Source organism: Neolamprologus multifasciatus, chromosome 5, assembly GCF_963576455.1.
Source record: "Neolamprologus multifasciatus chromosome 5, fNeoMul1.2, whole genome shotgun sequence".
NCBI classification, from domain to species: Eukaryota; Metazoa; Chordata; class Actinopteri; order Cichliformes; family Cichlidae; genus Neolamprologus; species Neolamprologus multifasciatus.
In genome coordinates, this window is record NC_140443.1 from 8,604,268 (window position 1) to 8,668,712 (window position 64,445).

General features: G+C 39.0%; 3 protein-coding genes across 3 annotated transcripts; 1 reads left to right on the plus strand and 2 right to left on the minus strand.

Moving 5' to 3' along the window:
- Positions 1-6,489: 6,489 nt before the first annotated feature.
- spdef (SAM pointed domain containing ets transcription factor) lies at positions 6,490-15,356 on the minus strand. The gene is made up of 6 exons (XM_085159724.1): positions 14,884-15,356; positions 9,310-9,762; positions 8,414-8,611; positions 8,175-8,222; positions 7,769-7,903; positions 6,490-6,956 (listed from the first exon to the last, which is right to left on the minus strand). The coding sequence occupies exons 2-6, from the start codon at positions 9,752-9,754 to the stop codon at positions 6,778-6,780; spliced, it is 1,005 nt and encodes a 334-aa protein (XP_085015850.1). The 5' UTR covers positions 9,755-9,762; positions 14,884-15,356; the 3' UTR covers positions 6,490-6,777.
- A 16,809-nt stretch (positions 15,357-32,165) lies between these two features.
- On the minus strand, positions 32,166-43,713 carry ilrun (inflammation and lipid regulator with UBA-like and NBR1-like domains). The gene is made up of 5 exons (XM_085160281.1): positions 43,421-43,713; positions 40,916-41,070; positions 40,595-40,792; positions 38,590-38,894; positions 32,166-35,730 (listed from the first exon to the last, which is right to left on the minus strand). Exons 1-5 carry the CDS (start codon positions 43,576-43,578, stop codon positions 35,704-35,706), a joined length of 843 nt encoding a protein of 280 aa, XP_085016407.1. The 5' UTR covers positions 43,579-43,713; the 3' UTR covers positions 32,166-35,703.
- Positions 43,714-44,927: 1,214 nt separating this feature from the next.
- On the plus strand, positions 44,928-54,749 carry snrpc (small nuclear ribonucleoprotein polypeptide C). Its single transcript, XM_085160322.1, has 6 exons — positions 44,928-45,033; positions 49,769-49,811; positions 49,936-50,044; positions 51,390-51,449; positions 53,379-53,483; positions 54,252-54,749. The coding sequence occupies exons 1-6, from the start codon at positions 45,026-45,028 to the stop codon at positions 54,374-54,376; spliced, it is 450 nt and encodes a 149-aa protein (XP_085016448.1). The 5' UTR covers positions 44,928-45,025; the 3' UTR covers positions 54,377-54,749.
- The last annotated feature ends 9,696 nt before the right edge of the window (positions 54,750-64,445 follow it).

The window sequence follows — 64,445 nt, forward strand, 5'->3', positions numbered from 1 at the left end:
GTGGAAATTAAAGTTTAGCCACTTTGAACAAAAATTATATGTTGGTGTTAAAGCGTCATGTTTTTATACTCTATCTGGCTGTCAGATGAATTAAGGAGAGTACAAAATTACAGGTTGGCTTCACACCAATTATTTGTTTTGGGAGATGCTCAAACCATTTATGATCAGTCATCACAAATACTTTATTTTCGTGGCATGCAGTGTACCTGGGTATTGTTGCCGACCACGTCAAACCCTTTGTGACCACAGTGTGGTCAGCTGTGATGGACAAAGTGGGATTCTTAGTTTTCTGCTTTTGCATTGTCGACACACGGTAAAAAAAAAAAAATTCCAAACCAAAAGGGGAAAAAAATCAAAATATCTTTAATGAGAGGGGCTCGTTTATAAACAGCAACTAGCAGTGTATTTAATAATGATTTTCATCATTTAATATGATTTCAAAAAAAATCTGCAGCCTGCCACAAGAGGGCAGCATAACCCAAGATTCACTAAAGATGTTCCAACAAATAGTCATAGAACATATATTCTAATTTCATCTATCCAACAAAAGCAGCAGTGAAAAAAAACAAAAAGTAAAACAGCACTTCCAAGCCAAGAGATTCATGATGTAGAGGAAAGTAGTTATTTGTCACTTGTTTATTCTGCAATCACTTATACAGCACTTTCTAGTCTTACTGACAACATTATGCTCCAAGCCATATTTGGCCTTTTCATATATATTCATGCAGCACTTTTGTCTGTGTTGTTAAACTCTTCATCCACCTTGCATTAAACCTATGGCCAAGTCCAAATCACCAGTTAACCTAAAGTAACCTATATCACTGTGGGGAGAGGTCGGAGTGCCCAGAGGAAATCAATGCAGACTCCACACAGAAGGGACAGGAGATGAGAACATTCAAACACAGAGCTCTCTTAATGTGAGGCAAAGGTGCTAATCACTGTCAGTTTGCTGATGGAGCTACTGATCAAATTTGTGGTTATACTTTTTCACATTACATATGTCACATGACTTACAGGGAAATTCAGCAATGGAAAAAAACCTGTTACAAAACTAGTCTCTGTCTTTTGTGGTTGGGTGGATGTTTCTTTCTCCTCACTGGCAGCTGGCTAAACAGACAACAGCACATCTTATTGGTAGTCCTAACACCTACCAAACACTGGCACGTTTTGCTATAGGTTTATCTTGTATTTGATCTTCTATCTTGTCAGAAGGGTTAAAAAAATACTGTAATTTTCTGAAGCTTTACATTACCTATCTGTCACTTCAGCATGGTGAAGATGACTAAAGTAATCACAGATATCACACAGTCATAGCTTTTGACTCAAAGGATGACATGGTAATTCCAGTTAAGCCTTTTAAAACATGTGTCCCTATGTGTCAAACTACCCAGAGGGAAACATGGATCAAGAGGCTCATGAGCCTATCCCAACGTGTATACAACACGTTGGGATAGGCTCACCTCTTATTCATCAAAAGAACCGCTTTTCGTCCACAACAGTAAACTGGTCCGCATAGCTCCGGGCCACCTCGTTTTGGCAGATGTTCACCCTCTGACTCGCTGCAAGATTGAGTGCAATTGTGAAATCTCTCAAAACCTGTTGGACTTCTTGAGAGCACAGTTGGAGGTGGGAAAAGTTAACATGACAGTAAGGACATGAACCGGAAAAGAATATACAGAAAAAGTAATTAGATGATAAGAGTTGAGCCTTTTAGGAACTTCACAAAGCTGATTTTACATTCACTTCATTTACTTAGACACAGCAAACAGATCCAGTCAACAACAAAAAAAAAGTTTGAACAAAGAGTTTTGATCCCACAGATGTTTGCTTAGACCAGACCTTCCCAAAGTGTGGGGCCCGCCCCCTAGGGGGGCGCAGAGCCATTACGGGGGGGGGGCAGCATGAAAAGGGAAAAAACAATGCTTGGACAGGCTAGCACGGGGCGCCCACACAAATGCAAAGCAGGACCTGAATATGTTTCCAAACCAACTTCATTCTAACCAAAGACTAGAAAATATGGTGACGCATATCTTCCCTTTGGCTTCACCTGCACAAGTGCCAAGGTAGGTCTCCCCTGCAGAATTGGTTTTCCCTGCATCGAGAGCATGTGCTGGGCTCTTCAAATCACGGACAAACATTATCCCACATTCTTGATTTTTAGTTCACAAACACTTGTTGTAATAAATAACTACTCCTGACATTTTGGAGATATTAGCTCTTTATACAGTAAAGTTACAGTGGGATACAAATGATATCAGGCTGATCCTGCCAGGATTTGTTCCCCTGTCCAAACCAAGGACAAACAGCATCCCACAGTTGTTTATGTTTTTAAACCCATTTTGCACAGAGAGGCATTTTTTGAAAAATGTATTGATAGCAATGTTGAATATTATTACACAGGGAAAAAAAAACAACTACATGTAAAATAATTACACTGTGACGCCTCTGCCTTTCTAAATAGAGGGACAGTAACTGCATGTGTAAATGTAAGCGTGTAAAACCTGAAGATAGAGACAAAATACTGTTAATCTGACTATCTGCCATTCTGCAATTCATCTCTTGTAAACAATAACGTGGCGCACAGCGTGATGTGGAAGAAGGCACCTTTAACATTGCGATGAACTCTGTATTCCTCATCCACACATAAATCCCCAAAAGGAGTTTTAAAAAATCTCAGTTTTCGGTGATTCCAAACGCCGTTTACAGCTGCGTTTTCAAAATCACCCGTGTACGTGCGGACGCAGCGTAAAGAGTTAGTAGTTTATTTTCTTACTACCTGCAGATTACTTGTATTTGCTTAATTGTTTACTAAATGTTTGAGGTGTGAAATAAACCGCAATGGAGCAAAATATGGGTGTGTGTGGTTGGAGGATGTGTTTGTGCGTGCATGCGCAGGGAGGGGGGGGGGGGTATTTTTCTTGTAAAACAAAGGGAGGCCCAGCTTGGTTCCCACCAAGTTTGGGAACCACTGGCTTAGACATTTCCAGATGTGTTAAACTGGTGTGAAAGAGCTAAATCAGAGTACATGGAACTAACATAAACTTCAAGTAGCTGTTCACATGAACATAGTTGTGGGGTGGAGCAGCTTTTAGTCTCGTGTGAATTTGTATCAGACAGAAGTGATGTGTGCCCTCTAGAGAGTTTACAGGTATGTGTGTGCTAACACAACGCAGAGGAGGAGAGACATCATGAATGATGTCAGAGCAGATATCGTTGCTGTCAATCAATTTGGGAGGGCTTGTAAAAAATTGCTTTCAGCTACTCATTGAGTCACAAGGGGTCATCGTGGTATGTAGCTCCAAATATTTGATTTGGTAGATTTTGACGCGGTTCCTGATGCAACCCCCCACCCCTCCCCCAGCCACCCAGGGATTTGTATCCCCTCCCACTGAATGAAAAAGAAATCAAATCAAATTCAAGTCTGAAAAGTGAAGTCATCAAAGGGCGAGTTCTTTGGTTGACCTTAATAAAAAAAAAAGAAATAAAGAAAAAAAATTTCTCGTAACATTCTGGGTTCAGTCACTAGTTTCACATCCTGCTGAATAAAATATGAAATTTATCTTGCAATGCCCGATCATTCTCAGAGTCAGTGAGGAGGATAATCAAGGATATGCTTATTGGCTAAAGGCCTACCAAAGCTGATGACTGATACAGAAGCTGCCTGTAAATAAACGGTATTTCATTACTGCTTCTTATTTAGGCGATATTGCACTTTCAGAAAAACATTAAGAAGAATAAACTTGCAAATGAGACCTATAAAATATTTATTGGCTCTTTTTTGAACATTCTAATAATATGTGTGTGTGATGCTCACATTCAGGCACTTAAGCAGCTACTCTCTGTAAGCAGAGCCTGTGAGTTAAAGAGACAATATTGGCAACAGGAATGTCACTGATCACCACATGTAAGCACATTTGCATAGGTTATGTGTGCAAAATGAATCAACTGTGTTATGACATATGGACATTGTGTCTCTTGGGGTTTGAACATCTTTGAAAGGTTCTGGCAGAGACCAAGTATGAAATTGTATGGGGGGGTCGCTTGGCCTTTTTAGTGTTCTATACTTAAGTGTAAATTAATTATTTATGTCTGGTGTTGGTGACAGCTTTCATTATAGTTTATAATATAAGACATTTTTACATCGCTTTTGTGAAAAAAGGAAACATGATACAAGCAAAGTGAGGCTCATTAGCAGGTGTTTCCCAATTAGTGATTGTTGCTGGTGGAAACCACGAGAGCTGTGTAAATGTAATGCCTGGCAAATTCATTTGTAGATTAAACAAAAGCAGGCCTGCACCATATCTGCTGCCATGGGCCTAGCCTTGGTTTTTATCGACCATTTGGCCAGTCATCACACATCTATGTTCTGGTAAAGAAAACTCAGAAAAATTACACATTGTTTTTTTAAGTGCTCTAAGGAAGGCTAAGTTCATGTGCTACATTCTTGTTCCCTCAGGAGCAACAGAAAGCATCTGGCATGAGCAGGGTGACCCGGTGTCCTACTGTATTGCACATTTTGTTTTTCTCTCTTGGCTCTAGTTTAATTTGCTCCTGTTTGCAAAGTCAACATGTGAGTCACAAGGCACCTTTGGCTCAAAACACTGCCAATCTGTGGAAGAGCAGTTACCTGTTTTTACAGTTATTGGGACATAAAAGGGGAGAGAGGGGTGTAAGAATACAAGAAAAACAAAAAACAGCTGCATCAATACTTTGGGACCATGCGCAGCTTTAGCTCAAGCCGCATCTTGTCCTTCACAAACGTATTCTTTGTGCCACATTAGTTTGTAGAGATCGGCTTCCCAGGACCGTTTTGAAGGGTAGGTTTTTGTGCAGATCTCAATGGACCCTATAAAGAAATACTCGCCACAGCCACAATCTTTTCACCCTGCTGCCGTCCGCAACAACAGAACAAACTGCTACTAAAACTCCAGTGCAGCTCCCTTATGGGAGATTATTAAACTCGGTGTCCAGACTTTATGGCAAGAATAACATGCTAAACTTTTGAAACTTTTATTTCAAAAGTTTGCCTACAGTTTTGTTGTCATGGTGCAGTGGAATTATTTTTTTATCGCGACTTTTTTGATTGTTTAACAGGTGCAGCAGTAAGTTGACACTGAGATCAGAATCAGAATCGTGTTTATTGGCCAAGTATATGTGCAGACACATACAAGCAATTTGGTTCCGGTAGATGGTGGCTCTCAAGCACAGCAATGTAAATCACACACACACGCACACACACACACACACGTGTCTATATATACACATTACACATACATACACATACATACACATACATACACAAAGCTGTGTAAACCAACTATAAATAACTAATCTAAACTTATGTACGTAAAATACAGAAATGAAATGATCGTGACATCGTTTGACAATTAAGCATTTAAAAACAAAAGTTAACCCGTGACTCGCAGCGGTTTCTAGTGGTTGCCTGGGACCTCTCTGTGTTTCATTTGCATGTTCGCCCTGTGCTTGCCCAACTTTATAAGTAAAAAAACCCCAACTTATTAAAAATGCATCATGGGTTATCATAATAGAACCAGCAAAATGTTTGTTCAGCTTATTTTTCACTTCATATTTTTGCCCTGCTAGGCTAGGTCCCAGCTAAAGAGGCTCTGTGTTTGAGGATATACTAAGATAAGATAAGATAAAACTTTATTAATCCCTCGGGTGGGTTCCTCTGGGAAATTCGGTACTACTGAGTTAACTGGTGATCCTAACTTGGCTGCAGGTGTGAATGAGTATGACTAGTTGGTGACAGACTGGCAACCTGTCCAGGGTGTTCTCTGATCCTATGACAGCTGGGAGCTCCAGCTCTCTGCCATCCAAAGATGCATAAATAACTAATAAAATAGAATGAAAAAAAAAGTTTTAATAATTTATCCCGTGTTTCAAGTTGCCAACCAGTGCAATGACTGAAGAAAATCATTTCATATTCCAGGAATGATGAATTTGTGCAACATGTCTCGTCAATTCTCAGGTAAAACTTTATTTTTTTTGCATATTTTGTCTCCATTTGTATATGATTATTCATTTCAAGTCTTTTTGGTTTATTACATTTTGAAAACTTTGGGTTTCAAAGACCCACAGCATTAACTGCAGTATACGGCTGTGTAAATGGACCAGGCAGGGTAAACTATATAAAGGTATTCAAAGAGGAATGCATCACACTTCAGAAGTTATACATTAGAAAACAAACATATATACAAGGGTCCCTAGTACACTTCCACAGCGGGATTTGAGGCAATTCCTAAAAAGAGGAAGTCCATTTGTCAGGTGCTTCAAGATGAGATAAGAGTTTCCTGTTCAGACAAAGCCAGTGCAGCTGTAGACGCTTTTACCGAAGAGCCATCAGTTGTAACGCTTTGATTTGAGCTCAAGATATTTGGAAATCACAATAGGGAAACATCAACAGGCAGATCATGCAAATAATAAGGCAGTTCATGTACTGTTTTTCTGTTTTGCGTTGTCTTTGTGTTTTTTTTATTCTGTTATCTTTTTAATTTTGCAGCAGGAAAAAGCCTCAACAGCTACACTGTTTTTGTCTCTTCTTGTCTGGCTTTGCACAGATAAGACTGCAGCAGCTGCCAGCTGTTACTTCAGTGTTGGCAGTCAGGTGTGTACCATCGGGGTAATTCAGTGCACATGTTCCATGTCACCTTTTCATCTCAGGAATTAGGTGCATGGTGACACAATTTGTCTTTGTAATTTTCCGAGTTCCCATCTCATCGTCCTCTGCCTTCTCCTCCCACTTTGCTTGCAGTCTCATACTGGGTGAACAAACTGGTAGACCAGTCTCTGAGACACGTCGGGCTTGCGGATGATGCCTTTCTTGTAGTACTGACGTATGGAACGGCTCAGCTTGTCGTAGTTCATTGCAGGTCGATTCTTTCGTTGTCCCCACAGTCTCGCCACGTGAGCAGAGTCTTCGATTTTGAAAATACCTGGTGGGAATCAAAAGCCGTTATTACCACACAACACAACACGTGCAAAACAGTGGATGATTACACTTTATGTGCACACATAAAAAGTCCGCCACTTGGACTCATATTTCATTTGGCATGCTTTTTGCCTTTCGGGCATCAACAAACCAAATAAGCGAAACCCTGACATACATCCGGCATTCATTCCATTGCGGTTTCACTTTAAATACGCTTTAATGATGTATTCTTATTGTGTGTGGCTGATTTTTATTGTGTAGTGTTTGTACCAATTTGTACCATTGCACTACAGGTTGTGAAAAAAAGGAGGGAGGCCTGCACACTCTTAGGTTCTGATTTAAATCTGCCTTAAAATAAGAACAGTGAATGAAATAACTATATTTGTTCTACTAATTTTCACACACATAGCCCCCTTATGTAGTGTTGTCCTACAATTATTACTTTTAAATTGTAATAATGCAAATTTATTGAAAAATTTTACTCTCATTCAAAATATTTCCTGTTTGTTTTTTGATTTTTTTAAATTAATGTGTCAAGATTTTGGAGCATCAAAGCAGTATGATGAGCCTACAAAACAGTAGATGAACTAATAAGAGATAAAAGCAGTTGTGACAAAAATTGAAATGTAAATTTTTTTTTAGAACATTTTGTTTTAAGCTGAAGAATAAAAGAAGAAAGCACTTAAATTGTAATAGCACAATGTCATACACATTTTTCTGCTTTTATTTAAAAACACAAGGTAAATTAAGTTTTATTCATTTGTTTAAGGACTAAATAGAGCAAATAAAGAAGAAATGAAATGAAAATGAAAGTACCCTTTTCTTTATTGAGCCAGCGAATGCAACGTCCATAGTTGTGGGGTTTGAGCAGGAGCTCTCTGAGAAACTGCCACAGATGAATTGGTTGACCTGAGCAAGATGAATCTGCCTCAGACCATAGCTCCACGCTGCCTGCACAGCAAAACAAAACCATTCAGTCCTCAGGGTTCTTGTGCATTGTTTCAATGAAAAAGCTCTGTACCGTGAGGGACCAAAAGATCAAGGAGCCCTTTAATCAGGACACTGAAAATACACAATGCAAAAGCCTGATTTTTCACTGAAATTCTGCAGCATATAGTTATTAGCGTCTATGTAAAATACAGTGTTAAAATTATACTGTGCGTTGGATTTTTTTGTGTGAATGCAACTTGCATGACAGCTTATGCAAACATAAGAATCTTACCTGTAGTTTTAGTCTCTCCAATGGAAAACCGCTCTTTCATCCATGCAGCTGGAAAGTAAACAGATGCAGAAAAGTTAAAGAAAAGGCGAGAACTTCAAATAATCCCACCCAAACACACATGAACGCAATAATAAAATTTGCACCCGCTCAAAAGTTCACAGCAGCCAAATATCCGATAATAAAATCATCACGGGGGGTGCAGCAGGTTGCACATGTTGAACGTGTTAAATAAATATTACCTGACTTCCATATGTCCAGGTGTGCGTGCAGCGTGTCTCCACACTGCGGGGAACGCTGGCGAAACTCCTCCTCGCTCATGGCGCACAGATCCTTTCCCGTCAGCTCCTGGAAGGCCTTTCCTGCATGGGGCAATCTGTAGAGATGTTCAGTCCAGAGCAGCCACTTCTGGACATTCCCAGTGTTCCACTCTATCGGATCTGCAGGCGGAAATAGATATGAAATCAGTGAGAAAACTTCCAGCTGCCAATGCAATAAATGACCTTATCTCGGACCATTTCTTTAGTGACACTAATGTCATATGGATCAAGATAAGTCATTTATATATCAATATTGTTTTCACCTTTACCCTGTCTGTATTTTGTTTGCCTTTGACTCATAATAAATCTGCTGAAACCACAAGATAATCAAGCTTTTATGCCACAACAGTTTTAATCCGTAGAACAGACGATTGGGGATTGCATAGGTTTATAACAGCTAGAAGCCATACAATACATGAAAAACGCTTCCTCTGTTTGCTTTATGAGCAGGAGAGGCCTCGCCCTTAAGACTGTGTACACGTCTACTGGCAGGCAAGAACCATCACTATTACAATCCAGGAGTACCTTTGCAAAGGTCAGGATTAAACAGATCCTGGAGCAGGCAAACACAGCTTTGCGTCAGTAAGGATATGATTTAGGAGTTCTGTCATCCTGTGTCCACACAAATATGTGTTGATTTTGCGAGTAAGATCCAGTAGCTTAAGTATCTGAATGAATACTTCTATATTTGCAAATACAGAGAAACACTTCAGCATTTTGGGGGAGATGAAATATGTTTTGTTTAAGGTCAGCTTCTTTGTCAGTTATACACTGTAATACACTCGCCACAGCTGCAGGTGTGCTGGAAAGCAGCCTACCTGGGGTGATGTTGAGCAGTTTGCAGGCTGTTTCAATGTCCTTCAGTACTTCTCCCACAACCATGCTCTGCACCTGCTCCAGGGATCGCTCCTCCTCCTGCCCCTCCAGGCCAGGAGAGATCCCCTGTTCCTGGCTATCAATGACCGGGCACTGCTCCGGTTCCTCCCGGGGTTCTACGCGGTTCATGGGTAAAGCCAGTGCTGAAGAGGCCTCTGAAACTTTCACCAGCCAAGTAGCATCTTCTGTGAGGAGCATGTCGAAGCAGGAGAGGTAGACGCCTGGCATGCCCCGCTCCAGGGCTTCCACGTTTGGTTTGGTTTCCCCCATCTCCCAGGGGTCTTCGCAGCCTCTGCTTTGCTCCAAGATGGAGAGGGAGTCCTCTGTCATCCCAATCCGAGACCCATACGATGTGGTTTCTGGTACTCTGCCCACTGGGTTTGACATAACTGGTCCTGAGAGAGAGAGAGAAAAAGAAACACAAAAAGCCACATTAAACTTCTATGCTGTGAACTGCAAATGAAGTGAGACGTGATTTAAAAGTTTGTAACTATTCGGCGTAGCATAAAATCTGAAAGATCTCTCTGTCACACAAGCCCATGGTAACAGGTGTGCATGCCACTTAAATCTGCAGCAGACATTAGTTCATTTTAAGTAATTTAATCAAACAAATATGCAAAAAAAAAATCATGATTTAAGTCATGGTTACCTTTTCAAACAGGTCCTCTCCTTTGTTTCTCAAGATACTAAAATGACAGCTGCTTTAGTTTTGCAATGATCTCCATCAGAGTTGTGCATGAATGTGCAGAGAACTGAGGTTAGACTGTGCTGGTGTAGGCTCTATAAGAAGCTCTATAAGTCTAATGGAGATACTGACCCTCAAAACAGTTAAAACACACACAGCGCTGACAGGCGTGGGGCAAAATGGAATCTGACTGAGTCTCTTATTTGAGGGTCACTGGCCCAGAATGATTCGTTTCATGGGGGTAGGTGACTTGTATTGAGACCCAAAACAGCTCTGCTGTCTGCCCGGGCTTTCAAGGTGCCGTCTCTGCAGCCCTCTGTCTCCACTGTCAGCTGGAGATTTTAATCAAATCGAAGTTAGATAATGTGGAGAGAAGAGCGTGCATAAAATCTGCCCAGCCAAAATGTCTGTTTTATGAAGAGCAGGCTTTATGAAAACAGCCCTTTAATAGGAGGTGGCCTTTAAAAGTGTACACTTATGAAGGTTTGTAAGCTGTAGCACAAGTGTAATCTTGATTATGACACCCATAATGCTTACCTGCCACAGCTGGTAAATGGGAGGACACAGCAGCAGGTTATCAGCAGCTGTGGCTGATGCCACAGTAAAGGAAGTAAACTCCCACAGAGTACATGTTCAGGGAGAGTCACCATGTAAATTGTCAAAGTGCAAACAATTAAAGTCTCGTAAAATTTGCAAAAGTGATATATAGCATCCACCGAGTCAAAACCAACAATAAGGGTAACTTTGAAATGAGAGCTCTCGAAAGAAAAAGAATCCATTTAGTTTGCAAAACCTTTAACAAACGTGAATTTCTCAGCCGTGCTGCACTGACCGTGATCTTATCTGTTTTGTTGCTTATGCTGTTTGTACCTTTGATTTTTTTCCTACTCTTGTTCTTGTTAAAATGCTTTTACTTGTCATTACCAGTTCTCTTATTTTAAATACATTTTTGTCGTTCCGTGTAAGGTTTTCCCAGTTTAACCTGTCGTCATTTTATCACCACACACACACACAATACGAGCTCAGAAATGATTCTAGCTTTCCATTATCAAAATAAACCAACTCAGTGGAGAATTATTGTCTGTTATGTGGGATTTCAGATTACACACTCCCTGAAGCTGCTGTCTGAACTGGTCTCCTATTAAGGTCAGGCGCATCAGCCTGCAATAGGAAAACGTGGATTGCGTGGCAATATTCATCTAAAAAGAAATGTAAAATCTGAACAAGCTAAAACTGTATTTCCACTGTTGCCAAACACAACTAAATGAAAATTCAACTGCAAAAAGAAAAAAAAAATCCCCTTCTAGCTCTTGGACCTCAGCATGCCATTGATAAATAGCCTCCACAGTCTTCCTTTTATCTCTAAACTTCTCGTAAATATCACCCACCCTGCCTTTTACTCCATCAGTCTGTCAGATTAAAAGCCACTGGTATCCAAGCCTGCTGCTGTGTGTCAACTCTGCTCTGTAACAGCTTGCGCTAAGCCCATTAGCAAAGCAAATTTAGCCATATTACCTTCTTCCAAAAGGAAGCTGGGACACCAGAGAAAGACACAAACACCCACCCCTGCAGAGAGGGATTAAGGCCCTGACTGATCTCTAAATGAGTTTGGTCAAGACACTGATATTCATTTCAGGAGCATTAGAGCTTGCTCCATTTACTCAGCAAAGTCAGCCTTGGAATCAGAAGGAATGGGACTCCATCTATGCTGGCGCCCTCCCTGGGAACCATATTTTTTCCACCTGCTTGGTCTTATTTAACATAAATACAGTGATTATGTGAGGTGAAGTTTGTATCACTGCCTTAAGTTTTGTATGGTTATAGCTGCACAAAGAGATTTTTTTTTCATCTAAATTGCCCTTTGCCCAACCTGTGGGTCATATTTTTATGTGGAAAAATTCTTTTCCTAAAATGAAAGTGGTGAAATTTCCAAACCAGTGGAGCCAATCTAGCTAAATATTAACCTGCGAGCCAATTCAGCATTGTTGAACAGTTTTGTGAAAGAAGACAGGTAAGTGTTATAGTTAACGAGTAGTGATTAAAACAACTCTAAATGTCTGGTCTTGTTTAACTTGGATGAATCCACTCAAGCACCAAAAAAGAGAAAAGGTCAGCGATTAGATCTGATGCCATCTATCAAGGCATGATCAAAACACACTGAGTGTTATGCTGGTAGTGTTTCAGTCTGGTATTAAAGAAGCGTATACAGCCAAGAGTGACTGTTTGCCATGTGACACCCCCCGCCCCTTTTTTTCCCCCTGTTATTGTTCCTCATGGGAAATTTGGTCCTGCTCATGAAGTCATTGTTCAGAGAAAAACGGAAGGAATTTCATCTTCTTCCTACTTAATATGACTGTTGCTCTGAAAGAAACGCCTGCTGGTTGGAAGAGGAGATTTAGATCTGCAGATTGCTCCCTTAGGGAATTTTTTATTGCAGCAGTGACATGTGCAGGTGCTCTGTTCACGTTATAAATTAGCTTCAGTTTATGTGCTTATTTTATGCAATAAAGGTTTATTTCATGTGCTTGTACTTACATTGCCTTATAATACTGATCCCATTAAACTCTGTTTTTAACAAATTTTTCCAACCACCCACACTGCTAGGGGGTGTATGGTGATTCATATCTGCTGTTAGTCAGGTGTGCAGGCATTAAGCCAATATCCAAGGAAAATGGCTTTGATGTTGGTCTAAATTAATCTTGACAAAGAGTCTACTTAGAGCTAATTATGCTGGTAATAAACCTCATTTAATTGGGGTTGGACCTAAAGATTGGAAAACTTGAAAATGGGATAAAAAAAAATAAACCTGTCACTGTTCTAGACAGATATAGGGGCTGCCGTTACGTGGCCTCAGGGGTTTCTTGAGCGCTGGGTTTAAATTGTAAATCATCACAAGATTAAAGAAAAAGAAAAAAAAACCCAAACAAGCAAAAAAACAACAACAGTTTTTTAAATGTTAAACACAAGGATGACCCTTTTCATCAGCTGCCTTACAAAGTGTGATGATATATGTTATTTGAGACACAATTCACAACCCATAACTTTATCAGATCATAGCACACGCTGGCAAACAGGCACTCTGGTTAACCTTTAAATGCTAGAAATAAAAATTAAAAGCAAAACAAACAAACAAAGAAAAAAATACAGAAACTATTGGACAATTTCGCACTTGACCCAACATAACTGAAATCCTGCAAGTCTGAGGGAAATGGGCTGTGAAGCCACTGAAGAGAAAAATATGTAAGAAGGAACAAGGAACAAATCCTGTATGTCTAACAGGGCATATGTAGAGGATTTGGTTGAACCATCAACTTGTTTTTCTAGATGCAACTAGTTCATATTTGCATATGACCAGTTCATGGGAACATAAATCTTTTACTTTTTGTTTATTTAATGTAATTTTTTAACTTGTGTGGGTTTGAAACTTATTGCAAATCTGAAAATGTGTCAGCAAACTGTCAGCGTGCTTCTTTAGAAGAGAATCCCGGATAATTTTCAGTCTCCCGAGCGATCAGAGGCAGCAGATTGTTCATGAGAAGTCAGGTCTCTCTCTCTCTCCCCCCCTCCCACCCTCCCCCCCCCCCAATGGAAGTGAAAAAGGAGCTAGGGTTTGTTCACTCTTTACACAATCATCACTGTTACCTTTCACGTGTACTGATTGCAAAGCTATGAAATTGTGTGCCATTATTTCTGTGTTTATATGATATGATATCTGTTTCAAAGCTTTAAAAACACTTTTGACTTCAGACCTGGTCCGACAACCAGGAAAGAACTACTATTTGATTGTGTAAAAACCTGCCCCAGTATTTCACACCAAACCTCCTGAATCGAGTAACCAAGTATTGCATGAAATTATCAGGAGATGTGGTTTATATATTTTGATAAAGTGAGAATAGCCAATTTTTTGGGGGGGGAATAGAAAGGTCTTTTCTGTTTTTCTTACCCCACTGTTTGTACAATGTTATGCCTTACATGTGATTATGTGTGCTATCTTGTTATCTGTGCCATGAATTAAAAAGATTTTAATTAAACTGTGGCTTTAAACACAGACAAAAATAATTTCATACATTTCTATACTAACAAGGTCACAAGGCCTCTGAGAAATAATCGATTAGCTTGACATGAAAAGGAATATAAATGCACTTGCACCCTCGGAAGAAACAGAGCAGACAATCCGCTTCTGTTATTCCTCTTTGGAATTTCTCTTCTTTCTGTCTCAGGTAGTTGCAGTCGTATTTGATTTCCACCTTTGATTAAAACCACAGTGAAATTCCCCGTCTCATCCCACAGTGACAGCAGAACGAAATCTGTTGAGTTTTTTGTGTTTGTTTCAAAGTCAGTCTATTGCTGTGGTTTATGGCATCTAACTGACAACAGCATTTTATCTGACCACATTTTGCATATTTCCTTTCTGAATGGAAACTTTCAGATTTGCATGAGATTTATGAAAGAAGAAGAACAGGTCTCAGTCTCTTTTTTTCCTTTTATATTTGACTGGGTATTTATTTATTTGCTTAATCTGACTTGCAGTTGGTTCAGGAAGGTTTGAATGTTTCTTTTTAATATTTTTACTCTTAACTTTCATATTATGAACAGGGAATGTATTTAATCATTAAACTTTTCCCTTTAATAACTGTTGCTTTTTAACAGAGTCAAAATCTCTGGATTTCACTAATTAGGTTACACGACCTGTTCAAGACTACTAAGAAAACTATAGACACACACACATATATATCTCAGATATACAGCTTATGTCCTATAAATAATGGGCCTATAATAAGATTGTGCTACAGAAACATCCAAGACCCTGTTTAAGAGAGCAACGTCTTACCCCAGCAATGATGCTCTGATGTTCTTGAGTCAATGACTTGGCTGGATGCTGGCAGATGCAGTGCTGTTTCCAGCCAGTGGCCGGTTGCTGCCTGAAGGTGAGGCGCAACAGGCAGCGGGCAACCTTCAGTTGGCTTCTTGCTGATGACTGTCACTGAGCCCCAAACCCAGGTCTCCTCAAATCTTCTCAGGCTTTTTTGTTTGTTTGTTTGTTTGGTTGGTTGGTTTTTGGTTTTGGCAGAATTATACTTAACCTGAAAGTCACAGCCTAAAACACAACTGCACAGTTAGTTCAAAAAGCACCTGCTACGGGCGTGTTCAAAGTGAAGCCAAGAGGACTAGTGGCTGGGTGAGTGAGTGCAAAGGAATTCCACCTCCATTGACTGCAATTTATATTTATAAGGCAGCCATGTTTACTTATGCAGACAACTCTCTCTCTCTCTCTCTCTCTCTCTCTCTCTCTCTCTCTCTCTGTGTGTGTGTGTGTGTGTCTTTGCCGATTAGCTCAGACCTCCTCAAACACTGCAAGCCAACCTTAGTCTTTAGGTGAGAGAGAATTCAAAGTGATCAGATTAAATAAATAAATAAAAATTGCTCTTTAAGTAAGTGATTATGTAGCCAAATACAAAATTGTAGTTAGGAATACTTTTCTTATCACGTTTCCATGTGTTGCTGGTTTTTGTTTGTACTCCAACTTTTTACTTCAGTACCGTTTGAAGACTTTAATTACAAACTTACCATTTTTATGCCGTTTATGTTAAAAATAGGAAACATATTATTATTGATGTCTGAGCTGTGAGTAGTAACTTCTCACATAGTGACAGTCATTGGCTTCTGTTTCCCATGACTTCAGTGAGCACTTTCCTGAATGCAAGCTCAAGGGGTGACTGAAAACAACATGCTGTTCATTTTGTACATTGTAGTCCTGATTGTCATCACAAGGAAGTTAGAGCTGGAGGTAAGTGATAAGTCGCCAACATAAGTGCACCATGCATGCCAGATTCACGCCTCACTTGTGTCATCTAGTTTTAAACAGCAATGACAATGAGAGGAAAAATACTGGGCTCTAGGTTTCAAAACCAGACTTTGCAGAACATGGTAGCTATGCCGATCTTTGGTATAAAGTATATTAGCAAACACCTGTCCCCAGTATGGATGATAATAAACAGCTGCTTCTTCTCAAAACTCTAATAATGCCATACTTAATGACTCATTGTTTTCTACAGCACTGCTGTTATTGGTTATGCTGTAAGAACATTTTTAATCTAATATGTTAGTCACCACAAATTAAGTGAGATTTTAAATGTGTGTCACTTTAATGTAAACCACTAATCTGAGTATTTCCATCACTGTCTACTCAAGAACATAATAATAATGTTTGTATATACCATTAAAGTCACAGTTTGGTGTTAACATGTTAGCGCTCCGGTGTGCTCACATACAAAGCTGGTGTAATATTTCATTTTGCTTCTAAAATGATTTCCGTGTAAGAAACCCAAGAGAAACCATAGACTCTTTTCTGTGTTAAGAATATTTGCACAGGCATCCACTGAAGTAATATGATGCTTCAGCAGAATGAAATTTAATATTACCTACAGTTAGTGTTTGCTTGTGTTTCTCCACTGAGATGCAAAAAGGGAGATATTGAATAGTAAAATAATTCTGGCTTACGCATTTGCCTAACTCAGACTGCTCTTCACTACATGTCTGGTTCTTCCATTTGAATAACTATTTGCAAAAAATTACTGATGCTTTCCTCCCAAAACCTACTTTCTTTGAGACGGGGTCTTCTTGTGGTTTGTTTAAAAGGAATTAATACATAAAGTGGTTTTAGCTGTCATATGGGAGGGTTGCGCCTAAAAAATACGAACCTGTTGAGAATTAGCTAAATAACCTCTCAAAAGCAGATTTACTTTGTATTATTATTACTGCCCTCATAAGCAGCAATTTAAAGATTCTGCACATTAACACCATTGTTGCGTGGACATGACATCACTCTTACTCACTCTTACAAGTCATTCTTCTTCTTTAATGCCATGTTGTACTTTATAATCCAGTTAAACTTTGTTTTTCTTAACAATTTACTTATTATTCCTTTGTGATAATGTGCTTAGTTTCAACAGTGGTTTCTCAGCTAAGATATCATGAAACCCAAATAATTCATAACACCTGTGTGGGTGTGCCGGGCTTTCACAATATAACCGACAGAGCTGGAGGTCATTTTTTAACTGCTGAATACTGTTTATCATTATCATCACGTTTTTTCCCCTTATTATTATATTATTAAATGGCAATCAAAAAAGTACAGTCACGTGAAAAAGAAGATACACCTGTTTTAATTCTTACATTAGGTAAAACCTTTGAGGAACTACGACATATGACATACTAAACTGTCTTATTTAACAAAGACTAAGCTAAAATACAAAAGCAGTTAGTAAAAGCCTCAGTAAAGCCTTACTGCTTCCATTAGAATTAAGAGGGTAAGTAGCAGCCAGTTGCTGATATTCACATTGACATGATTAACTGACGATCAGCAAGTGTGAGCACCTCCATAAAAGCAGAAATGTTGGCAGTTTGCTGGTCTGGGACATTCACATGTCTGTTAACACAGTGCTGAGGGAGAAAGGTTTTAGCAGTGAGCTTAAACAAACATCTGTTACTTCCCATCAATCCAAGAAGGGTTATAAGGTAATTTCCAAACAATTTGACCTCCGTCATTCTGCACTGAGAGAGATTATTTGCAAGTGGAAAAGAATCAAATCACATGACTCTCTTCCCAGGTTTGGACGTAAAAGCAAACTTAACCCAAGATCAGATCATGCAACAATCAGAGAAACTGCAAAAAGCCCAGGAGCTATATCTCAGAATCTGCAGGACTCACTTGCTACATGTTAAAGACAGTACAATCAGAAAAAGACTGTCAGAAGAAAGCGTTTTCTCTCTACAAAGAACATGACAGCACAGCTTTGGTTTGCATAGTTGCATCATAATAAACTACAAGGTTTTTGTAAAATGTCCTTTGGGTAGAAATAACCAAAATGAAAATGAAAATGCACCACAAAGAGCTCATACCAAGTAGGGATGGCAATTGATAAGAATTTAGCAATTTCAATTCTATTAGATATCACTTATCGATTCTCATTGGGTTTGCATTGGCTGCACTTTGAAAGCCACCACCATCGCTAAGGAGCATATCAGACATCACATTCATGCAAATTAACTGCATGTACAAAGTAATGCATTGCACATACTACACAGAACAGTTTTCTTAAAAGTACTGGAGTAATTAATTACTCCCAGGAGAAAGTAACTACTCTTTACATTAATTGACAATGTATTGTCTCATTAGTACCATTAAACAATATAAACATATAAGCTACAATCCCACTGGTCAACACAAATTCCTATCCTAATGAGGTACACATACGATCTTTCTCTTAGTATTTAGGTATGAAGCCGACAGCACAAAGCAAAGATGGAAACTCACCACAGTGATTCTGCTTTAGAAACATGAACAGGTAGAAAAAGCGGCTGCGGCCTGACTGCTTATCAATTTGTTACCTGTTGAGGTTCAGGGTCTGGCTGCTGGGCAGGGGTCGGCATTCACTCAGGTTTGGCATTACTTGGCTTCTTGGATGGCTTAACATTAGCATGGTGTCTGTGCAGGTGCTTGCAAAGAGCTGAAGTTGTGTTAGCAACATAAAGTGATTGTTTCTGTCCTGGATGCAGTTTGCACTTAACCACCCCACGCTCTTCATTTTGTGCAATAAAAATAAAAGTAATAAAAGTGTCCATATCCACTCTGCAGACTGCCATGGGAACTGAAATCAGCTGTGCGCAGGTGCGAGTGGAACCGATAAGCGGGATCAATGACAGACTAACAAATCCAAGTAATTGAACTACTGCTGGTCCAGAGTAGTGCAGGCCTTAAAATTCACTAAGTAGCTACATAGTGCACTGCTGGATGGAGCAATCATATTTTTGTATTTTATGACAGTCCCAGGTGTAAATTATGATCCAGGGAACTCCATAAACACTATATTTAAGTTCAAACCAAGATCTTTTTTTTTCATGAACACAAATAAGTGCATTAAATTATCCATTTCACAATTTGAAGTGACACTGCATTGCATTTACTACATACTGCTGAATAGCAACATCAACAACTTCTCTGAACAAATAAATAACCTGGTGAAGTTAGTCCACTTTTGTTTCCTACTGCACAGACAAGATAAAAAAATAAAAAATAAATAAAATGTTTTCATATGGATGACTGCATGGACTTTGTTTTTATAGTTCAGAGGTGAAACGATCCCCCAAATAATTCCTATTTTTATTACTTGACAGCTATGTGTTAAATGTTAACATTGCACAGGTTTTATTAAGCTTTTACATAATACTTTGCACTAATATGAGTATTTTATGATTTCTTATGCAGATCCTGGCTTGAAAATAATATTAGCACACTTGTTGTACCTTGACCCGAAAAAGGCTCCCAAAATATTGTCAGAGAAATATGAAATATAGACATTTCACCGCAAAACCAGAAAAGGTTTTGCAGCAACATAGACAACAAAGTGATATTATGAACATCAATAACAATTGCAGAAAACAAACATAATTTCCCAAACTGTACTTACCTGAAGCACCATATCTCTGCTTTTAAACATTTAATTTATTTAGAATCTGCGAATCTCAACCAAAATTCAGAAAACTCTTTGTGTAATTGTGTTTGCTTTAACTGCAAAGTGACTGTAATTAAAAATAAAACCTCTTTCTGCTGGAGGAGTGCTTTGTGTAATTTTAGCCTGTTTGAACAATGTGGATCTGTCAAAACCATAGAAACAGGTGTTTGTGAAAGGGCATTCAATGAAAGCTTGTTATTAGCAGAACAGTGGTAACCCACAACAATAAAAGTACTACTTTATATCTAATCTTTCCCAACTAATCTTGCTTTTAATTTATCGTCGCTAAATGGCCCGTCCTCTGATAGCACCCAGGAAATTCTAAAGATTCCTGTTCTTTTTCAATCCCCGAACACATTTTCTATTCTTTGATTTAGAATGCAAGAGCTCTGAGTTTGATATGGTGAGCCAAACAGTTTGAATGGATTGATTGTGAGATATGGAGAGGGTGTGCACAAACTGCGTCAAGGCTTCTCAGCAACCAAGTGTTTGTAGACACACCAAATCAAACTGTGAGAGATGACAGCCACCATTCATAAGACAGCTCACTTTGAAACTAAATAAGAACGTGTGCATTTGTGCATGGGCATAAATGTGCAAACGTGCATTTAATTACCTAGTATACGAGTGCAAACCTGTGTATGCACACGATAATACAAAGCTGCATTTTACTAATTAAAAACTGGCTTATAGTTGAAGTTAAATTTGTAACATTATTCTAAAAGATAACATTTAAAAAAAATTCTTTCATTAAATGGAAATGATTGGAGATTTGCAGGAAGAAAAATATTTGTTTGCTTTTGGCTTTGCCCACATCCATTCCATGAGCAAAATTTGCATGGCAGTTTCTCTAACTAGCGTTTGCTTTTTTCCTTGGCTCTAGAACAATATTCTCATGGTTGAAAGACAATGAGCTAAAAGAAACTAACAGACTAAATGTCAAACACAAAGCCACAATCAGTCCATGATGATCTTGATATGACAAATGATTGTGCAGGTGTCCTTACTGTAAACAGGTGCCAATGACCCACCTAAGTTGTCTTAGCAGTGTCAATAAACCCCTGTAGTTGGCCTCAGTGTAATCTTTGTTGCATGAATTTGCTTCATACTGTCATGAATACAAAGTCAGTTGTCTTTCAACTGTTTGGGAGCTTAGTAAGCTGAAAAACGAATTTCACATTGGAAAAATGAAGCATCCCGATGCCTCATTATTAGTGTATGGCCTTATTTAGTGACTCCTTCTAAAAATAGAGAGATTTATTCACCGAGCTACGCAGTAGATCTTTAGACACTTCCTAGAGATCTACTGCAAACTGGCAGCCTGCCAAGGTGCTGTGCAGCCTGTAAATTACTTGGACCTGCAGGAACATGCCTGATGCTGACTTTGTGCAAAACCCAACTGATTTAAGGTGATTTGGTGTGGAATGTTATGTAATCATTTCATTATAGAAGTGTAAGAGCTATTAATGAGAAAGAACACAATGTACATGCTTTGGTGGAAGTGTATCAAGGCCTTTAAATTCTTCAGGCAGGCCTTAAGTTTTTGCAAAATACATTAGCTGCAGTGAGAAGATGAAATGAAATTAACAACAGGTTCATTTGAGGGGCAGCAATGAGACAACCATGAAAACAGGACTGGTTTTACAAGTGGAGGCCGCTGGCATTTTTTCCCTCCTCATCTTCTCTGTCTGTTTTGTTTTTTTTTCACTAGTTTTGTATTTGGCTAGTGTTGGTTTCACTATTGGCAACATCAGGCGATACTTGGATCCTACAGAGGTTGCACAGTTAGTCCAACTCCTCCAGCCTGGCATATCAATGTGTGCCATTGCCAGAGATTCCTCCTCCATGCACTGTGGCCTAAGGACCCAACTCCCTAAGTTGGCCCTGTGCACACTGTCTAGCACTGTGGAACCCAACTGGCATTGCCATAGAATACCAGAATTGGCAGGTTCACCAATGGTACCATGTGCTTTTCATAGTTCAGAGATGCCAGTAACATTGCTCATCACATTTGGGGGTGGATCAATGATAATCTGATAAGACATTATCGTGAACAGAGACATAGGCCCTCTATGTGCTAGGCAACAAAACCGTGACTGCCATTAGGTATCAAAATGAAAGACCCATTATCTGGCCCTACAGTGCTGCAGTGGGTCCTTGGTTCTTCCTAGTGTGCAACAATACCCAGCCTCTTGTGGCAAGAGTATGGGGACCCTTCCTGGAGAATGAAGAAATTGATACCACATCCCAGACGTGTTGTATTGGATTTAGGCCACCACGCTTTCCTGACCTAAATCTAGTACAACACCTCTGGGATGATTCCGTCTGTTTGATGCTGTAAGGTTAGACTGTCCAGAAGCTCAGTCCAGAAGTGGAAGGCAATCCCCCAGGACCCCTTCCATTGTCTTGAGGACATTTATCAGGAATGCATACAAGCAGCCATGAGCCATGCAAACTACTGAATACAATTTTGAATTGCTGCAATAAAATGTCAGCAAAGCATTTACCGTCTTGTCTGGTTTTCACTTTCGTTTTCAGGGTGTCAATGAGTTCAGCCCTCTGTTAGTTGATCAAACAGCTTCAAACAATTTCTTTCATAGCCAACACCGTGAAAGAGCAATTCGTAATTCTACATTTCATTTTTAACCTTCATAATCACACTGACCCTTCACTCATCAAAACACCAATGTGACAGTATATAAAATGTTCAGGTGTAGGCTTCATAATGGTATGGTGATGGGGTTGTTAGTTTAGAAAGTTGTGTATTAGCCATGCATTATTTACATGACAGTACATCACATTACTATCAAAGTGATTTGATAGTAATGGATAGTAAAGTGATTTGTTACACTACTTGATACATTACTTTCTCATTACTCCGTAGAATAAACTGAAATTCAAATCCATATCATAATGAAGACATACATGCAATCTTTCTATGGTGTTAAAACACAAAACAAAGTTGATAACCAGCCTAAAAGGACTTCATAATGATTCTTCTGCACAAACATGTATTAGTAGAAATGCAAACCTAACCTCTCATCACTTACTCGGTTACCTGTTGAACATCATGCTCTGGCTGCTGGGCTAGGGTCAGCATGAACTCAGCTTTCTAGCTTTGGGTTAGCATGCTATCTGTGGTGTCTGACCTGTCTCTGTAGATGCTTGCAAAACCTGGATTTTAGAGGCAACAATTAATCTATTTTTTAAGTTGAATAACAGTCAGCTGTTAGTGGTAATATAACAAAGTGGATTCTATTGAGAACAGCAGCAACTCAGTCAGGAAATGGCCACAAAAAATCACAGAGCTGATGCTCAGGCATCAATTTCCTACCAAGTCAATTGCTACAGACCTCCAAACTTCGTGTGGCCTTCAGATTACCTTAAGAACAGTGTGCAGAGCTCTACATAGAATGGGTTTCCTAATTTAATGTGTTTACTAGAAAGAGATAGCATATTTCTCCTAGTTTGGCTTCTCTTGATTGGCTCAATGTTAAATCCAGAATCTAATTTAAAATTCTGCTCCTCACATACAAGGTCTTGAATAACCAGGCCCCATCTTACCTTAATGACCTTATAGTACCACATCACCTCATTAGAGCTCTTACACTGCAGGCTTACTTGTGGTTTTTAGCATATTTAAAAGTCGAATAGCATAGCATAGCATCTTCATTTATAACGCAGTTTACATCCAACAATGTTGGCCAAAGTGCTACAAATATAAAACAAGAGAAAACAGTTAAATTACATATAGAATACCTTAAAAATAAAAAAATAATATGATTAATAAAAAACAGATTAAGAGACATCAACAAGTCCTGCTGTGCTGAAAGCCAAGGTAAATAAAAATGTTTTAAGACGTGATTTAAAAACAGATAAGGAAGGTGCCTGTCTAACATGTAAAGGCAACTCATTCCACAATTTTGGTGCTGCCACAGCAAATGCCCGATCCCCTCTGAGCTTACGATTAGTCCTGGGCACACTCAGGAGGAGCTGGTCTGCCGACCTGAGGGACCGGGAAGGTATGCATGGATGAAGAAGCTCAGAGAAGTACAGAGGGGCAGCATTGGACACACATTTAAAAACAAATAAAAGCAGCTTAAAATGGATCCTAAAATGCACGGGCAGCCAATGAAGTGAATATATAACTGGGCTCGCATGTACGAGTGCCAGTTAAAAGACGTGCAGCAGCATTCTGAACTAGCTGCAGTCGAAAAGCAGAAGATCGACTCACCCCATAATAAAGAGAATTACAGTAATCCATCTGAACAGTCAGAAAGGCATGGATTACTGTTTCAAACTGCTGTCATGCAAGAAAGTGCTTAATTTTGGCCAGCTGCCTCAGATGAAAGAAACTAGACCTTACAACCGACCAGATCTGGCTTTCAAGCTTAAGTTCAAGATCCATTTTAAAACCCAGATTTACAATCTCTTAGTTATTGATAATTGTGGCGGAGGTGTGGTCCTGGGCGCGGCTGCAGGGGAGGAGTGGTGCGGTGAGCTCAACGGGGCGGTGCTGGAAACGCAGGTGAGAACAGCTGATGGCGTTTTGGACTGATGATGCTTTCCTTACCCTTTATAGTGAGACGGGAGAGGAGCGGAGGTGGGCTGGAGATCAGCTGTGACCGACAGCTGTCGGACTGTGGTCGGTCATCACAAACAACGCTAAATAAACTTGGTGTCTGAAAACAAAGACCTGGGCGTGTGTGTGCCTGTGTGTAGTGCATTTCACAATAATATCTGGCTCTCTTCCATAGCATGTCTTTGTCTTCATCCACTCACCCCCAAATGGTTGCAGCAAATGGCCACTCCTCCCTGAGCCTGGTTGTGTTGGAGGTTTCCTGTTAAGAGGGAGGTTTTCCTTCCCACTGTCACCAAAGCACTTGCTCACAAAGTGTCTGGGTTTTTGTCTCTTTTCTTTTTATTATTGCAGGGTCTTTAACTTACAATATAATGCGCAAAAGGAGAACAGTACTTGTCTGATTGCATTGTGCCAAGTGTAAATTTTGGTGGAGGGTGCACTTATAGAATGTGGTTATTTTTCAGGACTCGAATCCACCCCCTTAGTACTAGTGAAAGGAACTTTTAATGCTTCACCATACCAAGACATTTTGGACAACTTCATGCTCCAAATTTTGTGAAAAAATTGGGGATGGCCCCTTTGTTTTCCACCATGACTGTGGACCAGTGTACAAAGCAAGTGCACTAATGAAATTCTGGAAGAATGGTCAAAAGCCTTCCTTGGAGAGCTGGAGCTGTTATAGCAGCAAAGGGTGGACCAACATCATATTAAAGTTTTTAATTTTCATTGTTTTAAGTTAATATAATTTAAATTAAATTTGCTGGAATAGGGTGGAGAACTGTAATTACTATCACTGATGGAGACGAAAGCAGGATCACTTCCTGCTTCAGGGAAAATAATTTGCATTAGTATACATATATCCGTGTTTGAAGGCGACTCGTGCTAAGGGAATGTTTACTTAAAAGGACTTATTTTGACATGTTTTTGTTTTGTTTTGTTTTGTTTTTTAGGCAGAAACTGAGGGGGAAAGGGGCATTCGGGAAGTTATAACCGTTTGCGGATCAGGACATGTAACATAATGTTTATGTATATAAGATGCCCAGGTGTTGTCTTCTTGTTAAACACACTCGCTGCTCTCTGGCTCTCTTCTGTCTCAGGCTTGGAATTTATTAGCTGTTCTTCATATGAGATTGAAGAGCCTTTCAGCCTGTTGCAGCAATGCTTTGAAATACTCTACCACTCCAGCTCTGTTTATAATGATGTGTTTCTAATTGCATTGTCATGAACTTTAACTTTTAACATGCTTAATGACACCTTGGTATTGGTAGGTCTTGTTTTTTTAAATATATTGCATTTTCTCTGAGCATTGCAGTGTCTGACCTTTAGGAGAATTTTCTGAAACTTCCACCCCTAAAGATTATCATCTAAACTGAATATTTTTTCACAATTGAATAAATCTTTGTTATTCTGGAATGACAGACCAAATTGTTTAGGAATGGTCTTACATTTGTAAGACTGTAAGACCATTAGTAAGTCCTGATTATTTGGCAGCAACAACTGTGTTAACACACGCCTAAATGTCAGCAAAGCTGCAAATTTCTCCTGTTATAGAGGTGGTCTTCTGGATGTTCACTTACTCAAGTGCATTTTGTTTATTTACAGTGGGATGCAAAAGTTAATAGTCATTATTTTCCTGTATAAATCGTTGGTTGTTACAATAAAAAAAATGTCAGTTAAATATATCATATAGGAGACACACACAGTGAAATGAAGTTTATTGGATTTACAGAAAGTGTGCAATAATTGTTTAAACAAAATCAGGCAGGTGCATAAATTTGGGCACCACAAAAAAAGAAATGAAATCAATATTTAGTAGATCCACCTTTTGCAGAAATTCCAGCCTCTAAACGCCTCCTGTAGGTTCCAATGAGAGTCTGGATTGTGGTTGAATGTTTTGGCCCATTCCTCTTTACAAAACATCTCTAGTTCATTCAGGTTTGATGGCTTCTGAGCATGGACAGCTCTCTTTAACTCACCTCACAGATTTTCAATAATATTCAGGTCTGGGGACTATGATGGTCGTTCCAGAATGTTGTACTTGTTCCTCTGCATGAAAGCCTTAGTGGATTTTGAGCAGTGTTTCGGGTCATTGTCTTGAAAGATCCAGCCCTGGCGCAGCTTCAGCTTTGTCACTGATTCCTGGACATTGGTCTCCAGAATCTGCTGATACGGAGTGGAATCCATGTGTCCCTCAACTTTGACAAGATTCCCAGTCCCTGCACTGGCCACACAGCCCCACAGCATGATGGAACTACCACCATATTTTACTGTAAGTAGCAGGTGTTTTTCTTGGGATGCTGTGTTCTTTTTCCTCCATGCATAACGCCCCTTGTTATTCCCAAGTAACTCAATTTTAGTTTCTTCAGTCCACAGCATCTTATTCCAGAATGAAGCTGGCTTGTCCAAATGTGCTTTAGCATACCTCAAGTGGCTCTGTTTGTGCTGTGGGCGGAGAAAAGGCTTCCTCTGCATCGCTCTCGCATACAGCATCTCCTTGTGTAAAGTGCGCCGAATGGTTGAACGATGCACAGTGACTCCATCTGCTGCAAGATGATGTTGTAGGTCTTTGGTGCTGGTCTGTGGGTTGACTGACTGTTCTCACCATTCGTCACTTCTGTATATCCGAGATTTTTATTCGAGCCTTAATTTGAACTGAGCCTGTGGTCTTCCATTTTCTCAATATGTTCCTAACTGTGGAAACAGACAGCTTAAATCTCTGAGACAGCTTTCTGTATCCTTCCCCTAAACCATGATGGTGAACAATCTTTGTCTTCAGGTCATTTGAGAGTTGTTTTGAGACCCCCATGTTGCTACTCTTCAGAGAAAATTAAAAGAAAAGGGAAACTTACAATTGACCCCCTTAAATACTCTTTATCATTATTGGATTCACCTGTGTATGTAGGTCGGGGTTACTGAGCTTACCAAGCCAATTTGAGTTCCAATAATTAGTTCTAAAGGTTTTGGAATCAATAAAATGACAACAGTGCCCAAATTTATGCACCTGCCTGATTTTGTTAAAACAATTATTGCACACCTTCTGTAAATCCAACAAACTTCATTTCACTTCTCAAATATCACTGTGTGTGTCTCCTATATGATATATTTAACTGACATTTTTTTATTGTAACAACCAACGATTTATACAGGAAAATAATGACTATTAACAAGGTTGCCCAAACGTTTGCAAACAGGTGTATGTAACACCTGGGTTTTACTTGCCTTCTTCAGTCCTATGGAATCAGTACTGGTTTGTCTAGGTTTTAACTCACTGCTGCTTCATTGTAGCTTAATTTTTGTTAAATAAATAAAGACAAGATCTAATATATTATGCGTTGTTGTTCATCTGAGGTTGTATTTTCCTTATTCTTGACCATTTTTGTTCTGTCCTGACACCTTGTTAAAATAACTGACGTTACTCAATGTGCCCGTTTGTACACTGCTCAAAAAATAAAGGGAACACAAAAACAAGACATCCCCGATCTGAATTAATGAAATATTCTTATTAAATACTCTGGTCTTTACATACTTGAATGTACTGACAGCAAATCACACAATGGAAATCAAATTTAGCAACCCACAGAGGTCTGGATTTGGAGTTACATTCAAAATTAAAGTGGAAAAAACACACTACATGTGGATCCAAATTTGATGTAATGTCCTTAAAACAAGTCAAAATGAGGCTCAGTAGTGTGTGTGGCCTCCACGTGGCTGTATGACCTCCCTAAAATGCCTGGGCATACTCTTGATGAGATCGCAGATGGTCTCCTGAGGCATCTCCTCCCAGAAATGGACTAAAGCATCCGCCAACTCCTGGACAGTCTGTGGTGCAACGTGGAGTTGGTGGATGGAGCGAGACATGATGTCCCAGATGTGCCTAATTGGACTCAGGTCTGGGGAACAGGGTCAGGTCAGTCCATAGCATCAATGCCTTCGTCTTGCAGGAACTGCTGACACACTCCACCCACATGAGATCTAGCATTGTCCTGGATTGGGAGGAACCCTGGGCCAACCGCACAAACATATGAGCTGTGTCCAAATTCATGGGCTGCATCCTCCTGAGGACCCGGCCTTCGCGGTCTACGTGGGCCGGGTCCTCAGAAGGTTGGGTAGGCAGGAAGTAAACGGCTTTGGAAATTAGACGGTCTAGCCTTCTGATTAGCGTCACCGCTGTCTCTGTGGAGTTTAATAAACTTGGCCGTCTGCTCCTTGCTATCTAAAATATAACAGGACACTGGCGTAAATTCTCGACCATCTCACACTTCTGTTTAATCAGTTTTCTGTTTGATGTTTATTCAGCTGTGTAAAAACCAAGGAAGAACCCACCCGGGGGATTAATAAAGTTTTATTTTATCTAATCTAATAACTTTAATCTCAGGCAAACCGATTTACTCACGAACAAATAAAACACTGAAAAAAAGACAAACAATAACATTTTTAGGTTGTCTAAGTGACTTATTTATTACGTTTAACCTGAGTAGCAAAAGTCCGCAGTGATCTGAAAATGATGTGCCGGGAGTTGGGCTGTTCTCAGCGGCTTCAGTGACCCTCGAGCTCTCGACTAGCTATCGAGCTGGTAGGTAGCAGACGTCTCCGAAAACGTCGAAGCACTTTTGCAAATATGCGATATCTTGATAAACCGAGCAGATATTTGAAGTTTACACACCCACATTCTCGCCTGAAAATATGTTAAAAGTTTATTTTGTGACCCAGAAAGACTAGTAAGAGTAATTTTAAAACTTAGTTGTGGCCGCCATTGCCGGAAACTGGAGTTTGGCTGGGCCGCGCTATGAATTCTGGGATATGGTAGGCCACGAAGGACACACCCGACCCATCCTTCAAATTCGGGGAAAAGGAGGACGCATTTGTCGGCTGCATTCGGGGGAGTCTACGAATTTGGACAGCCTTTGGCGCATCGCTGTGACGTAATCGGTCTACAAATGCGTCCTCAGGAGGACGCAGCCCATGAATTTGGACACAGCTATGGTCTCACAAGGGGTCTAAGGATCTTATCTCGGTACCTAATGGCAGTCAGTCTACCTCTGGCGAGCACATGGAGGGCTGTGTGGCCCCCCCAGAGAAATGCCACTCCACACCATTACTGACCCACTGCCAAACTTGTCATGCTGGAGGATGTTGCAGGCAGCAGAACATTCTCCGCAGCATCTCCAGACTCTGCCACATGTGCTCAGTGTGAACCTGTTTTCATGTGTGAAGAGCACTGGGCGCCAGTGGCAAAGTTGCCAATCTTGGTGTTCTCTGGAAAATGCCAAACATCCCGCAGGGTGTTGGGCTGTAAGCACAACCCCCACCTGTGGACATCGGGCCCTCATGCCACCCTAATGGATTGGTTGTAGTCTTTCTCAAGCTACCACTAGAGTGAAATCACCACCAGCATTCAAAAGTGACCAAAACATCAGCCAGAAAGCACAGGTACTGAGAAGTGGTCTGTGGTTACCAGTCCTTGATTGGGAATGTCTCGCTAATTGCCTATAATTTCCACCTGTTGTCTATTCCATTTGCACAACAGCATGTGAAATTGATTGTTAATCAGTGTTGCTTCCTAAGTGGACAGTTTGATTTCACAGAAGTGTGATTGACTTGGAGTTACATTGTGTTATTTAAGTGTTCCCTTTATTTTTTGAGCAGTGTGTTTTGGCAGAGTATGTGCAATCAGTTTATCAGAGCTGAAAACAGGAGCAGCATTAGAAGTGACCCAACACAGAAAAGTTAGCACTGGAAAAATCAAACAATTATTTTAAAGAGATTGAAGTTAAGATAAAGGGAACTCATTTTCAAATGTTTTCCTTCTCATAATGTGCTTTGTTTATAATCCATCTTATAAAAATGCTGATTTCAGTACAGTGTCTGAGACACAACGCCTGGTTTCTCAGGTATTTAAAAATTATATGTTTAAATCTGCAGCTGCAGGATAATAAGAGGCTACGTGACATTTTTCAAGTGAGCAAATTTTCTTGTAAGGCAGTACTGTTTAACTTCAGGAAATGCTTTTCCACTATTTACTTTTCGTAGTTCCCGATGCTCAAGACTTACCATCATTTAAAGTTGCCTGTCATTTATAACGCCTGCAGTGCTCCCCACCCACACAAATAAAATCCGTAATCTAGTCACATTGATAGCTCCAAAGGCAGCAAACTCCCCATTAACCAGATGGTGTTTGAAAACATATGGCAGCTTCCTATCCCTAACGCTGACTCTCTCTCTTTTTTTTTATTGTACTAAAAATGCAAGAGTTGTACTTTAAACCTTTATTTTAAATGGCTCTCGTCACATATTACATGTCACTGACAAGAGATCCCCAGGAAAAACTGCAGCAAGCTATTCTTCTTTAAACATTTTATATAAATTCGAGTTGTAAACATACCGTCCTAAATATAAATATGACAAATTAAAACATATTATCTATAACCACAGACATTTTTTAACATTAACTTAAAACCAAGTCAGTAAAATGTATTCCATTTTAATTATTTTAATATTAAATTAAAGTTTTCAAGACAAAACCATTATCTGTCACATCTGACTTTCATTCTTTCACTAAAACAGTTGAAGCCTCACATTAAAGACCTTGTTGAAATAATAGAAATGACAGGCAGTTATCCAAAAAAAAAAAGAAAGAAAAAAGAAAAACAGTGACTCAAGTGCAATGAGAGATGATAGACATGATGGGATGTTTGTTGAATTAATATTGCAAAAGTCAATATTTGTCCTCAGTCACCCTGGCACACAAGACACATTCAAACAATTGCCTCAGTGCCGGCTTGCCTGAATGCACATGGACATCTCGCCTTCCCATACATAAACACACACACCTTAATATACTGCCAAAATAATAGATACAGACATAGACATAGCACACCTTATCAACATATCTTATCACCATAAGACTAGCGGCTGTCATATGAGGCTTTCGTGCAAAAAGATTTCACTCTATGCAGTCCTGCTTAAAAAAAAAGGAAAAATAACCTTACTGCTTCCATAGGAATTAAGATGATATCAGTAGTCATGTGCTGCTAGCTGATGAACGGCAAGTATGAGCAAGACCTGCAAGACTTCTATTAAAAAAAGCAATGTTGGCAATTTGCATGTCTTAAGCATTCACATATATGATAACACAATGTCACATTCACAGCAAATTTATCCCAAGATCAGACCGTGCGCATTTAGAGAAAATGCAAAAAGATCCAAGAGCTGCATGCAGACTCCAGTTATGTTAATTGTTAGAGTTCATGACAGTACAACGAGAAAAAAAACCCTGAACAATTATGGCTTGTTTGGAAGTTTTGCCTTCTCTCTAAAAATAACACGGCAGCACAGGTCAAAATTAAAAATAAAAAAAAAAACAATGAAAAAAATAGAACACCATAATAACTCTGCCAATACATGCACACACACTATCTTGAAGATAGGTGTGGCCCCAAAACACACTGGCATCAAAGCCTGACAGCTCAACCACGATGACTGACAGATGTGCTGACATTGGCAGCTGTAGGTGCTGCGCATCCCTGGAGTTAATTAAAATCACTGATCTGCACCTGTTTACCATGTGCGTGCTAATGGTGCCTTTTTAATGAAACACAATGTGGCTCTGTGTGTGACACACATCATCCAAGAGGTTTTGGTTTTGTGGTTGAAATTTTATTACTATTTAATAATTTGCTTGGCATTAATTAAAGAACGTGTGTATGTGTTGTACTTTTTGTGTTAATGGATGCAGCTTGCTAACAAACCTTAAAACGCCACACGTTCATCCAAGTACAGTAAGCTGTGGCTAAAACTAATCTTGAAGATCTGAAGTGGGACTTTGCGTGATGTTACTGTGGCTACACAATGCATCTTTTGTGCTGTCGATGGATGTGAAACTGTAGCTCAACGATTACATGATACTGTTTGTGTTGGGTGTAGCTTAAGGTTAAAGCGGCAGCTGGAGTATAGAGTGGTTTTATGCAAAGATGGCATTTACTTTGACCCCATGAAAAACAAACAAACACTGAAGTCATTGTTTCAGTGTTAATTTAATCATACAAATGCTTAATTATAGTTACAGGAGGAAAAAAAAAACAACTTAATTTTGACAATTTCTCTTCAGATAAATGTGCTATCTTAGGACTATGTAAACTTTCATCTCATCCACTCACTCTGCCACCCATCTCAAGTCCAAACATAGTCACAAACTAAAACTAAAGAATGGATCCAGCAGTATTTTCTCACCATTTTTCCTCTTCCACACACACACACACACACACACACACGCAAGCCAACAAGAAGGAAGCGCACGCACGCATGCACACATGCACGCACACATGCACGCACACACAAAAAGAAGGAAAAGACACGTGAATAATCGAAGCAGTGCAGAACAGTGTATACTGTTTGGGAGGAGGACTGTCAGATGACTCAATACAAACAGAGAAGAGCTGCAACACAGAATGCTGGTGAATTTTAAAGATAAACAAACATTATAATAGAAGAAACAATCCCCTTGATAATTAACCATTAAAAGTTGTTTAAAGGACTTTAAAATCAAAATATTAAAAGTTTCTAATAATCCTGTTTGAACACTTCCTTATAAAAACTGTAACACTATAATGGCGTTCTATGGACCACCCATTTTATTTTTAGGCCAAAAAGATACACAGAAAAAAAAACATGGACATAATGAAGGTAGCAAAGCTGAAGTAGAAATTCAGGTGTAACAGCAGACAAACTCATTCATGTGATCAGAAGAGAAAAACAAACAAACATACAATAACCTTCACGTTCAACATCAGACACTGGTGCAGGAATGAAACTAGTGTTTAACATTGAAACCTTTCATTTCAGGATATATAAAAACAAAAACCTGAAGCTGTGAGGAATACACAAATCAATAAAATATTTTGAGGAGGGGGGAATGCTGGTGTCACGATCCACAATAAGCCAAAGAAAACCTCAACTGACCCTCAGTGCTAACAATGCTGATAACAAACATCTACATTCTTCAGACAATCTGTTAAGCTCACACTACAACTCATCACCTTTCCCCCCTCATTCAGTATACTCAGCACTCATGACAAGTCTGGTGTAGTTTGGTCATCTGATTTTTAGCACCACCTGCTGGCTATGAATGGGAATTATTAAATCTGCAGCACAGACAAAAAGACAAAATAAATAACATCTGGGACATTTTTGATGCGTGAATTTTTGGTGCAGAATCACTCAAAAATACTTCTGAGGTACACACTTATTAAAGCTCTCTCAGTAATGATGTGCATGTGTCAAGTCATCCTTTCCCCAAGTAGTATACACCATTTATGTCAGTTCAATCCAAAGAGAAACCATTAACATTTACACGCACACACGCACCAGGCAGGCACATACATAGACATGGACTCCGATACTACAGTCATTCACCAGGCAAAATAGATTTAGATGGCTTTATCAACCTTTCCTCACAACTCACATATTCAAGCTTACTCACATCCATTTGCACTTCAGCCTCCATTAAAAGCGAAACCCACCCTAAACAAAACAAAACAAAAATAATAATAATAAAATAAACTCCACCCTTGTCCCATGCAGTTTCAATTATGCACCTGCAGACTATGCAGTGGATGATGCCACCCATTAGTGTCTGGTCTCTCTGGATTTTGTCTTTGGAAGAAACTGGGTTCCTACACAAGAATGACAAATATTTATATGCAGAAGGGCAGGAAGTCTTAGCTTTTAATAGTCTATGTAAACTTGGATAATAAGACTTGTTTCTTTAGATATTTTGTCAGACGACACAAGTCAAATGCATGTTGTCTGACTTGAATTGAATGGCATCCTGGATTCACAAAGTCCAACCCTGCTTAGTTTGAAGTTAACTGCAGTAACGAGAAAAAACGGCTTCTGTTGGAAGCATCCAAGCCATCTTACAGTGCAAATCTGTATGACAGCAGAACATAAAATCTCCAAATTATCAAGGGTGAGTACTAAACTCAAATCAAGGACTGCAAAGAAAAGGGGAAAAAAGTGACTGTATGTGGAGCAATCAGTCTAACAAGCCAAGTCGTAGCAGGGGGGAAAGTGTGTTGTTGCAATGCAGTAACTGCTGGAGTCATATTGGAGTTTTGAGAATTTCACGTTTCCAGCTTGTGAATTTCTTAAAATTTGAATTACAAATGGAAATGTGTGATTTTTCTAAAAGCTCCCATATTTCTGGAGCTTTAACCAAACAAATACAGACGACTCACTTTAGCCAAAGTCAGATATTCAATGTTGCCAAAGCCAAAATTAAAGTGCCCCTATTGTGCTTTCTCCGTCCCTCCAGTGTGTTACATATCTTCTGCGGATGGAAATAGTTTGCAGAGTTAAAAAGGCCAAACTGAATTATTCCAACTCCAAAAAAAGCTGTCATCATTTACACATTTCATACATGTAATAGTGACACAAACACAGCACAGTACAGGACTAATCAGCCATTTTTCACAAGGCTAAAAATCCTTGTGTTTTAAACAGCAACGATCAACATTATCATAGCTAGAAGACAACAGCTGTGCTGATGAGTTAAAGTAAAAGGCAGAAGCGATACAATGTATTTCTAACAGTTTTAAAAACCTTTTGTTAGCAGTCAACAGCTTTCAGACGGTTTCCTCACTTCTCATAAAGGGGCCTCAAAAAGCTGTGAGCGTGCCAAAAATTTGAACATTTTTTTGAACACTGAAATCATGTAAAACAATTCAGGCTGTAAATGAGCATAACAGGGGCACTTTAGACATAGTGTTACATTTTAAACATGGCATCACCATATCCATTACTACCAGTTGTCTGGTGATGTAAAACTGGTTGATGATGGGAAAGATTCCCATCTCTCTCATACATGAATGCAACTTTGAGGCTTACATTTTTGTACGCACTTAAGTAATGATTTTCCAGAGCTGGCAAAGACCTGTGCATGTTTTCTTTCTTTCCTTTCTTATGTGTAGTTTTCTGCTTCTGTGTTTTACCTAAAGGAGTTTGAAACTTCTGCACATTTAGATTTTTTACATTTTTTTGAGGGGGATGGTGAATAAAAGATAACATCTTTTTTGAAACACTGTGTAAAACTTCAACATGAATGACCACTAGAATTTCCTGTACTACTCTAACATATTAAAAAAAAATATTTCTAGACCTGGGTAGGAACCCAAAAGAGAGAAAGCATTCAACTGCCCACGGGAATACCAAACTGTTTAGGGTGACTTTCACTTTAACTAGGCACGTTTTTACCACGTAAATAAAAAATAGTCAGGTGTATCTATTCGTAAAGGTTTATAGCACTCTTAAATGAAGCATTCACACATGCGAGTCCAGGTGTTGATGTCAGGTGGGATGTTTCACGGCAGCTGATGTAATCCATCGCCTCACTGTCCTCTGTGTTTCTGTGGAAAGGGCCACGGGTTGTTTTTGGAAGAGGGTTGTCATGAGTCAATATAAAACAACTGTTCCTCTCCCCCTCCAACTCCTCTGTGTTTAAGGACTCCCAGGGTGCTAAGCTCTTCATTCACCGTGGGGGAGAGGAGTCTTTGTCATTCTAGCTCTGTCCAAATGGGTAGGGTCCCTGTGGGGGGGAAGACAAGAAAAAAAAAAAAATGAGAGAAAGCCTTTTGGTTTAGTTTCTATTACAACACAAAGGGGAAAGAAAAATGTAAGCGCCACCATGTCTGTGTTTATCTTCAGTTTCAGGGCGGTAATAAAAGGTGACAAAACCAAACCGCCCATGCAGTCTTCTTTCGAATTAATGCAACGCTTAAAAAGCCACAAAAGATTCACACAGCTAGTTGACTCTAATTATTCCAGTGTAACAAACCCTGAAAAGGTTGAGAGGTCAAACTGTGAACAAAGCTTTGCCTATGAAAAGTACTGGATCACACCTCTTAACCTTTGAATTCGGATATTTGCATTTCTACAGGTGAATAAGATGATGGGCGTAGCCATGCAGTGTGCCTTTACAAGCATTTATAAAATAATGGGTTGTTCTAAAGAGCTTACTAAATTTGAGTGTGGTACTGTAACAGGATGCCACCACTGCAACAAGTCGACTCATGCAAATTTCTTCCCTCCTAGATAGTCAACTATCGGCTTTAAGTGGAAAGTGGAAGCATTGCGGAACCACAGCGCATCAGCCATGTGCATAAAAGTCGCCAGCTCTCTGCTGACCCAGAAAGTGCAGACGCCAAAACTTCCACTGGCATAAACATCAGCATAATAACTGCGTGCATGGAGCTTCGTGGCATGGACGATCAGCTCCTCCAGGTGTAATGTGTAGGTGGTTCAGTCCATACAGCGTTTGAGGAGATAATACCATAGAACAAAAAGGTCTCATCTAAAAGATTTAACTGTGATTTTTTTCTTCAACCAAGACCACTGAGGGAGTTTAACAACGCTGTAACATAGAGGTTTACACATGTCACAAATAATTACCTGTTAGCCAAAATGTAGCAATACTTACATGTTGGCAACAATGCATATCATCTCTGATTTTAACAGGATGTTTGGCCACACTAGAATTGCAACTACAGTAATTAAGAATAAAAGTAAGAACTTAACAAGAAATGAGGACCTGGCTTTGCTTTACTCTGATACTTACCACCAACACTGCAAGAAAATACAAAACCTGGCCAAAAGTAAAACTCTATAGCATTCCCAGTTGAAAAAGTGGGGCTTTTCATTCCTTTGGAATGTTCAGGCCTTCCACTGTAATTAAAATATATATATTTAAGTGAGGTTTATTTACTCAAACTTTAAAAAAAAAAAAAAAAAAAAAAAAAAAAAAAAAAAAGGGGAAAAGGGTTTTGGTTTTAACCATTTGCAGACCAACCGCTGATTTGAATGTAGCTACCGCCAAAACACACACACACAAAAAACCCTGCTTTGTCTGTAAAATTATAACTTTTTTTTTTTTTATTCAAACTTTGTTCTGCATCATCATAGCTCAAGCTGTGCTTAATAACATTATTGTTTTGTGTGTTAGTATCACAGCATTTCAGCTGTCATCAAAGTACTGAATTTTTTCTTCATCTACAGTGTTCAAAATAGAACTCGAACATTATTTGTTTTTCTCATGACTGTCAAAATATTTCACTCTGGACTAAAGTGTTTAACATAGAAACTGCGATGCACATTATCAAATGCCAACATTAAACCAAGATTTTAGAGTTATAATCACTTCTATATAACAGGACAAAAAAATATCTCCACTGACTCCTAGAAACCAGACGATTGCGCAATATGCTTCGCCAAACTGTACTGTAAAACTAAAATGGATTAAGTCACAGGAATTCTTTTCTGTTTTAAGTAATCCATCTCAAGTTACAACTAATTAGAATAAAGTTTTAAACCCTGAGGCTCGTCTAACTGTCCACAACCTGATATGCCGACAGCTGCAGAGCAGACTGCCAAAAAGACGGTTAGTGTCTAACCACAATCCCCCGAGTAAAGATATCTAATCATCTAATTACTCGCGTGAACTTTCCTTTGGCAACATTTTAGTCAGTGGGACGTATATGTAGGTGAATTGAATATATTAAATTTGTGTTAAAATGTGTGCAAATATATGTAGTCCCAAGAGGAAGAAAATGATAAACGCAATTATCACATTCAAGCCCATAAAAAGAGAGAGAGGAAAAAAAGACATCTGATACTTGGGACCAGCGTCACAGGTTAAGTGGAACGAAACTAAACACTGATAATGTAATAGAATTTAATTTTACAGAGAAATAATGACCATTATCGCTTTTTTGTATAAAGAAAAAAAACCCACGTAGCATTGCTGAAAGAAGGTTTCAGTCTCACAATTCAGCACTGATATGATTTCCACATCTTCTTCTTGGTGGGACAGCACGTAAAGGTTACTTAGTGCTTTGTTTAAATGGATCAAGTTTAAGATCTCTAATGTGCAGCTGTCACTTTATAAATAAACAGCAACATGGAGGGTACACGAGTGGTAAAATAAATAATAGCTTACAAATTCCAGAGATTAATCTTTTTCTTGCCAGCACTGCTCTCTTATTTGCAACGCCAGTGTTGCATTTTTCCATTATATTCTTTGTTGTAATTTCTAGTGAGCACAGGCAGAATCCAAACATGTGTTAACAAAGAAAGCTGATAACTGCCACTGTTGTACCTGTCAGGGGTTTGAGGTTTATGTGAAACACACAGATGCAAAGACAGTCTGGCAATGTCGAACACTTTGTAAGCTACACCCTATAGAGCCATAGAACTGCATAAAGCTCAATATTTAAACATTTTGTACAAGTCAAAACAACTGCTCATCTGCTGCCCATCACCTGTAGAACAGAGAATCTAGCTTTTACAAAAACTTGCATATGGTACTTAAAAGTATAAAGGAGTGAATGTAGTGATGTAGGTTTAAAGGTGAGAGTAGATCTGTGATGAGTTCATTTTTACATATACATACCTGTCCATAAGTTACCACAGAAAGATTAGTTTGGAGACCATTTGACGCCCTATTTACAGCATTATGAGACAGTCCATTCTGATCTTGCTGGATTGGCTCTTGCGTGCGTTCCCAGGCTCCACCTGGATCTCTGAAGCTGTTGTCAGTGGCATCATGCTTGTTCTTCTGTGGTGAGGCAAAAGGGTTGAAGTCTCCCTGCACATTGCGCTGGGGCTGAGTGTTGAATTCTGTCTCGAAGGAAGATAGCTGCTGGGTCACTCCAAGAAGACCTCCAACTTCTACACTAAGAATCACCCATATTACATCTGTGGAGATAACAAACGAGCACAAAAGTCACCTGACTGTGTAAGACTCAAATGTTTTGCCAGTTTGACAACTTTCTTAGTGTTAAATTGCCATTAAGAGAATATGTAGAATCACAATTGCTTTTATTACCAAGCTTGTACACAAACAGGAATTTGTTGCAGTGTGTTGGTGCCAAAAAAAAAAAAAAAAAAAAAAAGAGTATGCGGTTTAGTTTGTAAACTAAAATTAGGTTTTTAACAGGTAACTTTTCTGCTCTTTTCCAACTCTTTATATAGATTTCTGTACTCTTTTAGAGCATTTTTGCATGCTTTACAGCTGGTGAACCTTTGGTTTTTGGAGGATATCCCCTAAAGCATGCACTGCATTGCTGTTTTGAAGCTTTTAGAAAATAATTACTGAAACTATTCTCTTCCACTTTGTATCGTGACCTCTTCCAAAAGAACAAGGAAAAAGGGAAAACAATGAACCTGTCAAAGCTAACTAACACTGTTACCAGCAATGTAACTAATGGTGCTGACATAATTGTATAATTTCCTTAGGGATTAATAAAGTTTTCTGATAACAACAACAAGGGAGAGGTAGGTGTAAGCACAGGAGTGCATGATGAGGAAGGAGATAAGGGACTGCTGTGAACAGGTTTCACAGGCTGAGGTGTGCTTATCTACAGCTGAGGGTGATGTTGATTCCCTGCTGGGCATTTGTGGAGCCCCCCAGGTGACCTTCTGTCAGAAACATGCAGATTTCACTCCCTTCACTTTAAACCAGCTTTCTTCTGATTGTCTGTCCCTCTAAAACAAAAGACTGAGATAGCGGGTGGGACCTCTGTGCTCACAGCCAGAGCTACATGCCTGAGACAACAATATCAAGTAGGTTTGTTACAAGTCTCAAATGAAGGCTTAAACCACGGGCATCCTCAACATTGTCTGGTTAAAGCCTGACAGTCTGATGAAATTTTGTTGTTCGTCTTATTTTATGAGAAACTGAAGTATAAACTAAGGCAGTTCAATTATGGCAAAAGTCATAATCATGGGGGGTGAGGAACAGTGTTAGGCCTTGACCAGGGGGCAATTTTTGTAAAGCCAGTCTCCGGTAGCTATTGGTTCCTGCCAACCTGCCTCCGCTGTGGGAAGTCTGCCGGCACAGATGGAGGCCAAGAAGGCACAGAGTGACAGCGAGCTCACGTGGCTCAGAGACCTGCACAGCAGTCACAGAGGCGAGAAAAAAAACAAAGCCGACAGCAAATTGTCGCACACTGTTGAAAGTGGGCTGAGTGAAAGACCGTCGGATCTGCAGAAACAGGGAGCCACACACAACTGATAATCCTGCAGTTTTTGACCACAAAAACTTGAGTCTTACTTCCTCTAGATTGACGTCTCTTAATGATCTTTTCTGAAGCTGCAGTAAAAAGCGACTGACTTTAAGTTATTAGGATGAGCAAAGAACACAGCTATGAAGAAAAGGGGAGCCTAATGTACTACAGAGTACCTAAACAAGACCTTTGTTCTGAACATGAAAGCAAAATACTAACAGTTATATCATAATGTTGTTTTTAATCATCACAGGAACCGAAAATTGTAAATGAGATTTAAATCTGATTAACTATCTTGGCTTAGTATGAACTGAAATTATTATTTACTATTATTAGTCATAGGTCTCATAAATGTACTTGATAGTTAATCAAAGTAGTAGTGGTTCTTACCTCCATAAAATAATCCAGTGGCAGTACACATCCTCCACTGGCCCTGGTACATGCCAGGAGTTGTGGGACTTCGCATCTGCACACTCACATCTGATATTTCCTGGGGATCTAGTGACTTCACCATAACTGTGTTTACATGCCCAAACTGATCGCCTCCAATGTACTTGAGACAAACGCCCGGTGGCCACGACTCGGCACCTACAAGACACCAAGAAGAATTCATTCAAAATACATCTCAACAAAATCCATGAACATGTTACAGATTTATAAAGACTATCTACATGTATACAATGTGAAGGTGTAAATGTAAAGCCCATATACCTGTGTTTTGTATCCTCCAGGTCTTAGTGAACAGCGTATCTGGAGGGACAGACTCTCCTTCCCCAATTGTCACATCCTCAACAAAGGACATAGATGGGGTGTTGACATTGGGACTTTCAAAGTCATAATATGCACCAATAGCAGCCTGCAGATTCCTGTTCCAATGCAAAAGAAGGAGCATAGAGTTAATACACATCAGCAATACCTATCGATCCTGGTTATTAATCTTGAAATCATAGTGCTGAAGTATAAAGTCAAATCTGTCCTAGTGTTTTTGTTTGTCTTTGCAAAGCCTGCCCTACTTTTACAATTAGCTTTATTTGTAACATATTTGCCAGGTCAGCTTGTCCTCATAACATATTTGACTACTTCAACATGCACCTTCTGAGTACAGTACTATTAAAAAGTATCTGCCTTTTCTGATTTCTTACGTTTTGGATATTACACTTACATGTTTTCAGATCAAACAAATTTTAATTAGTCAAAAAGAACAAATACATTTTAAATGATGATTTCATTTATTTAGGGGGGGGGGGGGGCTATCCAAACTAAAATTCCTCCAAAAACACATTCACGACTCATCCTGGAGGTCGCAAAAGGACCCAGAACATCATCTAAGGAACTGCAGGCCACACTTGGCTCACGTAATGTCAGAGTGTAACAAAAAACAAAACACTTCTGACCAAAAATGGATTCTTATATGGCACTTTTCTACTCTTCCAGAGCACAAAACGCTTTGTATAACATGCCTCATTCACACATTCCTATTCATTTTTCTATGCTTAAGAGCTTTCTATCTAAATTTTACACACATTCATACTCTAGTATGCATAGTTAGTATCTTGCCCACAGATATCTGGCATGCAGACTGGAGCAGCCAGGGACCAAACCACCAACTTTCCAATTATTAGAGGACCTGCTCTACCTACTGAGCTACCAAAAAATCCCCACAAAGTCTTGCCAAATGCATGATGATCCCCAAAACAGAAACTATTCAGTGGAATGATGAGACTGGTTCAGTTTATTCAGTCAGTTTTTTGGAAAGTTTATATCTGGCATACACTAACACAATATTAAAAAAAAATAACATCACACCAATAGTCAATCATGGTGGCGGTAGTATAATGGCCTTGGGCTGCTTTAGGAGCTGGACGACTTGCCATTATTGATGGAATCGTGAATTCTAATCTATACTAGAAAAACCTGAAGCCATCGGTTTTTTGTCCTGAAGCAGAAAAACACTCGGGTTATGCAGCAGGACAACAACAAAATATCAGAAAGATCAAAATAAATAAGATAAAAAGAAAACAAATGTTTTGGAGTGGCTTAGTTAAAGTCTGAATTTAAATCGGATTAAGATGCTTTGGCATAACCTTAAACAGTCTGCTCATGATCAAAAAGCTTCTAATGTGGCTGAATTAAAGAGTGGGCCATAATTCCTCCACAGCTGTGTAAAAGACTCATTGCCAGTTACTACAGACTCTTGATTGTAGTTCTTACTGTCAAGGGTGGCAAAACTAGTTATTAGGTTTGTCTCAGATAGCTTTGGATAACTTTTTCCCCCTTAATTAAACAGTCATATAAAAACTGTATTTTGTATTAACTCAGATTATCTTTGTCTACTCACATTTTTTTGCTGATCTGAAGCATGCAAGTGTGAAAAATACACAACAAAAAGAAGTAAAAACAAAGTTGTACAGTCCTACATCTTAGTGGCACTTCTCTTAGTTTAGCTTTGCCAGTAAGAGAGAAATCATGCTGCCTGGTTTAGTGGGTTGCTACCTCTGAGCCATTGCTCATATACTAGCCATAAATTCATGTTTACTTAGAACTTCCAAATCTTGGATTCAGGGGACAAATTCAAACAACTGCCGTGCAATGATGCCTTCTTTCCATTATGACCTCCTAAGCTCCATTCCCCTATACAGAAGCTATGTGAAAACAAGTTTTATCTTTCAAAATTGATCCAATCAAGGGCATCAATCGCTGACAAACTAAAGAACGTGAGCATAGCTGGCCAGGAGCACAAAGGCGTTGTGATCAAGACCACTTGTTGTCGGCCGCTGATGGATCACGACTGGTTACGTCATCAGAATAACGTGAAGTGAGCGACGCTGCCTTGAGTTTTGGCTTCCCGATGAGCACGGTTTAACTGGCTCTGTGCGCTGTTATGTAACATGGCTGACGATCCGGGAGCGAGAGTTCCCTGTGCTTAAATTAGCCTGCTAGCTATTTGGTTCCTCAGTGACTTCACCTTACTGTTTCCTCTGCGGTCACGGCAAACTTTACCGTTTCACTTCCGTTTGCCAGTGATGATAGCTTGGAGTTAACAGCCATCCCATAGAATGGGAATGGTGATATGATTCCCTTCAGGGTTCAACATCACTCCATAGCGCTCTATTTTGTACAGTTTTTATCGATGTAGGCTAACAAGCTAATTATAAAGCTAGGTTAGCGTCATACTCCTGTCCTCCCCACGGCGGGCCCTCCAATCCCCGCACTCACCAGTTGGTCATGTCCAGGAAGAAGGCGCAGCCGGCAGGGTTGAGCTGAAAGCCCAGCAGCCTCTGAAACTCCGAAATGAGGACGTCCTTGTCCGTGGTGCCCATGCAGCTGAACTTCTGCATGAGCTCCGCGTCCACGTCCATGTCCGTGCCCTCCATGGGTGCCAGGTGTCCCGTGGCGGAGACGGGGGTGGTACGGGGGTCCTCTCTCAATTGAGTCCGAGGCCTTGTTCAGCCATAACAACCAGTTCAACAACAACAACCGTTAATGCGCATGGCACAACTAGGGGGACGATGTTTGACGTTGCAACAGCGCGCTCGTCGCCCTCCGCCAATCGCCTGGTGGGCGTCGACGTCATCTGTTGCTATTTGTAGCCACCTTTTCATTGGTGTATCAATGAAATCTGTTTCCCATCTATCTGTTCAGTGTAAAATATGGACAGTATGACTACTGATGTACATGAAAACAGCACTGAATATATTAATTACACATATAAAACTTTTTCAATTATCAAAACTCACTTTTTTAAAGATGTACTTTTCCTTAACCTTTCTATGAAGTGATTATGCTTGAAAGCAAAATTCAACATACAGGAAAGAAATATATAAATCAATAACGATCTGTATATATCATTTACATATATCAAATTTTCACAGTTTAACAATAACTGTTAACCATGTACCTAATCTTTTATCTATTCACATAATCATATTTTATGTATCAATGTCATGCTTCAAAATCCCTATTTTTCAATTTTATAAATGGTAAATGAATACAAAGTTTTAAAAAACTTGCGTTGTTCATTATCAATATAGGGGGTTATATGAATATAGTGCTTTTGTCAACATTTCCTGTCCAGTGTCTTGGGAGAAATTAACACATTTATTTTATTTATGTTGGGGTCTTTATGTTTTTGTTTTGAACAACACTGAATCTACAACATACATGTAAATGGTGCCCTTTATCTGCACCACCTTCTTTTTTTTTAACTGGATTGCAAAATATAATTGTTTTATTATTGGTACAAATAATATGGTGGGTTTAAAAAATGTAATTAGTTTGTTTGTTTGAAAGTAGCTGATTTTGGTTGTAATTACGAATGTAATTAATGCAATTTACATGCAGGGGTAGTATGTACTGCTTAATAGTAATGGAAATCACTAAATGTCAAAAATGTATTATTGTACTTATTATTATTATTATTATTATTATTATTATTATTATTATTATTATTATTATTGTACTTTTCATCTACTGTATTTAAATCACAACTAACTTGTGAGTTCATCATTAACTAAAGAAAAAGCACAAACAACACAAACAAAATTCAATTCATGTCATTTGCAGTTAACAAACTACTAAATCTAATATATGGTTTTAGAAACTGGGTTAACAAGTTAAAGCCAATACATGCCACATACATGCTAATTTCTGACTTAAGCAATGGCTGTGATAACAACTAAATACCAACAGAAGAAGGAAAACCATGTAATTTTCCATAACACGATTTTAGGCGGAACTAAAGTTGTGTAGGTCTCCATATCTTGTCGGAACGCTTATTGGGAGCACCGGCGTCGCGCTTTCTGGTGGAGGTTGCCGTGAAACATGCCGAAGTAAGTTCACATACAATTTGTTTTTACTGATAAGTCTTTTACCTATTTCGTTTAACAGCATTGGTGTGCGTTTGTATTTAAATTAAGTAAGAATTGGTGGTAAGAAAAACCCTGGAGATTAATAACCGGGGTATGCTCAGACCGAGGCTGTAAGCTGTGTCTGGGCTCTGGCTATTTGCTGGAGCGAAAGCTAACATAAACGTTTAGCAGCAAATATTGACGGATAGTGAAGTCATGGGTCTGTGATATTGAATAGATCAGTCTCTCAGTGGTTTCCATTGAGGCTAACGTAACTTGGGTAATACGCTTAACAAATATCTAAACTACAGAGCAATTCGCTGTTTTGTTCGAGTTTTCTCGCGGTTCCTAATGGTCCAACAAACAAATGTGTATTTAGTTCAAACTTTTCATTGCTTTTTCGCGCAGAATTACAGTGGTGTTTGCCTTTTTTAAAATTCAGAAAATATTTACATGTAGAAACGTGGTCTGGTATTAGATTAAAGATCTTGTTGACACATATTAACATTATTTTACTTCCAAGGTGAATAGAGGGAAACCAGCTGCAAAGCTCTCCATAACAAATAAGTGAGACTATTAAGATTATCATCACTTTTTGGCATGAATTTTCCTCATCATAAAATCACTTTTTTAAATTATACTTTTCAATTTTATATTAACTAAAATTAGTGAGTCATCTGGCCCGAGAATATCATATCTATTTCTGAAAAATAAGAATAATGTAAACATTTCTTGCATGACCACATAAGTATACATGCTATGCTTTGTGAAAGGTAAATATTTCCTTTTCATGTAGGGCATCTCAAAATCTAGCTGGACATTTTCTAACACCTGCATGGAGCATATGTTACTTAAAAATGCATTCTCCTTTACAACACACTTCTAATATACAAAAGGATATATTAGAGGGAATATTTTGTGTAGTGGTGATTTGAGCTGACATGTGACATGGTGTTACCCTGTTGGAAAACTGTGGTTTTTAAAGGGCTGGACATTACTCAGGTACACCATGTTGTTTAAAGGTTGATTCAGTTTATTTGGATGCAGCATTTTCAGTGGGTGAATAGTTTAATTTCTCATCCATGCTTTTCCCACTTAAAAATGTTATGTACAGATGAACTCAATAAACCTTATGGGATTTCCTTACCTGGATTATTGACCATCAAACCGTGAACCATTGATACAAGGCAGGTTGGATCCAGCACTTCATGCTGCTTCCACCAGTCTCTGACCGTTCAAATATCACAACAGAAGTAGCGACCGTCAGACCAGAAAACATATTTTCAATCTTTTGTCTGCCAAGGCAACGGTTTGGTGTGAATTGTTGCCTCATTTTCCTGTTCTTAGCAGACTTTAGTGACACCCTGTATGGTCTTCTTTTGCTGTAGTCCATCTGCTTCAAGGTTTGATGTGCTGAGCATCCCAAGAAAATCAAACCAGCCTGCCTGGCACCAACAACCATGTCATGTATAATATAAAACTTAACCAATTCCACATGACAAAATGCACTGAGTTGGTTCCATGTGATTAGCCTATTAAATTTATCTACTTTGTTTGCATTGTTGAGCAGACATAAAGTGGCCAGTGAGTGTATAAGAGTACCAGCTCTATGTTGTTGATATTAGGGGTGGGTTTAAACAATTGATTTCTCTGATTCAAATCAATTATAGTTTGAATAATGCAATATCTATTCATTAAATCCTAATTGGATTTTTTAAATTAGAGCAGGGCAAAAATATTTATCACAATATACATTTGAAAATTTGCGATAACGATATAACTGACAATATAATTGACACTAGACAAAATACTTTACAACTCCACAACTTTATTAGTGCAAAAAAAAAACCCCATCAACATATTTTCACTTAAACAAGCAGCTGTTTTTTATGTAATGATAATAATGGATTGGATTTATATAGCGCTTTTCAAGGCACCTAAAGCGCTTTACAATGCCACTATAGAGATTGAAAATGTGACGTCATTCAAGGGTAAAACCGCAAAGAATTCTGGGAACTCGTGGCAAGAGGTACTAGCGCACGCAGGCTTTCAATTGAAATCAGTTACACAGTGATAAAAAGAAACACAAAAAACTGTCAAGAAGCTGTTGTATTATTAACTGCAATAGCCGGTCGCATGACAGCCATGAAGCCGACGGGTAAAGAGATCGTTTTTTTTTTTATCGGATTATGTCGTTGAAGAGAAATTATTCGAGCCATGTTTCCGAAGTAAAAAGAGGCGACAGATGGCCTGGATTGCAGCCATTCAAAGACCAAATATAACGTCCCAGAACACTCCAGCTCACAGGTTAGTCTGCTCCAAGCATTTCCACAAAGGTCAGTGTTTTGTAGTAGTTAATACGTCATTTTTCTTAACATAATTGGTGATATAGGTTACAAGCAAGTCTGGCGCTGAACAGAAATTGTGGCGCTATGCTATCACTAATTGCCCAGTACGATTACAGCATACAATATTATTGTCACTGCTACATTTCTGTAATGCGAACCAGAAATTATTTCCACTACTAATTAATTACCGTTGAGCTCAAAGGTCCTATTAGTAAACGGTTAATGAATGTGTATTTATGAAGACGATTTGTGAGACTGGTAAACTTATGATACATACGATGGTCTTTCGTTCTACACGGTGCATTTCATGGTCCTGTACCCATCCGTCGGTAAACTGTACCTGGGCTTGTTGCAGTGACCTGAAGTTACTGAACTTCATGAGTGTATGCACTCACTCCAAGAAGCGTATAATTATAAATATGAGCGTGGTGAAAGTTGGGCAGCACGCTAACGTATTTTGTCCACTCTGTGTGCTCGTAAGGGTCTAACCCTTTCACTCCTTTGATTTTTTCCTCGTATCTTTTCTTTGCCTTTTCATCAAGTCTGTCTTTGTACGGACCGGCATTGTTCTCCTTTGTTTTGTACATAACTTTTTTGGGGGGCAAAGAAAAAGCAAGAAGGTATTGGAACTGGAGAATGAACGTTTTGCGGTGCTGCAAATGCTTGCATTTGATGCGGTACTTGGATTGTTTTGCCACGAGTTACCGGCATGCAATGTGCGAAAGTCACGTGGTCTGTCAATCTCTATTCATTCACTCTCGCATTCACACACTGGTGGAGGCAAGCTACGGTTGTAGCCACAGCTGCCCTGGGGCAGACTGACAGAAGCGAGGCTGCCATATCGCGCCATCGGCCCCTCTGGCCAACACCAGTAGGCGGTAGGTGAAGTGTCTTGCCCAAGGACACAACGACCGAGACTGTCCGGGCCGGGGCTCGAACCGGCAACCTTCCGGTTACAAGACGAACTGCCAACTCTTTGAGTCGCCCAACTCCAATGTGCATTGGAGTTATATAAAAATTTAACAGTGCAAATGCAAATTCCTTGCTGACAGTTTAACCAAAAGGCATTTCCAGTGGAAATTGGCTGACATATCCTCAGCATAACCATGTAGAATATCCACAAAACTTAAGAGGTTATACACACACAATACGGTAATATTATGTTGAAGCACAGTACGTATCACTCCGCGAGGCTCCTGCCTACGATGGCCGTAATGCTCCGACAATCCATCAAGCGGTGCGGGTTTGTAGCTTAGCAAAGTTGTACTAAAACATTTGACAGATTTTCCAGCATCGTGTACCACATAAAATTGTTTCGAGGTCAGTAAACACAACAAGAATTCATACATAAGGCACACAGGATTATAAGGGGCACTGCCAATTTTCAGAAAAATCAAAGGATTTGTTTTAAGTGTGTCATATTTTCCAAAAAACACAGTAATAATGACGGCCCGCTAGCATGCGCTACCAAATACAGAGCTTTGTTGTGTATCTGACGGACGAAAGCTAAACCAGTTCCACACCACTGAAGTTGCAGCATTTTTACAAACCAATTCTGGTTCATCCGTTTCATTCAATGATCCGCTTTCGCCCTTCTCATTCTCCGTCACCACCATGCTTTTTTCCTCCATGTGCGTATGAAAACAAAGGCACTGCGCATGCGCGTTTGACCCATAATCTATCGCGATATTTCATTTTCTTATCGTTGCCCGACATTATACCGGTATTACCGTGAACGGTATGATATGGCCCAGCCCTATTTTAAATATACATGTATTTTGCCAGAAACACCAGAATTTCAGGTTAAAGCTCACAAAACTATTAAAAAAAAAAAAAAAAAACGCATTCTATTTGTTTGTTTTTATTTTGTTTTTATTTTATTTATTATTTTCACAAAATGACCTCCGGCAACAAAGCCAAATTTTTGCTCTTCAGTATTGAAGAAATTAAACCTTTACAAATTATGCAAAATTTCAAAACGCTTAGCTGCGTCTCTAATAAAACCTCTGTAACTTTACCTTCAAAAGCATAAGGTAATGTTCATATGTTGATTCATGGTTTTTGTCTGTTGTTGATCTACTGCAGAATATTTTTAAAGGTGTCATCTGCTATTAAATGCCAGGACAGGAAAATCTCCTTCATGTTCTTCTGTATTTTATCCTCAGTTACTTTGACACAAATGCAAGTCTCACAAGTGTCAGCTTTGGTTTTTATACATAGATATAGAAATATGGATATGTACTGATAAATGATCAGAATTATAATATTTCCGATTGGTCGTATTTAAAAGGTCTGGATTTAAAAAAAAAAAAAAAAAAAAAAAGTTAACCTCTGTTTTTTGTTGTTGTTTTTTTTTTTAAAATCCTCAGGTTTTACTGTGACTACTGTGATACCTACCTTACACATGATTCGGTAAGTTTTGTTGTATCAAATCAAATTGTTGAAAGGTGCGTGTGCGTGTGCGTGTGCGTGTGCGCGCGTGTGTGTTTTCTCTTCCAGTTAAATATTTCATGGTTTTACTCTGTTTCTGTTTAAGCCGTCAGTGAGGAAAACCCACTGCAGTGGTCGAAAGCACAAGGAAAATGTGAAAGATTACTACCAGAAATGGATGGAAGAGCAAGCACAGAGTCTGATTGATAAAACAAGTAAGAATATTATTGTCTGAATGTCTTGTGTCAAGAATAAAATTACTACAGGCTTTGGTTTGAGGTAAGATTAGGAAGCTTGAGTCATAGTCTCCTGATGACAAAACATGTTTTGATCAGGGGAGAAACTCTGTTCTGACTCTGAGCTCTTTTGAATACAGATCACTTGTCCAACAAACCCATCTTAAATGTGAAAGTGCCGTCTAGTGGCAGCATCAGTGATGTTTTTATTTGCTTGTACAGTGGTCCCTCTTCCTTGCGTTCTAAAAATAACCTGCGATAGGTGAAATCCGTAGCCAACTTTATTTTTTACTGTTATTTTAGATGTTTTAAGGCTGTAAAACCCCTCATTACACACACTTTTCTTAGACAGGCAAGAAGATTTTCCCGCTTTTCTCTCTTGTTTAAACACCCTCAAAGTTCAAATCTCCGTAGAAAAATAAGTCCAGTATTATATTATAACTTCTACCTTCCTTTAGCATGTCCAGAAGTCCAACTTTTTGTGCGATGGTTAGCATCTTCCTCTGCCTTTTGGGTGCTACTGCAGGTGCCTTTGACGGTGCAAAACGTTTCGTCGACATTGTTGTGCTTGTTGGGGAGAAAACTTGCAAACATACAGTACAGCACTTCAGAGTCACACTGCTAGTGATCAAAGATTTATTTAAATTTAACAAGCTGAACGCATTCTGTACTGGGCAGGTGACACGGCATGGCAGAGATTGTTTGATGATGGTCTACAGCCGATCAGGACGCAGAACACAATGCACTGTAATTTAAAAATAAATAAATAAATAAATAAAAAAGCATGCAAAATTGCACAAAAAAAAACATGAACCGCGTTATAGCAAGGGACCACTGTACAGCAAACCGTCTATATGCTTAATGTGGGCACCGCATGCTCTTTCTTTTCCATATTTAGTAAGCTGGTTTAGAGGCAGACAGTAAAAGCCTGTTACATATCCCACACGGGCATGCTTTTGCACTCATGTAGGATATCCAAGTTCTCTGCTTAACCAGTGGGCTCTATACACCAGCTTACTTGGGCCTCTGAGATTACTTACCACTAATCCATATATAAAATGCAAAGCTCATGAGTGTTTTTGTCCACTATGAAGGAATCTGTTGTTTTACAGACTAAGTTCTTCTTTGTGGCTTTTAAACATGATTTTGTTTTTTGAAGTCACTTTTATGTTACTTCCTCTCCCATTTAAAAAGATCCCATTTGTTGGACTCCATATGTAGAGCATTGCACTGACGTTAGATTGGGATCTGCACAGGATTCATAATCTTCATGAAAAATGTCTTTTTTTTTTTGTGTTTTTAATTTAGTCTTTTCTGCCAACAGCGGCCGCATTTCAACAGGGAAAGATTCCTCCCACACCGTTCCCAGGTGGCCCTCCCCCAGGTGAGTCCATCTTTACACTTGGTACTAATTTAATTAACCAACCATAACACGGACACTGGCTTTTTATAAATTCATAACCATATGGGAAATTCTGTTAACATTTTCTTTTTAATTGGAGGTTGAATGAAGTGCATTTCACTAGACTAACAAGGAGCCATACACGTGGAGCTTTAGCAGTCATATCCACAGGATAACTAACAATTAATTTGCATGAGTAAAGCATCTCATGACATGAAAAAAAAAAATGCAGTATTTTTATATATACAGTATATATATTTCCTGAAAGCTGGATTTATGACTCAGGTTGGGATTGCTTAAACGTGTATTAAGTCCAGACTATGTGCCAATTATCAGCGTTTTAAAGCTTTTAAATAAGAGCCTTTGTATTCAGCATCTAAACTTATTACATGCATCTAGCGTGTATGCTAGAGATGCATCTGACCCTGTGAGATCAGACAAAAGCACACATTCCTTAAGTAATGTCAGATTGAGTTCATATGTAACTAGTGCCTGTAAAGTTGAGTAAATTCACTTCAAGGTGCTTCTTGGGTAGCGCTTGCAGGAGGCACAACATGATGTGCCTCCTGCAAGTGCTATCCAAGAAGCACCATTTGCTTATATTATTGTATTATTGCCAGTAGTGAGAATGCATCTGAAGCAGATTGTCTCTTGTTGTGTGTTTATGTCCAAGGAAGGGCAACTACGAGCAATTTCTCAGTGTTGTGTGAAAATAAATTAAGATGAAATTGAGCTACGATGTGAGTCACTGATTTGCTGATATTTATTTATTTATTTATGGTAAATAAAATGTTGTTTTGTTTTTTAAATTCCAAATTGTGGTAAAACTGTGACCACAAACCTGCACGACAAAGTTAATGGTAAACATATGTTGAGTCACCCCCACTCTGACTGTGGCAACTCTAATCACGTAAATTAATAAATAGTTTATTAATGTTTATTAATCTTGTGGTGGCAAGATGTTAAGAGGCCGTCCACCATCATCCACCACTGCAGCCCTAACAGACAGCAGCAGCTCTTTCTCTGTTAGTGTAGGTTGAAAACAAGCAAAGTGGGAGGTAAAAGAAACGATAGTTGAACATACTGGTGTGGTTCTGCAGTACTTTAACCTAGAAATAAACAGTTGCATGTTTGGTTTACTTCCAACACGGCAGTGTGTAACCATATTCTGCACAGTTGTGTGCAGATTAGCCTGCAAGGAAAGATGGCTACTGGTGCTAGCACTAACATTAGCATAGGCAAACTGTTAGGTGTTATGCACAGTGTAAAGTAGCACACTTATCAGTGAGATTTAAAAACCCTGAATTTAATACTGAATAATGTAATTATTAGTTATTAAATGCTGCTTAAATACACATCCATTATTTTTAACATGTTTAACCTCATACATTAGCTGGTACTCTATTTTGGCTGTATGCCGAGTGTTGTCTTTTAGAAAAATTGACTAGTCTATTTTTCCCCCCACCAGGAAGCACCTCGCTTCAATTATTTTATGATTTCCAGGAGTGAGAATGCATCTAAGCGAACGGTCGCCTGCTGTGGTGCTACAGGGAAACTCTTTAAAATTTCCCTACATTGAGCTCATGCGTGAAAATGAATTAAGGGGAACAACAAAACTGACAATCACAAGTTTGTAGATTTATTGATCAAAGAGAAGGAGGGAAAAAAAACAACGTCAAAGATTATGATGATAAAACTGCGACCAATAAAACGATCCCTTAGAGCTGTAGTGAGCATAAGCTTTGTCTGTTGTTGGATATTTGTTTTCTCTTGTTGGTCAGATATCACTGTAAATGAGGCTCTTTGCATATACTGTGATTCACTCGATGGGATTTGACATGTAAATTTCTGTGCACTTGTACAGAGTCTTAACATTAATTGTGCACTGGCATTTTTCTGTCTCAAATGCAGCTGGTCCTCCTCGTCCAGGCATGCTACCAACACCCCCAATGGGAGGTCCTCCAATGATGCCTATGATGGGGCCTCCACCACATGGCATGATGCCTGGTGGGCCTGGTAAGAAACATTTTTCCTTATTTATTTTTTTTCTTTTTTAAACCCCAACAGTTGTTGTTGTTTTAACTTCTGTTTCTTTTAAATCTTACTGCCAATACTACAGCATTGTAAATAAGAATGTGCTATAAATGCCTTGGCTGGTTAAGTGAAGGAGTCATTAAATTTGTTGCACCATCTTGTGATACAATTTGGTATTACCTGAAGGTGTGGCCTGGCCCTAGGTCCATTTTTAATTGATATTTATTCAACATGATACAGAAACATTTGAACATAGTCATAGTTGTAAAGTCATTTTAAAAGTTTTAGACTTACTGTGTGTGAATGTGTGTGTGAATGGGTGGATGACTGAATGTGTAAAGCACTTTGGGGTCCTTAGGGACTAGTAAAGTGCTATACAAATACTTACCATTTACTGTTGTTAAACAAGGTTGTGTTCATAAGCAATGACCACACATGCAGATGAAGCTGTTGACCACACAGGGTTATTTAAACATTTATTTATTATTGTATTGTGTGTGAATTCTCTTTCCTGATTGGCAGCCTTTCTTTTGCTTTTATATCACTGTAAAATCAATATTTTTTTGAATCAGTTTTGGCAAAATTAAAATATCTTAAGCAATCACACATTTCTGTGCCTTGGTGGCCCGATGAGACAGAAGACAAGGAGGTTATTTGAAAAAGTCTGTCAGTGCACTGATGTGGGCGTTTGGGCAAACTGGTGTAATGAATAATACCTAAAGCTGCGTATGCCATCAACATTACATCTAGGAGGCATGAGGCCACCAATGGGAGGACCCATGCAGATGATGCCAGGACCACCAAACATGATGCGTCATCCTCGACCGATGATGATGCCGCCAGTGAGGCCGGGCATGATGAGACCAGACAGATAAGGCCGAGTGGACTTTGTGCTTTGTTTGTTTCCATGAAGAGCCACTGTGTACGGAGGACACTTGGCTTAAACTCTTTTTATTTTTTTTAAAGCCTGCTCAGCCTGTCTTCAACCTTGAACATACATTTCAATTATGTCATTTCTGTATAAATACTTCATTTCCTGGTATTTATGACAATATCCATACAAATGTTGTCATTTTGAAGTGTATGATTGGAAGAACTTTTTTTTTTTCTCACTGATATTCAACGAACACATAAGAGAAGCAGGTTTGATTTGACAATGTTCATCACTAAGGTTTTGCTTTGTTTTAGATTTTAAATGTTTTTGTACTTTGTTACAATGGTTGGAGGAATAAAATGTTGATTTAAAAACCTCTTTCCTTGTAATTATTTAAACCTTTATGTTCAGACTCTAAGCCAAGCCAGTATTAAAGCATTCACTTTATCAATCAAAAATTGTAATAAAACTCGTAATGTTTCCTCTGTACAACACCACTGTTGATTGTAAGTCAGTCACGATCTAACAATTTCTGTAGTATTAACTGATGGGATTTTAACTGATGTGTGATTTTCAGAGGCTCAATTTGATTGGACAAAACAATCATTTTTAATATAGGCCATGCTTTTAATACTATGAAAATCATTTGCAGTCAGTGACTAGTTGAAATCTACAGCTCATGGACATCACTAAATGCTGTTACCTGCCAGGCCTGGCAGAGCAAAGCTGCAATTTCCAAATATACCAGTATTTGTTCCTGATCCCTTGAATTAAAGCTGAAATATTGCCTTAATATTTCAGCTTTAATATTTCAGACTCTGTGCTTATAATTTGAATTTGTACAGCATACTTTGTGCAGAAAATATTTAAAACTTTATGCGATAGGAATCAAGGCAATTCACAGTATCTGTACACCATAACACAACAAAGATAGTGAAGAATGTGGAACATTTAGGAGCTAAAAAGTAGATCAATTCAGTTCAATATGTTTTTCTTTTTACTAAAGAGTTTTATTCACAACAGTCACTTCAAGGTGCTTAATAATGTGAGGAAAGACCCTACAATAACACAGAGAAACCCCAACAATCAGACCACCCTCTATGAACAAGCATGTTGGCGACAGTGGGAAGGATAAACTCTGTTTCAACAGGAAGAAACAAAGCCAGGCTCAGGGAGGGGCAGCCATGGGGAGAGTAAGAGATTATTAGTAACTCACAATTAAATACAGAGAGGTATAAACATACGGTGAGTTAAAAGGAGCGAGAGAAGAAAAAACAGTGCATCACGGAAATTCCCCAGCTGCCTAAGTCTAATGCAGCGTAACTAAGAGAGGATTCCAGGTCCCCTGATCCAGATTTAACTATATGCTTTATCGAAAAGCAAAGTTTTGAGCCTAATCTTAAAAGTAGAGAAGGTCTGTCTCTTGAATCCAAGCTGGAAGCTGGTTCTAGGGAAGAGGAGCCTAAAAGCTGAAGGCTCTGCCTCCCATTCTACTTTTAGATACCATAGGAGGTAACATAGGTAAGCCCGCAGTCTGAGAGAAAAGTGCTCTATTGGGGTGATACAAAAGCAGCTGGGCAGCAGTACAACTCAAATGTATTTTTAATGTTTATTTGAAAAGGGACAATGCACATTAATTAACGTGAGCACTTGAGCCCATCATTTAAATGCCCCAGATGTAGCCATACACAGTAATTATCATCTGCAGTCCCTGATGGGTTGATGGTATTTCTAAAAAGCAACAAAGCTAAAAATGCAAAAACATCTTTGCATAGATAGGTGCAGCTGAAGCATTTGGATTAAACAAAGATTAAAGACCACTAATATAGCTCACATGCCCAAAACCCCTGTTATTAAACACTAATTTAGATTATGGCAATGTTGTTTTATACATTTGGAAAAAGAGTTGACAGATTTTTATTTCCTGAATGTTCCAGTCAACCCTTTGCTAACGGGTTTGGCATATGAACTCAAGTAGGTGACACAGAGCCGGTATATCTGCCTAGATATTGCTTTATGGATCCTTTTAAAATTAAACTGTGTCTTTGAAATTAAAGCTCATAGTTGGCAGCTGAATGTTGTTTTGAGCTGCTGACAGAATTACATGGTGTGGATTGTGTGTGTGTTCAAAAATGGATTTGACACAGCATCGCTCAAAAGAAAAAAAAGTGCTTCTGCTCTCAAAAGAGGAAAAGCGGAAAACTAGAATGCAATTATTGCGACTGTAATACACTCTGAACTCTACCTGCTCGTGTCCCGGTTTGTTATTCGACGCAAACATTTAGAGAATTTTAAACCAGAAATTGTAGAAAGAAGTTTCAAGGTTTGCCCCTCCCGTACGTGGTTCATCCTACATGCGAGGGGCACGTTGTCTCAGCCTGCAGGTATTAATGTGTTGGTTAATGTGTTAGCCTCTCTCAGCATTGCAAGCAGAGAAACACAACAGATGGATATTTCTAATACTGTTTCACAAGACAAATGAGAAAGTTCACCCACCCTCATTAGTTTACTCAGTCAAGCATGTTTGAAGAATTACAGCTCTTACATAAGAATCTGCAGCAGCTAGTGAATCATTATCTCAGCTGACATTTGTATCTTCCATGCCTTGCAAGAATTCACTTCTGTCCTCTAGCTGGGCTCTAACCTCCCTATCCGTTAACACAAACCTCTGCCCATAGTTATGAAATTTTCTCAACAGATGGAGCTAGAGAGTCGTAATGCTTTCCAATTAGAGCCAAGACACTGGAATGATGTGCAGTGACTGATTTTTGTGCTTCCATGAACTGTCAAATTTCTTTGTATCTCACACTCCCAGAGGACATTTATGTGGCTTTATGGTTTAGGAAATTTCTAGGCCACGTACAAAAAAGAAACAAATTTGTTGGGGGGCAATAGCCATATGCTTCACGCTGCGTTTGCCAATTTATAGACTTGCAGAGCAGAGGGAAGGCATTGTAAAGACAATCCAAACTGTTACAGTGCTGTGCACCACATCAGATAACTTTGGGGAGCTGTCAGTTATGCATGGTGTAAATTGTAATCTTCAAAGAGACTCTGATAGATTACATGCATTCTTTAGGCCACTCTAAAGGATAGATTTCATTAAGTGTCCTATAAACATTCAGTCTCCACATCAGTGAGACAGAAATAAAACCATGTTAATGCACATTTTATGCATACGTCGAGCATAGGCGGATGCCCCTGTGTCATCTGAAATCCACAGACTCTTTATGAATATTCAATCCAGCCATGAAGTGGAGCGTTGCCCTGAAGGGGAGGAAGTGGAGTGGCGAAAAGTGTTTATGATTAGAGCTCAGGAGTTGAGGAAATCATGAGAAATATGTATTATAATGAAATCTACAGAAGCAAAGCAGCTCGTGAGCATCCACCGCATTGTCGGGTTGAGTGAAATTAGGCCCTGAAAAAAACATTTATGCAGAGATATTTTCAACAATGCAGGCAAAGGGAGCTTCGGGAGAAAGTATTCCCTTGATGTTTCCATCACTGGAGCTCTGTTTTGCACTATAAAACACTATCATATACACTCACTGACCACTTTGTTCGGTACAACTTGCCAGCACCAGGTTAGAACATATGTCAGGGAGTGAATCTCCCAAGATATCAGACTTTGCATTTTTAGTTCATATATAACAAACAACACTGCTCATTAAGAAGTAAATCTGAAAGTGAAATTTTTACTTTAGTTGTAACAAACTCACCAATATCTGAGTTGCACATCGGCAAAACGTGAAACTGCATTACAAACAGGGAAAACAAAACAGACCTCCTGAATTTATTTACTCAGCTGATATGCAACAGTGTGAAATAAATTCAATTACTTTTTTTTTTCTTTTTTTAAATCTCATTAGAGAAATAAATGGTGCTTTAGCCACTAAATTCAATAAATGTCACCAGTTAGGAGCTAACACTACCATTTGAAGCTGCACAGCTAGTGTTGGGTGTTTTTGTGGAACACACTTTAAAAACACAGTTTAAATCTATGTAGCTTTGGAGTTAGATTCCTATCTGCTCCATACCGCATGCCAAACTATCCTTAAGCAAGCTACTGAACCCCAAGTTGCTCTCTCATGGGTTCATCGAAGTGTGTATTCCAGTCTGTATAAAGAGTAGAAAAGCACTATATGAGAACCAGTCCACTTTAAACCAAAACAATGAGCTGAAAGGTGCTGCAGAGCTGTGCAAAGCTTCACAGTGTTGGGTTATAGTTCTCTGTGGGTTCATTGCAACAAACTTATTAATGTAAGGATGTTTAATTTATCTTGGTTAAATGTTTAACTTTATATTCTTTTGATGTTTGCTAACTCTTCTCATCTTTTTCCGTTTTTTACAGTGCAGCTCACATTCACCTTTTTGATATTCCTGTCACAAGTCAACGCATTAATGTCACGAATATCAACACTCAGAGCTCACAGAGAGGCACTCGGAAAGCTATTCTCTGCAGACCCCCAGACCCATTGGCGAGGCCTCAGCACAGAGGGGCTTAAGCAGAACTGCTGATAGATTAACCGTTCATACCAAACAGGTTAGACTGCGGCAGACAGCCAGCCACCTCCGCCCAGATTTACGCTCTTTGCAAGATAGTTTGGCTTCTGTATTCATGATGGTGCATCTCCTTTCACTCCCAGCATGCACTTGGCACTCTTTCCATCCAGCAGCCTTGGCTGAATAGAAAATAATAATCCCCTGACCAGCAATTCCTCTAAAACCATTTGGCTCATAACTGCATGTAGACCAGGGTGATGCTTCAGTACGGCATGCAGGGGATGATTGCACAGAGCTACTGGGTGGACTATTGATTAAAAGAATCAGGGAGAAAGAAAGCAGTCTGCAAGGCAAAGGTTTGGGTAGAGTTCTTCAATACCCCCTGTCTCTCCCTTTCCTCCTCCCTTTTGTCTCTTCCTCCAACTCTTCTACCGCCTCTCCTCCTCCTCCTCCCTCTTGCCTCATTCTCTCTGCTGCCCTGCTACCAACACTACTCTGTAATTTAATCCATTTAGTCATGGCTCCAGATCAATATCCATTTTCCTTGGCCTTAGGGAGAGCCTCTTGAATCTGCTTGTTTCAAACAGTGGTTGTGTTGGCCAGCAGGGGCTCCCGTGGGCCTGCTGGCTGATACAGATGTACTACACAACAGTATCTGGGAAAACAAAGCAAGGCTTGCATCTCATCTCTCACTCACCTCACATTTTAACCTGTGTTTTGTTCCACAACCTACACTTCTTCTAAGATTTCCTTCTTGATTACTCTAAACAATACTCTTCCTGAGAGATGATGAAATGCAACCCCTAGTTGGTTAGTAAATGAATGACACTGAATCAGATTCAATTAAAGCTAATTTGATGAGTGGACCGTGCCAGTGACCAGGAAGGAAGTTGGAATTATTATTTCTTCTCCCTCCAGGATTGATTTAGACCCACTGTCAGCACAGTGGAGCATACTGGGAAGTGAAGAGTATTTACTATTACTATACTGCACTGAGGAGATTCAATCATGAACAGCCTGTTAAAGTGTCCTTGAGCAAAATGACGACACGCCATCAGATAAATGTCTATATTTAGCTGAAGAACTAGTCATTCGCTGCCACTGGGCGAACATTTTGATCACACATAACATTGTTAGCTGCCCTGCTTCAGTATAAACTGTCTTAAGCCCACCCCACGGGTGCCACCGGCCAGCTGTACGCTCTGTGGACACTGACAGTGATTCTCCTTCACCTGTTGTGCATTGCCATGTTTTATAAATAACTGTGTGTTAAATATTCATCTGTTAGCATTTGCATACAAGTATTTTGCACTTTACAGATGAGTTTCATAAAGTCAAAAGGACAGCCAAATAATTTACCCAAAACTACTGATATGGTTGGAACTGTCAGACATTACTGCACTTAAAGTTAGTACAAAAAGGCCCGAATAAAACGCTACTCTCACCTGCCACTATGTTATTTATAGTTTAACTGCTCGTTAACAAAAATATCTAATCAGCCAGTCGCATAGCAACAACTTACTGCATTTAGGCATGTAGAAATGGTCAAGACAACCTGCTTGAAGTTCACTGAGTGAGGAAAAGTGATTTACGGTAAGTGACTTTGAACGTGGCATGCTTGTTGGTGACAGATGGCTTGGTCTGAGTATTTCAGAAACTGATGATTTACTTGGATTTTCTCACACAACCATCTCGAGTGTTTACAGAGAATGGTCCAAAAAGAGATAATATCCAGTGAGCAGAAGTTCTTGGGTTGAAAATACCTTGTTCATGGCAGAAGTCAAAGGAGAATAACCAGAAAGCTTTAAGCAGATAGGAAGGGATCGATTGTCAAATAAGCATTCGTAATACAATCAAGGTATGCAGAAGAGCGTCTTTGAACAAACCATATTGATCCATGAAATTTACAGCCATATTAAACACTATGTTCAAACTTTGTACCATAAAAGTTTCATGCAAATTCGAGACGGTCAAGCAGGAAATGCTCTAAAAATACTATCTGAGATGGATGGACCCAGTGATGCTTAGCAAGTGGTGTTGACTACGTTTACATTTGACTATTCAAGCATCTACAAATGCATGTCAGCTGCTCAAAATACATAAAAACGATTTCCAACAACTTAAAAGCCAAATTTGTAAAAAGCTTTTCTGAGTTTTCTTCCTAAAACGGCAACATAACCATGCCAACCGTTTAAATATATGAAGTATTCCTTTATGATAGCAGATCCTAATGAATTCAAATGAATGAATTAATGTTTAACCTTTAAATTCAAGTATCAAGTTATTCCTATTCTTATGATTGTTTACATGGATAGACACTTCATACCTAAGGCATGAACCTCTCTAACAGTCAAGCTGAATTTAAAAGCTACAGAAAAAGAAAAATCCAGGCACATTGAGGTCGATCTTCTCTTCTGGAGTGTTTTTGTTTTCCCCAATTCCAAAAGTCTAAATTTGGAATAAAGTCACCTGATAAATTTTTCATATAACCTCACCTCCAACTAAAGGACTTGAATTTTTTATCAAGGTCCTCATCACCTCAAACATATGGTTCCCGTCCATACATGCATTTAAAAGCAGTTGCAAATTTCTGCCTTTTAAGAGTGTCCCAAGTCAATTGTTGATGTGGCATCACAAGATTATTTTTGTGCTTTTCTTAGGAAACCTCATTTTCTGGCTTTTTAAAGCACATCCTGCCCCTCAGTTCATATGATGTTCCTCCAGCGTACTCAGAACATTTCTAGTTTGTCTTACCTTTATTGCACTTTTCCCAACATTTGATATACATGCTTTTTAAATTACATTCTTTAAAGTTTAACCTTTGCCAAGAAAAGCACAACATTATAAGTTTAAAATGCAGTATAACATGGGACAAAAATAAAACACATTAGAAGAAGAAGATGTTAAACCAGTAACTATGGGGACTATAGTCAAGACAACCTGCTGAAGTTCAAACTGAGCATCAGCATGGGAGGAAAGGTGATTTAAGCGACTCTGTAAATGCACACAGCTGTTGGTGACAGCTGGCTTGTCTGAAGTTTTTAGAAACTTAATCTGCACAACAATCACTAGGTGTACAGAGAAAGAGAAAACACGGTTGTTCTCTGATAGAAAATGTTTGTTGAAACCACAAGTCATATTAAATTGGCCAGATTTCTTTGAGGTGATTGGAAGGCAACAGTTATTCAAATAACTAATTCTTGCAACTGAAGTATTTAGAAGAGCATCTTTGAATGCAAAGCAGCAGAAAACCACACCAGGTGCCACTCCTGTAAACTAAGTCGGGAAAAGGGGGCTACAATTCACACGGGGTCACCAAAATTGGACAGTAAAAGATTGCTGAAGCTCAGTTAGGCACCAGTTTGCCTTCAGAACTGCTTTAATTTGTCATAACACTGAAAATACTCGATTTTAGTTCATACTGACATGATAGTATAATGATAGCATAATCTGTGTTTTCCTGTTCCACCAGCTCCCAAATTGGACAGATCTTGTTGGAGGCCATCTGAGTACAGTGAATTTACTTCAAGAAACCAGTTTGAGATCATTTAAACATTGTGACATGACACTTTATCCTCCTGGAAGCAGTCATCAGAAGATGGGTACAGTGTGGTTATGAAGGGATGATACACAAGCAACACTTGTGAGATAGCTGATTCTGTTCATCTGGCCGTACCAGGGTTTTTTGGTTTTTAAAATCGTTCTCTGTAAACCATAGAGACGGTTGTGTGGGAAAATCCCAGTAAACTTGCAGCTATTGAATTACTCAGAACAGCCCATCTGGCAACAGTAACCGTGCCACATTCAGAATGTCTTAAATCACATTTCTTCACCATTCTGACATTCAGTCTGAACATCAGCATTTTGTCTTGATCATATCTACATGCCCAAATGAACTGATTTTCTGCCATGCGACTGGCCGATTAGATGTGTGTTAATGCACAGTTGAATTCGTGTACCTAATAAAGTGTCCAGTGACTGTTTTTGGCTATTCTGGATAAACTATGTAAATTATATAAAGGAACTTTTTCCAAATGCAGGATGTAGTATATTCATTTATTTACATAATAACCTCAAAAGCCTAAAAAATAAGGCATTTTAAATGTGTGTCACCAAATGCTGAAAACGTTAAACATTTTTTCTCTCTTCTGTCTTCTCTTTTAAAAATAGAATGATAATACTCATTGACTGACAGCAGCCCCACATGGTGCAGGCATTAAGGCTTTCCTGCTCATGTTCATTCTATGTTCTTATCATCAGAATCATGAACAACTTAATGCCCTCCAGTACAGTCCTTTTCACTTGCTCATGCACACAGAAGATGAAACGAACAAAGCGAAGGTGCAAAATCTGCAGTTTTATCCATAATGGCTGTGGAAGATTAACAGCAGAAAAGAAAGAAGTCTGAAAAATCTTTGCCTCAGAGGCACATGTGAAACTGCCTCAAGTTTTGATAATTGTTTCTGCCGGGTGCTGTCTTTGCAATCAAATAGCTTATCTCTCCTATAGAAATTTCTCTTGTTCTCTTCTGCCAGTCAATATGCACCGATGTGGAAATTGAAAAAGCCATCATCTGTTACTATCTCACTCATGCATGTGATGGTGTTTAATACAAGCACTTGGCTCTTGTTAGAAATTAGCTAAGGCCCGTCTTTATCAAAGTGTACTTTAGACTGCTTGTCCACTCTGTGCTTTCTTTTCTCTCTCGTCTCTCATTTGCCAAAGATTTGTTGATCCGATAATCAGCTTTCTGCTAAATTAACATAATTTAAAACAAAACTGAAACCATTTTCTAGGCACAGTTTGTAAGAATTCAGAGTTTTTACTGTCATTAGTGTCTTCTGAATTGCCAAGGCACGCTTCTCTGAGGAGATACTAATTTGCACATTTGCAGCTATTATGACTAAAAAAACGTGTTTTATACACATAAAACAACAGAGACATTTCTCCTTCTAAAAATAAGAACAAGCAGGTATATCAAGGTTCAAACAAAACATTTCCTGTAATGTCACCTTTTAAATCTGAAGATGTCATCGTCACAGCGAGGATGAATGCTAGAGTGCTGTGCCGCCTTTTACTCCAGCAACAAGTAAAGTTGTTTCTAAAAATGTGCTCAATATAGAGTCAAGGGCAGAGACTATTTTTGTAGAAGGAGAGGATTCTTGCTCTCTTTGTTGTTGAGAAAGTTTGAAAAGGCTAAAAGCACTGGAGTTAGTGTTGCGTATCTAAAGATGAAGGCAGATTTAGCCAGGGTTTTGGACCAGAGTTTGTCCAACAAAGAGGTGACGATAAAAAGCAGCTCCTGTAGTATTTTGTACCTTAAACATGTGCAAACCTTTCTTTTATAAATGGATTTTTTTTCTTCAGCTATCAACAGTGATTAATGTCTTTATTCTCAACTTGTGTTCTTAATCTATCTTAAAGTGCTGTGTGAGCCGGTTCATAATGGAAGTGCATTGTCTGACACTATCACATCGCTGAGAATAAATTTCTCGACTCTCTCTTGCTGAATATATTGAGCATGTCTCATTGATTCATGACTGCCAATATCATTACTATCATTTAGA

Coding starts and splice junctions, on each gene's coding strand:
- snrpc (XM_085160322.1), top strand. Junction 50,045..51,389: donor GAGTCTGATTGATAAAACAA/GTAAGAATATTA, acceptor TTCTGCCAACAG/CGGCCGCATTTCAACAGGGA. Junction 51,450..53,378: donor CCCAGGTGGCCCTCCCCCAG/GTGAGTCCATCT, acceptor TCTCAAATGCAG/CTGGTCCTCCTCGTCCAGGC.
- spdef (XM_085159724.1), bottom strand. CDS start 9,754: ATGTCAAACCCAGTGGGCAGAGTACCAGAAACCACATCGTATGGGTCT. Junction 8,223..8,413: donor CCTGGACATATGGAAGTCAG/GTAATATTTATT, acceptor TTTACTTTCCAG/CTGCATGGATGAAAGAGCGG. Junction 7,904..8,174: donor TGGAGAGACTAAAACTACAG/GTAAGATTCTTA, acceptor TTTGCTGTGCAG/GCAGCGTGGAGCTATGGTCT.
- ilrun (XM_085160281.1), bottom strand. CDS start 43,578: ATGGAGGGCACGGACATGGACGTGGACGCGGAGCTCATGCAGAAGTTC. Junction 40,793..40,915: donor CTGGAGGATACAAAACACAG/GTATATGGGCTT, acceptor GGTGTCTTGTAG/GTGCCGAGTCGTGGCCACCG. Junction 35,731..38,589: donor CTGTGGTAACTTATGGACAG/GTATGTATATGT, acceptor TCCCCCCCACAG/GGACCCTACCCATTTGGACA.